Source organism: Tursiops truncatus, chromosome 3 (genome assembly GCF_011762595.2).
Source record: "Tursiops truncatus isolate mTurTru1 chromosome 3, mTurTru1.mat.Y, whole genome shotgun sequence".
Lineage (NCBI taxonomy): Eukaryota > Metazoa > Chordata > Mammalia > Artiodactyla > Delphinidae > Tursiops > Tursiops truncatus.
The window spans coordinates 2,070,486-2,142,574 of NC_047036.1; the positions used below are offsets into that span (position 1 = coordinate 2,070,486).

A 72,089-nucleotide genomic window follows, 5' to 3' on the forward strand; every position below is an offset into this window, starting at 1 on the left:
CTTATGGGCATGCTGGTGAATCCACTAGCCCCCGACTTTGCATTCTAAGAAATAAAAGTGACCAGCTTGAAGACCACCACGTTTCCTAGTGACTGTATCATCAGCGCCAGCATCTGTGAGGGAGCCAGACAGCATCCTTGGGTCCGACCCACCGTAGTGCTCACACAGCAGGGGCAAGTGGGGGCTCTGTACACTGCAGCTCTGGGGAGCAGTCACCATGCGCCAGCGAGGTGCCCCTTTGCCGAGAGATGAGATCTCAGGCCCTTGAGCCAAACTTCTTGGACTTGGGTGGGAAGTGTTGTAGGGAACTTCCCAAATCGGATGAGTACCCAGTGTGATAGCTCTGTGCTCTGTCTGTTCTAAGATGTGGGATCATGGCCCCTCTGGCTATCAGACACTAAGCCTGGGTCATGGAGTTCACAGTCCCAGTTAAGGGGCCCTTCCAGACCGCTGTCCCCAGCGTACTCCCATTCCTCTGTCTTACTGTCTACAAAGATGGTGAGGGTTTGCGTGGAGCGTCAGAGAAGAAGTCTCTGACTCCAGACACCAAAGTTCCCTGCCTGTGCACATGCGTGTTGGGTATTTGCCAGGACCACCTGTGCACAGGTGGCAGGACTGTGCCCTCAGTATCATGCCAGCGCCCTTCCATTCATCTATAATGGACTCCATGCCTCACGTGAAGTTGCAGAGAAGTATCCAGAGATACAAAACCTGCACTAGACCATCAATTTCTATGCATTACTGCTCTATCAGTAAATTATATGACATTTAATGCAAGTCATTAGTCAACATATAAATAATTTACCCCCAATACATAGGGCCATGAGAGTCAGAGAAATATATAATTGAAGGCAAATTTTCCCAAAAAGCCGTCAATTTATTTTATTGATCATTTCTCAGGAAAAAAAAAAAAAAAGGTAACTTGGGTCCTTAATTGTCCCATCTAGAACCTTATTGTTTGTTACTAGACTCTACAGCATTTTTCTTCTAACCTATTTTTAAAATTTCATAGAACCTGGAGTAAAAAGGGACCCCAAACCCTGTCCAACCTAATGTTTCCCCAAGTGGGGTCCATGCAACTCTGGACCTCTATGCTGGTCCATTTAAGTATCTCATCGGTTCCATATACTATATCTGACACACACAGGATGGTATGTAAAATAGTATTTTTATATACTTTACATATATGCGCCCATAAGGGTACTATATGCATAGCTATATGCAGAGATCCCTTTCTGCACATGTATTCAAATGGATCTGCATCAATGCAGAATTTATTATTTGAACAGGTAATTTAGTCCAAAAACTAAAAAGTAAAAAAGAAAAAGTAGGTTTGCAGTGAAAAGTCTCTCTGTCCACTCTGCTCCATCGGCCCAATGGATATTAATGTCCTCTGTCATCTTCAGAGATGTTTTACACAAATATAAACAAAGACAAATATTTCCTTTTTCCTGCAGATGGAAGCTTACTAAGCACAGTGTGTTGTACACTTTGCTTCTCTGACGTATAGGCATGTCTTGGAGCTCTTTCCATGCTGACGTGTAAACATCTTTTGTGCTCGTTTGCACAGCTGCATAATATTCCTCTATATAACATTAATTAAATATGATTTTTAAAATTCAGTCATTGTTGATGGACACCTGGGTAATTGTAATCCAATATTTTTAATGTTAGGAACAAGGTTGTCAATTAGAAAAAGCTTTTTAATATTAGAAACAAACACCCTACACACGCTCACAATACACACCCCATAAAAGTCTCCACAGGACATACACGTCGAGCACACTGCACACACACGAAATATAAGTTAAACATCAAAAGTATACACTCTTCCTGTTTGCTGGGTTTGATGGCCTCTGATAGTGCCTGTTTTGTTCTAGTCCGTTCATTTCTATTTATTCTATTATATTTTTAGAAAGATTCTCCCGACCCACTGGCTTGATTCTGAGGTGCCCTGTTGTGGGCTGGAGGGTACTGCTGGCCAGCGGATGCCGTGCCATCTGAAAAGCACCGCCTGTCACCCAACACCTGTCACCTGTCACCTGGTCCCCCTGGTTCATTAAGCTGTCTTGCTGGCTTGGTTCAATCCTGGCTGGATTTCTTGAGGCTGGACAGGTCCTCACATATTGAGGTACAGAGGAGTCACAGGCATACTTTAAAAAAAAAAAAAGCAAAAACAAAGAACCTCCTCTTCTGAATGTGGACACCCAGAGCTCTGCACAAGCCGCGGCAGACTCTTGTCTTCCTGACCTGGCGACACCCCCGTGCTCCCAGCGTCCACCCTCTGGAAGTCAGGGTGCCCCTCCAACGCAGCCCGGGTGTTTGCTGAGGACCGCTCCTCTGCCGATGGAAATACCCTGGGATGAAAAGAAACACAGGGCAGGGAAACAACAGCGAGCTCCCTCAGCTAATAGCTCGACGGCCCCGGAATGCAGGCCACTCTCCAGCCAGGGTCTGTAGGGCCACCCCGGGAGTCTCCAGGCAAACCCTCCAACCAGCCAACAAAAGGATCAAAAAGTCTGCGGGTCTCGTGCGTTTGCAGGAGAAGGTTCTACTTTTCAAGAACCGTCATTTTTGCTTATTTATTTATTATTTTAATTTTTAAGGAGCTGAGCTTTCATCTTCTTTCATGGAAGAATAAGAAAAGGTCTTTCTAAGGTGTTTTGAATTTCAGAGCCCCGATCCGAAGCTGCTTGTCAGCGTCTCTTTGGGAAGTCTCTTTCTAATCGCTCTATTTGATATTGGATATGTGGTCGTCAAATGTTTACATTAAGAAGTATACAGTAAGCCTTCACTTTAGAAGCAAATTAATAGTCGGGCACCGTGAGAACCCGACTTGATCTGAATATTGATGATCTCATTCTCGGAGTCTCTCCGGGGCCGGGGGGTGTGCGGTGTTGATCATTGCTTCTCACTGATAAGCAAAATATTTCCAGAGCGTGAAGAATTCTGCGGTGTGTGAAGAGGATATAACCATAATCTCCATCCACACGCTCACTTCTCCGCTGCCGTTTGCATTGACAAGCAGCCGGAGTTATGCTAAGCTCTCTATTAGAGCCTGCGCCCTGGGAAAGGTCTCCTCATTTGAATAAGGCCTCTTCTGCATGTGAAAAAGCACATTGGAAAGGAACGCTCCTTTAATTAGGGTGGCATTTGGAAGCAGAGGCCTTAAATGTTCACTTTTTGTGATGCTAAATTGTCGAGTATTTTCGACTGTATTGTCATTTTCGTTCAACATTTTTATTCTTCCTTATTTCTTAAAGAGGGAATGAATGCCCTGCCTGCCAGAGAGAGCGAGGGAGCAGATTAATGTGGCTATCTAGGTTATGGAAAATTTAAATCAAACTGTTTGATGAAATGTAGAAATATGTTTAAATATAGGATTAGACTTCTAATATAGGAAGCAGTCAGGAGATCAAAAGGCTCCAAAAGTCATGCTGAAAAGGAGTGGAGAGCTGCCGCGGGAATTTTAGAGCTAAATGATTGAAGAGTGTTTTCAGTGCACTACATCCAATCTGACTTTAAAATAGAAGTAAACATGGCCGGCAGTGCAGCCGGGGTGGTGGTGTCCCTCCGCCCTGGACCAGCGGCCAGGCGGCCTGACCGTGGGGTTCTATCTCCAGCACTCACGGGAAGAGGACCCTTGGCTTAAAAATCCGGCTCTGGACAATGACATGAAATGTCCCAGCGGGCATTCTGGGGACCGGAGTAGCTGCTGGTCTTCTACACGCGTGTGAATTTCTCAAATCCATCTTTTATCTTCCTGTATAAACAACAACGACAGCAAATCAGCCTAAACCCAGACTCAAGCAAGCTGGGAAAGTCAGGCTTGGGTTTTTGGAATGTGATTCAGCAATGAGAGAAAACAGAAGCTTGATAGCCAAGCCAGGGATGCTGGGAGGACCTGTCTGGTGGAGCCTCCCAGGGTACACCAGACCTGACCTTCAGATCTTGGCTTTAAGAAGGCCCTTGTAAGCTTCTCAGCATGGCGGTGAGTGCGTCCAGGCCTGAAAACTCCCACATGTGCAGTGGTGGAGGTGTTATAACAGAGAAGGTGAGTCAAAGCAAGTCACGGGTCCCTCGGGGACTCAGAAACGTCTCATTCTGATTCCTGTACTCATCTGTCAGAGTCCAGAGTTTGTTTGCTCATAGCTGGTGTCTCTCTCTGTGCCTCTCTTATACTTATCTTAACATTTTGTGCAAATGAAAGTTTTAAGACCTGGACCTTAATATCAAGGAGGACCGTTTATCGCTACTTAAAATATTATAACTATTTTCCATAAATGTAACTTTATGTAAATAAGCATTCCACCAATCACTACGCTTTTCCTATTATAGAGATTTTCATACCTTCAAAAGGTCCTGTTCTTGCTTCTGTCTTGCTTGCAAAAGGTCCTGTTCTGGCATCTGTCTCACCAAGCCCTGACCCCAAATTTAATTAATTTAAATGCTGATGAGTCCACACCTCTTTCCGTTTTCGGATTTTTAAGTATGTTTTGAAAATGCAAACTATGAAATTGTCAGTGGACTTGGGAAGAACAGCTGCAACAGGAAGTCCTTTCTGTGCAGGGGGAGGGGGTGAAGAAGGTCATAGGAGGTACCAGCCCTAGCAGTGAGGGGACTGGACCAGGGACACACTCCCTGGTCAGGTAGGTAGATCTGAGTCCTCTCCAACCCCCATCGCACTCTCTGAGCCTCAATTGCTCCAGCTGTGAAATGGGGGTAGCGATGGTAGTGAGCCCGTGACAGCAGGCACGGGTCCCTGGAGAGGAAGCACATGGTGAATGTGTCTGGGATGGAACGTGACCACCCTCCACCCCCAGAAACCTCATGATTACATTTCTCCTGGTGTCCCTAATGGAGACGGACAGGATGTATGCCTAAAACCATGGGTCACCCATGAAGGTCTCTGAAGGCTTCAGAGAGGGTATTTTTTAGATACTTTGAATAGTTTTGAGGGATGTAGATTCACTAAAACTGTTACAAAACTTTTAGTCGTTTAATTGATATTTAATGAGCCCAATAAATCTTTATTTGGACTTGGGGACTCTCTGGCCGAGACCCCATGAGGATGACGCTGCGTGAGCCAGGGAAGAAGCAGCAGGAATCTCCTGTCGCCCTGCCGCTTCCTCCAGGGCTCCCGGGCTACCCTCCTGCACCTTCACCCAGAAAAGGGCAAGGAGCAGAGGGTGCCCTCAGACCCTCGTGTCCAGGGCTGTGGCCCAGAGAATCAGCCCTGAAGACCCTACATGTGCAGTAATTTCAAAAGTGATTTGAAATCATTGTTTATTGTTGCCAGGAGACGTGATTTTGAAGTAAAATAATTCCCTGAGCGACACAGTTTGTGGATAAACTGCAGAGGGGCCCAGTGGGAGACAATGAAGGCGAAAGAGGAAATGAAACCACTGTCAGGAAAACAGAAAAGAAGGCGGGACCTTCTCTAATTAGAAATAGAAGTAGGTGAGCAGCTCTTCCTGAGGTCAGAGGAAGCAGAGGGTGGGAGCGGTCTGCCACGTACTCCTGGCAGGTTGGCACTCAGGCCCCGGGCAGTGCGCAGCCTGGGCAAGGAGGTCAAAGGCTGGGTTCGTTTCTTCTTTTCCTCCCTAAAATGGGTGGGTCGAAAAAAGTGCAGCAATTAATAAATGAATTAATAACTATGGGAAAACTTAGCTGGGCGAAATACAGAAACTCTATGAGTGCAATGCTAAAATCTTCTGGAAAACATTTTTTTTTTTTAAATCTTGACTTGTGTTTCATGGTTCTGAACAGGAGAAATTAAAATACACCGCCTTTAATGTAACTTCAACCTGTATTCTGACAGTTTTTTCAACTTCACAAAATTATCCTCAGGTTCACCTTCAGGTACAGACTTGAGAACTATTAGGGGTGTTTTTGAAGAGATGCCTAATGAGGAGGAGTTTGCCATAACAGAGGAAAAAATATAATATAAAGTTAAAATAATCGAAGCAGTGTACATTAGCACTAGCAATGGCAGATACGTCAATAGAAGAGGATGAAAAAGTCAAAAATAGTATAGAGGGTTTAGGGTGCAATAGATTTGAAATTATAAATTGGTATGGAAGGGACGGATTGCTGAAAGATTGCATTGAAAAGACTGCCTAATCACGTGAAAAGAGACAAATATTGATTGCCACTACACTACTGATTTTAAAATAAACATTTAAATTAAAATTGTTAATTAAAAAAGAAAAAACACTAAATCTCACTATTCCTTGTACTATTCTGCAAGGAAATAGAAATACTTATTTTATCTTTGGTTGAATATATATTATTAAACATTACACCAAAACCAGAAATCGTTAAGGAGTTTAACTGATTTTCCCATCTAAAAAGTGTCGAAAATTCATAGAAGAATAATACTATAATCAGTGTTAACAGATAGACAGTAAATTGTCAAAGTAGTTGGTATGGCAGACAAGAGTTAGTATGTTGATATATAAAGTGTACACGCTGCTGTATTTAAGATAGGTAACCAACAAGGACCTACTGTATTGCACAGGGAACTCTACTCAATATTATGTAATAAGCTAAATGGGAAAAGAATTTGAAAAGAGTAGATACGTGTACATGTAGAACTGAATCACTTTGCTGCACACCTGAAACTAACACAACGTTGTAAATCAAGTCTACTCCAATATAAAATAAAAAGTTAAAAAAAAATTTTTTTAAGGGTTAATATAAATAGAGAGGCCACAGTAATTTTTTTTTTTTTTTAAACAGGCAAAGGGTACGAACAGATAACGTTGAAAAGGAAAAACATAAATGGCCGGAAATCAGGTAAAAGTAACTGCAGGCTCACTAGTAAATAACTGCTGTTGTCGCTGTAATAAACCACCAGAAGTTCCGTGGCGTAAAGCACAATATGAATTCATCACCCTACAATTCTGTCCCTTAGAAATCTGACGTGGGCGTGGCTGGCTGAAATCAATGTTCCTTTCTGGAGGCTCCACGAGTCTGAGTCTCCGTGCGTTCTGCGCGGGTCCCGTGGCCCTCGGCCCCTCCCTTCACCTCGAAACCGACAGCATTGAGTCACGCCCTTTGCTCACTGCCTTCTCTCGTGTCTGCTGATTCTCCTTCAAATTCTTATTCTCGTCCTTGTGTCCTTCTGACCGCAACCTAGAAAGGCTCTCCACTTTTAGGAATTAAGATGATTATATTAGGCCAACCCAGGTAATCCAGGATAATCTCTCCATTTCAAGGTCCTTAAGTTAATCACACCTGCAGAGTAATTTTTTCCCCATAAGGTGGACATTCCCTGGACATTCACAGATTCCAGGAATTAGGACGTGTACATCTTTGGTGGGGCATTATCCTGTCTACTGCAGGCATATAAGGAATTCAATATGCATTTTATATATGTATATAATTTTAACATACTTTTATTATATGTACAACATATATGTTATATATTATATAACACATAACACACATAACAGTATATTTATATATTATATAATATGCATATATATTACACTATAATATATAATATATTATAGTACATTATAATATATAACATACATATTATACATTATTTTAATTACATTTATTATGTATCATACATCATAAAAGGATATTGAATTTCTTAGTGCATCCTCTGACATCTGTTGAGGTGATGTGATTTGTTGTTTTTTCCATGAATCACATAAATTAATTTTTTTTTACTGTTGAGCAAACCTTTTATTCCTGGGATAAACATCTTGGTATGATATTTTATGAGTTTTATATTTCCTTTGTTTAGTTTCATAATGTTTTGCTATGATATAAGAATGAGATAGGCCTACAATTTTCCTCTTTTGTACCATCCCTGCTAGGTTTGGTATCATGGTTATACCACCACATAAAATGAACTGAAAAGGCTTTCTTTCTCTTCTTTATGTTATTATTGTTATTATTGTTGTACTCTGAGTCTGGGTAACATTGAAATTATTTTTTCTTGACTGTTTCACAGAATTTGCTGTTCAAACTATCCAGAAGTTTTCTCTGTGGGACGTTATTTATTTACTAATTTCAGTTCTTTTATGATCATATGACTAATCAGGTAGTTCATTTTTATACCTCTTCTAAATTTTTAAATTAACGTCGTGCATTTATTTATATGTGCTTTTATTATCCCTTACAATACATGTATTTCTGATTTTCAAACAAATCCTTTAACTATGTCTCAGTAAAATGAACTTATTTAGTACCTACTTCATAAGATTGTTGTTAAAAATAATTTAGTATGTGCACAATTCTTAGAATACTGCTTGCACATAGTGTTATATAAATGATTGATGTTACTATTAGTCAGCTTTCAATTTTTTTCTAAATTCAATAGCAGTTTCTGTTCTGACCCATGAATCATTTAGAAATGTTTCTCTTAAGTTCCAAATATATAGGGTAATATATATATATATATATATATATATACATATTTATATATTCACAATTAATTTTTAACTTAACTTCATGGTGGTTAGAAAAATGTGTTCTTTGTAATATAATCTTTGGAAATTTGTCAAGAGTTGCACGAAGGGTCAATATGTGGTCAAATTACCTTAACACTGGATCTTGAGTTACTTCTCTGATTGACGCTACATGAGTGCTTGAAAATAATTTATATTCTGTTTTCTTGGAGGTAGATTTCAGGATTATTACTTGTGCTGTTCAAATATTCTGATTTTAATTGATTATTCAAATCTACTTATTCTATCAATCGTAAGATCCATGTTAAAATCTACCCTGATTCTGGATTTCTCTTTCTAATCAAATTAATTTTTGCTTTATGTATTTTAAGTCTAGATTATTGAGTTCATACAAGTTTAGATTTGTTGTATCATTTTTTCTGAAGTGACTCTTTTATTAATATGTAGCAATTCCCTTCATGTCTATATGTCTTTTACTTTAATAACTGAAACTGCTTTTTTTTTTTTTTGCGGTATGCGGGCCTCTCACTGTTGTGGCTTCTCCCGTCGTGGAGCACAGGCACCGGACACACAGGCTCAGCGGCCATGGCTCATGGGCCCGGCCGCTCCGCGGCACATGGGATCCCCCCGGACCAGGTCACGAACCCATGTCCCCTGCATCGGCTGGCGGACTCTCAACCACTGCGCCACCAGGGAAGCCCTGGAACCACTTTTAATTAATATTTTGGTTAATATTTTTTTTCTGACATATCTTTTTTATCCTTTTTTTCTACTTTTGTATTCCTATGTTTTTAATTGTCTTTTACAAAGGCTTATAATTTGAGTTTTTCATTTATCCAGTTTGATAATCTTAGAATTTTAATTCGAGTACTTAGTCTATTTATAGTAATGTATTTGATGACTTATTTAGATTTATCCCTATCATATTATTGTGAAATATTTTTCTTCCTTTTGTATGTTGCTTTTTCCTCTTCTCTTTTGCCTCATTTTGATTGATTGAGCACTTTCCCTTCATTCTCTCTATTAGGAAGTTGTTTTTGTCATGATGTACTTAGTTATGCTTGGAATGATCATCCCTGAACCAAGGCACTTTTAAGAATGAAAGAAGGTCACTCTTCATAATTAACTGTCTTGGGAACCCTGCAAAACATAACCACTGTGATAACAAGCAACCTTAAAATCTCAGTAAATTAAAAAAATAGCGTGTTTCTCAATCATGCATCTTTGCCCAACGTGAGTCAGCTTATCACAGTTTCTCAGGGACCCAGGCTGACACAGGCTCTATCTAACCACATGTTTTCACATGCTCACAGCAGTGGGAAGAGAGCATGTAAATCACAAGTGGCTCTGAACGTGTGCTCTCATCATGTAAAATATGCAGGGAGTAACCGAATTCAGAGAGTGGTGAGATCTGGATAGCTTTACAGAAGGGGCGCTTCTAAAAAGGAGTCCAAAAATAGAATTTAATGTTAAATATTCAAAACAAACTTCGGATATTCCAGATTAGGTCCTCTGAGACTAGGATATTTGCCTAATTAGTGACCTACTGTTAGATATCTGGGAACCTTTGCAAGTGCATCTACAAAGTTAATGGAAGAGATAAATGCCAGTTGATTTAAAATTGGAAAGCTTTGGAGATAACACTACATCTCTGTAGTATGCTATGAATCAGGGTGGTGTGGGCAGCCAGTTTACATAATTCAACCTCAGAAAATTTACATTTACTATGTAATGTCTTTTTTTTTTTTTTTTGCGGTACGCGGGCCTCTCACTGTTGTGGCCTCTCCTGTTGCGGAGCACAGGCTCCGGACGTGCAGGCTCAGCGGCCATGGCTCACGGGCCCAGCCGCTCCGCAGCACGTGGGATCTTCCCGGACCGGGGCATGAACCCATGTCCCCTGCGTCAGCAGGCGGACTCTCAACCACAGTGCCACCAGGGAAGCCCAATGTCTTTTTTTTAATTGTATGGAGACATAAAACATATATCATGTATCATGGCCAAGGAGGATGATAAAGGGAATTTTTTAAATTTTTATATATTTATTTATTATTTATTTATTTTTATTTTTGGCTGCATTGGGTTTTCGTTGCTGTGCATGGGCTTTCTCTAGTTGTGGCGAGTGGAGGTTATTCTTTGTTGCAGTGTGCAGGGGGCTTCTCATGGCAGTGGCTTCTCTTGTTGTGGAGCATGGGCTCTCAGCGTGCGGGCTTCAGTAGTTGTGGCACATGGGCTCAGTAGTTGTGGCACACAGGCTTTGTTGCTCCATGGCATGTAGGATCTTCCTGGACCAGGGCTCGAGCCCATGTCCCCTGCATTGGCGGGCAGATTCTTAACCACTGTGTCACCAGGGAAGCCCCTATGTAATGCCTTAATTCATTGCTCCTCTTTAGTTGGTCAGGGTGTCATAGACTTGCAACAGAGTTTTAATTTCAAAAAAATGAAGCTAATTCTAGAATGTCACAGGAATCTACATAATACTATTCCTTGGCATTCCAAACTGGAGCTTCAGCAGCAAAGTTCATTTAAATATAGAGAGAGCGAATGAAAGAATAGTGATTGGGATATGTGTTCTCAGATCATCAAAGTCAAGGATGAGTTTAATAGCCAGGGCTTGAGAAGGACATAATGGACTACCTGCTGATCAGAGGGTAGGATGTTGTCAATGGAGGTTAGGATGGGTCTTAATACCAGGCTCGCTCAGTCCTCTCTCCATTAATGCATCAGATTCCTCCATCACATATATGTACAGCATTCTGACTGTAAAGCAACTTGACCACCCTGCTTATCAAGGTAAAGCTCATGGACTCTTTCCTTTTTCTCCTTTGCACATCTGAGGTCTAACACCCAAACCACAATCCCATTGACATTAGAACGGCTGCCACGTAACCTCCACTCTCAGTTAGTTGGTAGAATTATAATTAGTCAAGAAAACACTTGAAGAAACAGCTTTTTTTGAGCATGTATATATAGCAGTTCTTCTTTATAAAATACTGGTAACACAAATATAGACGACTATTCAAATTACCTTTCCATCTCAGCTCATTTTTGACCTGTAAAACACAGCATCAAGTCCATGGATAAATGTAAACCTGGAAACAGGAGAAGCAGTTTAGAGTTTGCTGTTGAAGCCGGGCTTTCTAGCTTCCTCCTTGTCCTCTTGCTTCTTGGGGCCCGTCTCTTGGTCAGTGTCTCTCTTCTCCATCTTCAGCCCCCCTTCTGCCCCTGCTTCACATGCTCTGACACAGCTGGGTTTTGAAAAGACCTTCCCTAAACTATGCATTTTCTCTAGCAAATATCTACATCCACTTCCTTTCACAAAACATCCTGTCCAATACATGGTCCTGACTTGGTTGCCATCACCTCTTAGTCTATTCTCTGCTCAGTCCGTCCCCTTCATTCTAGAATTTGCACTATTCACTGGAGTGATTCCTGCAACATCCGATGTCCCCCAGGCCATCCTGGGCAGGGCTCTGCCCTTCTCTTATCCTCCCTCTGGACCCCTATTATGTAACAGGCTCTGTTCTAGGCAGCTGGGACACATCAGTGAAAACGACAGATGAGATTCAATCTTTTTGTTATTTTTTATTTCAGTGGAAGAGGGAGCCGATAGCCAATGACCTTGGTAGACCAGAAGGCCACCCACAGTGCTGTAGGAGGTGACAAAGGCCATAGGGAGAGAGGGCAGGGGCAGGGGATCTGGAAGTGGGGGGTAGGGGACCATTTCTCCAGGACAGCCAGGTTCGGTGTCACAGTGAGAGGCTCCTGAGCAGGGTGAGCAGGGGAGGAAGGGGCAGGTGGACACAGTGGGAGAGGCGCGGAGGGAGCAGGGCTGGCGAGGACAGAGGGTGGGGATGACAGAGGGCCTCGCGACCTCTCCTTCTCTTGCTTCCTGCCCCTGCTTCCCCACAGCACGAGTAGCTGACAATTTCTGTAGATTTCATCTTCCTCTGGCCCTCCAACCTCCCTCCTCTTCTCCATGACCGTCCCCACAGGTCTCTTCACGTTGAGGTTGGTGAGTGTGGATGTCTCTACAGTCCATTGCTCACATTCCAGCCTGGACAATCTGTCCCATGCGGGATGCAGATCACAGAGCCTCGCCCACCTCCCCGTCCCCTCCCCCTCCCCATCTAACGCTCTCCGCGCACACACCACTCCAGGGGCTTCCCGTGACTTTCTGGACAGAGGTCGCAAGGCCTTGCCCCACCACAGGCCTGTCCTTGGGGTCTGTCTTGCTCTGCACCCCATCATCTCTCTCTCTGGCTAGATGGGACCAGTGGCTCCTCCTCTGACCCCTCACACAGCCTCTCCTGTTAAGTGTCCCTCTCTCGTGTCTCATAAAACGCATCACACGGTGACCCAAGTGCCATCTCCTGCCTTCTGAATCAGATGTCCCCCCTTCCCAGTACATTTAACACAACCACAGAGTCCCCCACGTCCTGGAGGAACAGTTAGATGGTTTGTTTCTCTCCCCAATCCAACTTTAAGTTCCTTAGGGATGGAGACCTGCCATGGCATCGTTGTACATCCCAGTGGCACGACATCTCCAGGTACTGGGCCTCAGCCATTTCAGGCCCCTACAAATGCTGCCTGAAGGCTCTCTCCTACCCCATTTCCTGGAAACCTTCAACCCATCCTTCCAGACCCAGGTCGAGTCTCCTCTTGACCTTCTTAAAACTCAACTCAGTGAAAATAACCTGCTTTTTTCTAACAACACTTTTTGAACTATTTGTTCTTGATCTTCCTCTTAACTGTGTGTCTGTTTTCACGTCTCCAGGGTTTAAAACTATGCCTGACACATAGTGGGTACTCAACAACTATTTACTGAATGGTTGGATAAATCAACCAATCGAAATGTGCACAATATTGTGGGAGATCAGAGGAAGGTGGACTTGAAGAAGAGGAACTAAGGGTGGGTAATAAAGGTGGAAGCATGAGTGTGTGATGGACACAAAGCATTCTTTTCAGCTGTGCCCACCAGGCCTTGGCACCTACTTCTCTAACCCTTGGTCTGGGCTTGTCCTTCTGACAAGCATCACAAGACATTAGCAAATGTGACTCAAGCCATCTTGGAACACCCTTGAGTGTTGGAGGCTCCCTTGCTTTCTCTGTCCTCAGAACTGACACCCTGAAGTAAAGAAGCTTGGCCAGCCTTCCAGAAAGGTCCCATGGAGAGAACCCAGGACCCAGGTGACAGCCATGCGAAGAGGCCATTCTGGACGTCCAGCCTGAGCTGGCCTCACTGGAGCCCAGTCTGAACCACCAGCCCACAGAACTGTAAACTAACAAATTGTTATTTTTCTTTTCCTTTTTCTATTGAATTTTAATTAACATATGATATTATATTAATTTCAGGTACACAACATAGTGATTCTATAGTTTTATACCTTATGAAATGATCACCACGATAAAACTAGATACCAGCCATCGCCATACAAAGTTGTTGGAATATCACTGACTCTATTCCCCATGCTGTACCTTCCATCCTGTGACTCATTTATTTCATCGCTGGAAGTTTGTACCTCTTAATCCCCTTCACCTATTTTGTCCATCTCCCCTCCTGCCACCCCCTGGCAACCACCAGTTTGTTCTCTGTACCTATGAGTCTGTTTCTGTTTGGTTTTGTTTGGTCATTTGTTTTGTTTATTAATCATGACTGTGTTAAGCTTTCAGGTCTTTTGTTACATTCAAAGATCAGCTGATACAAGTTGTAATGTATTAAGAAACTCCTTGCAGTTTAGACTTATAAGTTAAAATTTAGTTTGGGCAGCAATATAAAATTAGAGTAGGTTACCCTTCTCCCAGGAAGTATGAGTTATTCTACTGAAAGTTGTTTCATTTAGCATTGTTTATTTTTCTTTAATTCTCTCACCATGTATAACAAGTGAATTCTGTACACCTAAGATTATGTACCTTCAGGAGAAATGGACTTTGGAAGTCATTAAGCATCGACTCGTGCGATGAGCTCTGTGAAGCACGAGGCTTCCACCACGGGAGAGTAGCCGTATTTGCCCCAACATTTCCATTCAAATGAAGGAGTATCTGATATAGGACCATGCAGTTTCAGGCTGGATTCTTCTGGCCCTGTGGGGGAAGCACAGTGAATCTGAGCCAAGCCTCCGAGAGACAAAGACTAGTTTGGGTGAAGGTGACCCACAGGATGCACAGGGCTGAGGGCAGACAGAAGGCGTCCTCAGCCTATGACAGAGGTGGCAATGGTAACATCCACCCCATGCAGAGCCTGGGAAGGCAGGAGGAAGGGCATTTGGCAGAAAGCCAGATCAGAACTCAGACTGAAAGTGGCAAAGCCTAGGTTTATGAGAGAGGAAGGGCAGGGTGGTGACCAGATGGCCATCTTTCCTTCCAAAGGGATGGCCTGCATGGTATCATGTAGGCGAGATGGAGAACCTGTTCTAGAAAGTCCAGAAGGTCTCAGCTCCTGGTTGGAGAACCACGTTTGACCATTTTTGTGTCCAGGGGAAGCATTTCAGATGGGTACTTACTGAGCGTAAGAAGTCACTTTGACCCAATCTCGGCCATCTCTTTGTCCCGGTTCTTGGGGAGAACAGAGCTGCTTCGTGTTCCCTGGTGTTTGGAGTTTCTATTTCTATCACAGAGCAGCACAGCCTTCCAGTATTCCAACTCCTTCTCCCAAGGAGCCCATCCCAGGCTGTGCTGGCTTTCTGGATTTTGCCCAGAGGCTCCTGCTGGGTGTGGGGAAAAGTGGATAGTGGGGAAAGGAAAGAGAAAGAGCCAGGGGGCAGTGGTGGGTGGCCAGATGGGCCTGGGTCAGGATCCAGTCCTCAGTTACTAGTTGTTTGACCCGAGTCCAGTCAGGTAGCCTCCCTGACCCATCTGTGAATGAGGACAGGGGATCCACTTCACAGGATTCAGTGACATAATTTGAGAGCTCCTCATTCTGTTCCGAGACCAGAGCCAATCTCATTGGGAACAACAAAACCTGGCCTTCCTGACAGGGCTTTCTTCCATCTTTACACACCTTGTCTAAGCAGAAGGGATTCCAACCCCAAGACAGTAGGCTCAACATTCATGAAGCTTCTTTCACTACTTTATTCTTGTCCAGATTCGCAGCACGTAGTACCTGAGGGAGAGCTGGTGAGTGAGGGCCAGCACACTCTGCCTTTAGACTGCAGCAGGGCTCTCCTGCCTGGCCAGGGGCACATGCATTGCCTGGTGCACGAATGCAGCCCAATCTGAAGGTCACTTTCATGTGAAAGCAAAGACAACTATATGCATAAATGGAATTTACAAACAAACAAAGTTTTCGGTGAAAATTGGACCAAAGAATAATGCTCAACTGAGACATTTTCAAGTTTTTTCCTAAAATCTAAATTTTACGGTAGTTCCCTCCCCACTTCCCAAATGGGAATCTGTTGTATCTCAAAGAATAAAAGCTTAGTTATAATATACTCAGGAAACTAAATTCAAGAAACTTTATATATATATATTAGAATCCTCCAGCCTACCAGACTTTTATCCAGGATTTACAACTGCCTGGTTCTTCTGGCCTCATGGGATCAGGAACATGCCTCCTTTTCTTCAAGGAATTCTACCTGGAGACACTTTCTTTTCACACCAAGCCATAAGAATAATGGAAAGCCACCCCAGCATGCTGGCTGGGGATCAGAGGAATGGTGAGGACCAGGGTGCCGAATAGCTCAGAGAAGGGTGGCAGTTGGTGTGAAGTTAAACAGGTTTCTGTCAGTAGGGAAGGGAGTTTGCTTCTCATGTCACCCCAGGACCTAGCTCAGGGCTCAGCAAATAACAGAATTGCAATAAAACTTTTTTGATTATCTAAGCCACGAAGGTATGAACTATGAGTTTATCATCTCACGGCCACATGGGAATCCTGGACTCTGTGAAAATTGGAGTTCTGGCACCTAATATTGACTATCACTCACTGTTGACCACCCAATAGTGATGAGAGACTCATTAAATAAAAAGTGGTACCAGGATGAGAAGTTAATTTTGTGCAACCTCTTTGGAAACCTGGAACATCAAAGTTGAGTTTAAAATCCAGTGATTTCACTCCCAGTCATACAAGTGATGTGCACAAAGGGAAAATCTGGAAACAGCATCACATACAGGGCAACATCACATACAGGGGAGCAATAATATGATTAATGGCTGATTTCTCATCAGAGGCAAAGGAGATCAGAAATGGAATTACATGTGCAAAGTGCTGAAAGAAAAGGGAAAAATAACTATCAAAGAAAAATTAATTATTAAGTAAAACTATTCCACAAAAATAAAGGCAAATCTTTCCAGATAAAGACCAGGAGATCTTGTTGCCATTAAACTTTCATTACAAAATATACTAAAGGAAGTTCTTCTTTAAAAGGCATAGATTGTATAAAGCAACAATTATAGCACTGCTTTATTGATTTTATTATATAAATTCATAAGTATATGATTATATGTATATAGTGCTAAACATATATAGTATATGACCATATTATATTATATGTGTGTACACAGTACTAGTACAAAGAAGAGGAAAAGAAATGTAGCTATATTAGGGCAAAGTTTCTAAACTTGACCGCAATTAAGTTAGTATTAGTCTGAAGTAGATGCAATTAGATACATATGGTAATCTCTAGAACAAACACACATAATAAATATTTAAAATAGTTTAAAAATTAACAGAATTAAAATATTACACTAAAAATATTTATTTTTTACAAAAAAGTAAGAAGAAACAGAGAAAGCAGAAAATGAGACATACAAAAATGAATTAGCAAAATGGCAGATATAAATCCAACATTAACTGTGAATAGACTAAATCCAGATTACCAAAAAATAAAAGACAAGATCCAAACATATGGTGTCTACAAGAGATACTCTTTAGGTTCAAAGCCACAAATAGGTTACAAGTAAAATGATGGAAAAGATATACCACACAACAGTAACAGTAAGACAGCTGGAGTAACTATAGTGATATCAAACAAAATAAAGTTTAAGAATATATATATTACTACAAAGAGGAACACTTCATAATGAACAAAGGGTCAATTAATTAAGAAGCTATAACCGGACTTGAGGTTATGGGGAGGGGGAAGGGTGAGCTGTGACGGGGCGAGAGAGAGTCATGGACATATACACACTAACAAACGTAGTAAGGTAGATAGCTAGTGGGAAGCAGCCGCATGGCACAGGGATATTGGCTCGGTGCTTTGTGACAGCCTGGAGGGGTGGGATAGGGAGGGTGGGAGGGAGGGAGACGCAAGAGGGAAGAGATATGGGAACATATGTATATGTATAACTGATTCACTTTGTTATAAAGCAGAAACTAACACACCATTGTAAAGTAATTATACCCCAATAAAGATGTTAAAAAAAAAATTAAAAAAAAAAAAAAGAAGCTATAACAAATATAAACATATGCCAAACAAGAGAACACCAAATACACAAAGCAAAAAACTTTGTGAAAGAACAGAAGGAGAAATAATTCAACAATAGTAGTTGGAGTTTTCAGAACCACACTTTCAATAAGTGATAGGTGACTTAAACCAAAGGAAAATAAAAAAAGGCAGCTAGAAGACTTAAAAAACATGACTCCCAACTTGACCTCACTGACATTTCTAGAATGCTCCATTCAGGATGCACATTCTTCTAAAGTTCACATGAAACATTCTCCATGATAGACCATATGCTGGGCTGTAAAACAAACCTCAATATATTTTAAAGATTGTAATCACACAAAGTATGTTTCCTGACCATAATAGAATTAAATTAGAATTCAGAGAAGGATAAAAATTTGAGAAACCACCAAATATGTCGAAATTAAGTGACACACTTTGAAATAATCTGTGGGTTAAAGAAGAAATAGAAAAAAAAACAATTGGTAAATATTTTGAAATGAATAAAAACAAACACAGCATCAAAACTGATGAGATGCTGTAAAGAAGTATTTAGAGAAAATTTAGAGATCTAAATGTCTGTAATAAAAAAGAGGAAGTGTCTAAAATTAGTAACCTAGAATTCTGCTTTATGAAGCTATACCAAATAGAGAAAACTAAACCTAAACCAAGTAGAAGAAAATAATAAAATATCAGAGTGAAAATCAACAGAATAAAAAAACAGAAAAATAGAGGAAAATCAATGAATCTAAAAGATAGTTCTTTATAAAGACTGACAAAATTCAAAAAAGTTTAGCTAGAATAACTATGAAATAAAAAGAGAAGAAAAATTACCCAAATCAGAGATAAAGAGGGTTATCCCTAGTGACTCTACAGAAATTAAAAGGATTATAAAGGAATATTATCACAACTTTATGCCAGTATATTAGAGAATGTAGGTAAAATGGACAAATTCCAAGAAATACACAAACACCAAAATGGACTAAAGAAGAAATAGAAAATCTGAGTAGACTACAACTGGTGAAGAAATTGAATCTTTCATCAAAAACCTCTTCACTAAGAAAACCCCCAAGGGCAGATGGATTCATAAATGAATTCTATCAACATATAAAATAAAATAATACTAACGTTACACAAATTATTCCAGAAAATACAAGAGGAAATAACACTTGCCAATTCATTCCATGAGGCCAGTGTCACAGTGATACCAAAGCCAGATAAGACAGGAAAAGAAAAAATATTACAGATCAGTATCTGTCATGAGCATAGACTAAGAATACCTAAAGAAATGTTAGTAAATCAAATCCAACAACTTATAAAATGAAACCAGGAATTTATGCCAGGATTGCTGGATTGGTTTAATGTCCAAAAACAATTAATGTAATTTACTATATTAATAAGTTAATGAACAAAAGTCACATGAAAAGAAAAAATAATGGACAAAATCCAACATCAATTCATGATTGTTTTAAAGCACTCAGCACAGTAAGAATATAGAGGAATTCTTCTATCTGATAAAGGGATCTATAAAAATTCAACAGCTGACATCATATTTAATGGTGAAAGACTGAATGTTTTCCCTTTAAGGTCATGAAAAAGGCAAGGATGTCCACTTTACCACTTCTACTCAATACTGAACTGGAGATTTATTATTTTTTTAAAAAAGAAATTAAAAACATACAGATTGAAAAGGAAGAAATAAAGTTCTTTGTATTCACAGATGACATGATCCATTTTATAGAAGATCCTAAGGAGTACATACACACAACCATACTAATATGTTTTAAAATATCTCAAGATACAAGTTCAATATTTTTAAGATCAATTTCATATCTGTATGTTAGCAACATAAAAACTGAAAGTTAAATTTAGAAAATAATTCCTATTACAGTAGCATGAACAGGAGTAAAGTGTGTGGAAATACTATAACAAAAGAAATAAAAGCTGATACACTGAAAACTACAAAATGTTGTGAGAGAGATCAGAGAATATAAATAAGTGGAGAGATAGTGCGTGTTTACCTAAGGGAATACCCGATCTTAAGTTGTCAGTTCTCTTCGATCAGTCTACAGATTCAACACAGTCCCTATCAAGATGCCAGTATGCCTTTTTTATGTACAAATTGATAATCTCATTACAAATTTTATGTGGAAACTCAAGGACTGGCCAAATTTCTTAACATAAAAAAAAAATGGAAGACTAGATTATCTGATTTCAAAACTGTCTAGAAAGTTGTAGTAATCAAGACAATGTGGCCTTGAACATAGGAGAGGTTGTAGTGACCAATGGAATAGAATTGAGAAGCCAGAAGTAAACTTTCCATATGGTCAATTGATTTTCAACAAACAAACCAAGGCAATTTAATGAGTAAAGTATAAACTTTTCAATAAATAGTACTGGAACAATTGGAAATCAATATCAAAAACAAATAAACAAGAAACCTAAAACAAAGAAAAACAAAACAAAACTTAGGACTTAGAATCTTACTTTACACCATACATAAAAATGAGCTCAAATGGATCTTAAACCTAAATTTAAGAGTTCAGATTATAAAACTTCTGGAAGAAAACATAGGAAGTAATCCTTGTGACCGTGGATTAGGGAAAAAAAAATTTATTATGGCAGCAAAAGCATAATAAATAAAAGAAAGAAAATAGACAAGTTAGACTTTAGTAAAGATTAAAAAAGCTTGTTGATTTCAAATGATGCCATTAATAGTTGAAAGACAAGCCACAGACAGGAAATACTATAAAAATAATATCCAATAAAGAACTTTTATTCAGAATATATTTAAAAACTCTTGCAACTCAATGATAAGAAAATATCTCAATGAAAAAAAAGGACAAAGGTTGTGAAAAGAAATTTTACCCAAAAAGATGAACAAATAAGTAATAAGAATATGAGAAGGGCTTCCCTGGTGACACAGTGGTTGAGAGTCCGCCTGCCGATGCAGGGGACACGGGTTCGTGCCCCGGTCCGGGAAGATCCCACATGCCGCGGAGCAGCTAGGCCCGTGAGCCATGGCCGCTGAGCCTGCGCGTCTGGAGCCTGTGCTCCGCAATGGGAGAGGCCACAACAGTGAGAGGCCCGCATACCGCAAAAAAAAAAAAAAAAAAAAAAAAGAATATGAGAAGATATTCACCATTATTAGTCATTAGAAAAGTCCAAATTGAAACCACAATTAAAAAAAAAAAAAAAAACTACTCTCCCACTAAAATGGATTTAGTCAAAGAGACTGACAATATTGAATACTGTAAGATGTGGAGAAACTGGAAACTTCACACACATCTCTGATGGAAATGCTAAATGCACAATTAATTTTTTTAAAGTTTGGTTGTTTCTTCAAAAGTTAAGGCAAACTTAACTTACAATCCAGCAATACCAGCTTCTTGATCTAGATGCGTAAGTCATTAATTTTTAGTTACCTTTCTTTACTTTGTGCACTTAAGGCTCTGAATTTCTAATCACCGCTTTAGCTATATTCTTCAAGTTTATGTTTATTTATTAATATTTAGTTAAAATTTTTCTAGTTTCTATTTTAATTTTTTGGACTCATGGGATATTTAGAAATGTTCAATTTTGAAACATTTGAAGATTTTCTATTTATCTTTTATCTATAGATTAATTCTGCCATGGTCAGAATACGTACTTTTAATTATCTCAGTTCTATAAAATGGTAAACATTTTGTGTGTATTAGAAAATCACGTGTATCCTGCTGTTCTTGAGTTTAGTATGTTTATTCTACCAATTTTGTAAATAATCTAATCATTTGAATCATCTGAACACTTACTGATATTTTAATCTGCTAGTTTTATTAGTATATACCTAATAACATAGCCCGAAATTTCAGGAACAGCCAAACTATAGAAAGAAAAAGACAATTCTACAATCATAGTTGGAGATTTTATTGCTGCTCGTTTTACTAAATAGAGACATTTTTCACTGAGGGTTGCTGAGCAGTGTTACACGTGCAAATTCAGGGATGCCAAAATAAAAATATGAACCAAAAAATGAAAGCAAAAGCCACATCAGAGGTTGGTATAGACCAGAAGGGAGTCCCCCGGGAGGGGGTCCTGGTTGCACACGGTGGGTCCTCACACCGCCAGGACCTCTGACCGCTGCCCGGGGCAGCGTGGCCAATGCAAGGAGCTCCAGCTGTGACCTTGGGGAGGGAGGGAGTGTCTTCTTCTCAGGTGGTCTGTGCCTGGCCAGACTAGACGCTAGTTCCAGGGCCCAGAGATGCTGTCTTTGTTCACACCCGTGGGCCGGAACTGCCTGCCCCAGGTGTGCACTGGCCCTCCATGCAGCTCACTGATTCCCTCATCTCACTCTGTACCAGACATGAAGCAAAGCGCCTCCTGTGCGTCACCCACTTCCTCGAGTCGAAAGTTTTCCTAAGGAAGCAGCCTCCAGGACATGTGACATTGCTGCTGCGGTGGCGGCAGATTCGTCCCGGACCAGCCAGGACAGGAGGGTCAGGGCCACACCCAGAGCAAGTCCCGCTGCCATGTTGTCCCTAAACATAGATGTGGATGTGGCAGCAGGGGCCCCCCTCAGGGGTGAGGTGACTCCGCCTGGTTGCCTCTGGGCCTTACAGAAATTCAGTGAGTGGGACCGGGGTCTTCATGTTAGGAAGTGACTGTCTTCACCATCACAGAAGCTCTTATTAAATCAAATAGTTAAAGTAATAAATTAAAACCGAATGTCAAATCCTACGTATAACTGTGTAGTTACCTCTAGGAACTTCAATGATTAAAAAAGAGAGAGTGTAGGCCCAAGGGTTTTCTTTGAAGGAGGGAAGCAACTGGTGTAAAGGCCCTTAAACTTTTAACTCAGCAGCAAAAAAGAGGCTCAGACAGCAAAGACCTCAAGCAGTTTCCAAAGGATGAGAAGGGAGTGGAGAATGTGATGATCTTTGCATAAATGATACAGTTCCTTACACGGGGGACATAGAGCAGAGCAAGGACCATTTAAAGATTTGAAATTATTTAATGATTTCATCCCTTGCAATACCTGCTATCTCAGTGCATTTAAAATATTTTAATTTTAAAGGCAATAGATGTCATTGCCACGATGACAGATGTCTCAGAGTAGAAGTTGGGAGGAGGTTCTGGTAGGGTCATTGTCCAAGGCCACTACTGGGCTTGAACCCATCTGGGTCTCAGAAGAGTCCTGGACCGGGGGCCACCAGCCCTGGTCTCCAGGGTGTTGGTGTGGACCGACCACGACGAATCAGAGGTGCCCGTGATTTCCTTCCATTATCCCCGTGAAGCTCCGATGAAGCTTGTGTTAGCAACTGGAAATGTATTCTTAATGTAGTCACCTTTTGTCTTTAGATGCATATTTTAATTTCAACAGACCTACAGGACACGGCTATTTTAAATAGTTATCAACTTAGACCACTCAAGTAATTTGTTATTTATAAAGAAACTGTCTCCTTACCCTGCCTCTGTTAAGCACTTTGGTATAAAACGTAGGTCCATCTCTTTCCATTTCTGCAAATAATATCTCTGAGGAGAAGCAGAAACATGTGGTCAGTAGGTGAATGTCCCTCCTGGCGATGTGGGGTGATCTGTCACGGCAGCTCACCGGGACATCTCTAAGGAGGCACCCACCTTCCTCCACCCAAATTACTTGCACATCAACCTCCCGAATCAGGCTGCTTGCTGTGACGAATGGCTGGGACAAACGTCTTGGTATCTGGAATGAAGTGTTAGGTGTTGTAAGAACTTCGACCAGGAGGGCTTAATGTGCCTGATAAATTGTGTCAAGAGCAGGAAATGGGGACAATTCTGGTTGAAATTCGCCCTTGGATCGATTTAGCCTTAATTCTTGACACCAGAGACAATGCTAAGCAAACATTGCGTAACTGCATCTCTCTACAAGGCCTTGTTTACACCCAGAACATTTCCTCAATATTACCTATGCGTCTATTTACCCCTAAGAGTCAATTGGACATCTGTGAAAATGAATTCTAGGTCGGGAAGCTATGCAGATAACTTCGCAGGGAAGTTAGATGTTTACTAACACAGAAATACCCGTGTGTATCTCAGGGTTTGAAATAAAGTTCAATTCTAGCTGTGAATATTTCCCTTAGCTGCACGTCCTCCAGGTTTTGCTGATAAATGTTTTCTAATCTATAGCACTTCATAAACACACTATGCATATTGACATATACTTTAAATTTTCTAGCATTTTACAGCATCTGTTAAATTATCAATTACTTTCAGTATTTCTGCATAATAGGATATTTCCTTTAACAATTTTACCTGGATGGTCTTTGCTCCTAGATTACCTGACTGTATAGTTGTTCATTTAACTGTAACGTGTCACTTTGCAAACTACGTTTTTGCTGTGTGTTGGTAATTGAAAACAATCACACAGAAAGTATCTTGTATTACACAGGGAGAGCGTGTGATGTTGTAGCTCGAGAACGCTAGACAAACCAGACTCTGGAGCCCTGCCTTTGAAATATGATTTAAAACAGAATTTATAATGTCACAGAATTACATAAAACGGTGTGAAATTGTGCAGATAATCATTTAAATCTCCCTACATGAAAAGATAATTGCTCCAGAAATTAACTGTACCTGGGGTTCATTCATCTGGTCATGGCTAGTTTCTTGTGTGGCGGTGATTTGATATTAGAGTTAATTAAGTTCAGGTCAGAGTTGCTGAAGGTCAGACATTAATGTGTGGGATCATTGAAATGATAATTATAAACAGATTAGGAAGCCACGGTCTTTTATAAGGGGTTATTAGATAATTACTGTGAGAGTGAACGGCTTACTGTAATAATGGATTATCGACTACTTAACAGCGTTTTAAGGGCGAGAGTGAATTACTTCCTCAAGGACTAAAGAATAATGTTGCCGAAACTCAGAGCTCAGTAAATAAAGTCCAAGAATGGTGGCTACAGTCCCATTTTTATTTTAGGGGGATGCCGGGTGTCACTGGCGGTGTTTTCGTTTGCAGGGGTGTGAAGGTGGCAGGTCCTGAGGGGAAGACAAGAATCATCTCAGGATTCCCTATCCGGAGCAAGGGAAGCTGGGAAATTCTCTCCTCTCTGGTTCCTGTGCTCCGGAGCTTTCCTGAATGTCGGAAATCCATAAAGGATTTTCCAGAACGGGACGAGCTTTTGGGGCCTCCAGCACAGAGTTGGATTTCCTTCACTGTTCCCTCCTCTGTCGTAACAGGGGATGTGGCGACCAGAGCCCAGGTGTGACTGGGGCAAAGTATCCTAAACTCAAATCCTGAAACTCTGTGGTCCTTTGCCTCAGGTTACGTCACAGAGGTAAACTTTCCAGGGACGTCAGCTCATAAGTACGAAGAAATGCCCCGGCTTTAACACGCCGTCAGACCTGAGTAGCCTGAGTTGGAGGACCTTGTCTGTCAGCCCACTTTCCAAAAGATGGCTATAATTCCTTTCAATCCTTGGTCCTCTGGGAACAAACAGCAGCGACTTGTTTTTTTTTTAATTGAAATATAGTTGATTTACAATGTGTTAGTTTCAGGTGTACAACACAGTGATTTAGTTATACGGGTATTATATGTATCTATTTGTTTCCCGTTTCTTTTCCCTTATAGATTATTACAAAATACTGGGTATAGTTTCCTGTGCTCTGCAGTAGGTCCTTGCTGGTGATCTATTTTATATAGAGTACAGTAGTGTGTCTAGGTTAATCCCGACCTCCTAATTTACCTCTTCCCCCAACCCCTTTTCCCTTTGGTGATCATAAGTTTGCTTTCTAAGTCCGTGGGTCTGTTTCTGCTTTGTAAATAAGTCCATTTGTATCATCTCTTTAGACTCACGTAGAAGTGAGATCCTATGATATTTGTCTTTATCCGACTTACTACACTTAGTGTGAGAATCTCTAGTGACGATGACGTGGGTCAGGGTAGCTCATAACCCGGGAGCTCTCCCAACCCCTGCTGAAGTCAGAGCCCCTTCCAGCTAAGAAAGAGGCTGAATCAGAGCCACACTTTGCTGAAGATTTTGTGTTACTGGGAGTCCCAAGAAAGGCAACTGGGAGGAGCTGGTGCTCAGGGTGGGATGCCCGGAAGGCCAGCCTCCCCAGGGCCGGCCATGGGGTCATGACGTGGGCGTCCGCGCTGCCTGGAAGATCACACTCCCTCGCAGGGCACCTGGCAGATAAAATTCTGCCGTTTAAATGTGACGTTTGAGGCCTGCTTTCAGAACAGCACGCCAGGATCTCTTCACCCCCACCCGGGGTCCAGCGGGAAGGAGGGCGGCTCCCGCCGTTCAGGGCCCGCTGCTTCCCCCGAAGTGTGGGCATCCTTGAGCTTTGATCCAGGTGGAACCACCATGGTGTGTCTGCTTTGGCAGGTCCCCCAAGTCAGAGAGCTGCTTCTCCGTGGCCGCAGCCTGGCAGCCCTTAGCACCGCCTGCATGTGGCTGTGGAGAGCCTGGGGGAAGCTGGATGGTCCAGGTCTGGGGCCTCCCCTAGCCTTGTATGAGTGGCACTCAGTCATGGAGGAAGAAAAGCAGTCCTGCCAGGAGCTGAGTAAAAAGGCTTGGGGTATGAGTTGACCTGGAAGCTTTAGCAAAGCTACCACGTGCCCCACCTCCCACCCTGGCCAAACGTGTGGGTGACACCCTGTGTCTCCAGCAAGGCGGTAGCGATTTGCAGACATTGTCTCGGGTAGCGAGAGCCCGGATGCTTGGGGAGGCCTAGGCAGGCTTCACAAAGACAGAGGCCTCTGTTCTGAGACTGCACGGTTGGAGGTTTGTGGGAAATGGATGCACGGGAGTCAGAGTGAGAAAGCAGGAGACACGAAGCTGGTGGTTATACCAGTCTCACCCCTGGGTCCCGTCTTCTGCTGCATGTCGCAGGCCAACGCAGCAGCCAGGGAGACAGGAATCCAGCTGGTCCCTCGCTCCAAAGAAAACTTGACTGTGGTAAGAATTCCTCGACGTCCAAGATGTTTTATTAATATTTTAAATGTTTATATTGGAATTCATGCCTTTCTTGCTAAAATCTTATTCACTCAAAACTCATATGCCTTATTTTGTTACAGATATGTGTTGAAATTTGACAAAACACGGCCAGACATAAATTGGTATTTGGATTTCATTTAAATTCATGTAAATCTGCTTGTACTACCTGTGACTTTTAATAATCGCTGTCCTTCCAGAGGACTGGGTGGCTGCAGAAAAACGAGGAGAGTCCCTGTGCAAACGGTACATTTCATAATCGACATCTTGTTGGGTTTATAGAACTAGTAGTTGTTCAGTGAGAGGTTTCTCTTTCTCTCTTCATATATTGATCCAGGTTCCTTTAAACCTGGAATAAAATGAAACACAGCCTTTTATGAAGGCACAAACTCTAGAACTCATGAGATATTCTGGGGCACAGAGAATCTGTGGCTAAATACGTTTGGGAAATGCAACATGCAATTATTTCCCTCCTGGAGATTCACAGCAGGGGCCAAGGTACTGAGGCGAGAATTCCTGTAGTAAGTCACGCTAAGGAGCTTTGTTAAGCTACCCTTTTCTCAATCTTCTTTGACAACAGAACACTTTCTGATGTAAGAATGTACTGACACTCCACAGAATGGTGTGTTTCCCCAAATGCACCCTGGGTCTTACCTTTTTTTTTTTTTTTTTCCTACCTTTTATTTTTATATGCACCTCATGGGAAGAGCTGGGATCATGCCAGTTATTCAGAGCTGGGCACACATATGAATTTAGGAATCCTTACATACAATGGTCTCTAAATTTTGGTAATTCCTCACTGGGAGCTTCCACAGCAGCAAATCTATTACTGTCTTCTGCCAACTGGCTCCACGAAAACGTTATAGGTAGAGGTTCTTATGAATCTACTTTCAATTTTCATTTAGAGACATTTAAACCATATGAGTATAAGCCTCCTTTATCTTTTTTGCAAAAATTGACTATTAAATAGAGTATGAAAGACTTAACCCAGCCAGGATTGAACTGAAACAGAGCTTTGATGTGAGCAAGACAGCCAGCGCTACGGATCTCAGGCCATTTTGATGTAAATTGAAAATTCCAACAGTCCACAAGGAGAATGGATGGAAACCCTAGACTCACAACAAAAGTAGAAGGACATTTATAGGTGGTGTTATTTGAAGATAAATGATGGTTTGGATTCAATTCAGAAGTGTGCCCATTTCCAAAGCAGTCTTACCGGATGGAATCACAATGATTTATGAAGATTTTAAAAGTAAAAATTTTAGGTGGCAACATACCTGGGATGGCTAAAATTCATTCTGCATACTTACAGAAGCTTACAACTGTCAACGCTACATAGAAATCTAAACAATAGAAGTTTAAAAATTGAGTTAACTTTTAGAAATAGACCCTGAAAAGTCTTTCTCTCTCCTATTTCTTTTTTGTTTTTTTTAAAGTAGCCATAGTGTTCTGTGCTTAACTTGGAACTATTAATTGTTTAAAGACATAGGGTGTGTCTCCCCAGCCTCTCCTCCAGCCGCGGGTCCCCACCAGGCCTGCCCAGCCTCTGCTGACCCCTCGCTGTTTGCCATCCGCTCCTCTGTCAGATGCACCGGAGGCAGAGACCTGATTTTCCTCCCTGTTCCTGTGTATAGTTATGCAATTTCGTGCAGAACTTTCCCTTTTTGAGTCTCATTTTTCTCATCTCAAATATCAGGGTAGACATGTGCTTTTTCTCCCCTGAGGTAGGGACAAAAGCAAATGATTTTGCAAGACTCTTGTCTGGCTCAATGAGCTACAATATGATTAAATGGATCTGATGAAATAAATTAGACCACAGATGTAAATAATTGATAACTGGTTCTATACTTCAACCCTTAAAGTGCCATTTATCCTTCAAGGAAGAACACGTGTATTCAAAGGTAGCGCTTGCCCAGAGGAAGGGGTGGGCTGCGTGCAGCGGGCAACCTGCTCCCAGCCCTCAACAAGCCCGATCTAATCCCATGTAGTTCATCCCGGTCTTACCTAAGTCAGCAACACAAGAAAAAGAAGAAAACACTTACGTTCAAGAGCTGAACCGTCTGGCTCTCTGCTCACTCCTGTGTGTGGAGGAAACGCCAAGGGTGCTTTCAATAGCGCAAAGTTTGGGTCCGTAGTTTTCAACCTCTTTATACTCAACTGGTATGTTTTTGAGCTGAATGTTCTGAAAGTTACACATTGTCACTCATGGATTCTCTTCTCAGTCTAGATGTCCGTGGCCTCAGCAAACTACATCTATTTCTGCTGAGTGGCCATCAAAATCCACGCAGGTGCATTTCTTCAGAAAAGCTTCTTAGCAAGCATGTTCTGTGCAGGCAGCTCCCCGGAAAGGGCTCTGTTATGTTCAGCTAAAAAATAAATGGGCTCTGGGATGACTTTGTGTCTGAGCCTCCCCTGGAGTTCTGCTCAGTGAGCGGCGGGGTCAATGTGGAGAACACAGGAGCGGAGGCGGGCACTGCGGGCTGTAGACGCGCGGGGTGACAGGCAGTCACGGTGACCAGTTAAGATGTTGACTTTGGCTGGAGTCTGAGCTGCCCTCCTCTGAGTGGAGACCTATGCATCCGGCCAGCCCGCTCTGGAATTCAGCAAAGGAAAGACTCAAAGCACTTGGGTATTTTGAAGGGAAAGTTATTGCCTGTAGAAATCACACTGAACTTGCTCGTGTGGACCGACTTTGCAGAAGGCCACCACCCTGTGCATCCCCTCTGCCACTCTTTCTCATCCTGCCTTAGTTACACACTCTCCTGGGGTTGTGAGAGCATCATTTTCCTGCTGGGTTAAGGCTGAGGCATCTCTGTGTGTGTTAAGAATATTTTCTTCACTGAACCCTTGCATTGAAAGTTCCTTGTCCAATTAATTGAAATCTGAGGTTAAAGTCTGAAAATTGAAGTGAGATGTTGAAAGGAAACTTACTAAAAGAAACGGGTTCTTTAGCCTATAAAAACATGATTTTTTTGTTTGACTTGGGGTTTCATTTTGTTGGGTTTTTTCCTTTTTTTTTTGAAACTTGGTATTTAGGGATATTTCCAGTCTTTGAATCAGTTGACTGTAGTCAAACTGTACCTGTAGCCCAGGCTAATATAAGCAACCACACTGGTTTTAAAGACTAATAAAATAAAGCTGTTTCTTGTTTAATGTCATAAATTATGAATGATTCTATTAAATTTCTGTATGGTCTTATTACCATGTAAGAACAGATCATCAAAGAGACTCACACCTCAGGCAGCAGGAGAAGCCTGGTGGCCCATCATGAATCTTTCTGGCTGGTCCTTCCAGGGTCTTCACGAGAAAACACCAGTGTCTCAGGGAGTGTGCGGGCTCTGTGATGGAGTGTGAAGGATCATTCAGGGCCAAGCACGTACTACGTGTTCAATAAAGGCTTACTTGAATGAGCAGGGTGATCCCGCCATGCATTTAGTCCCTGTGGGGCCTCTGAATTGCTAAGATGTCTTTGTTATCAAAACTATATAAGGAAAACCATTGTGTTTTTCAATCCAGTGAGGATTTTCCTTTTACAATCCAAGTGTTTGGTTAGTGACCAACCCAACTGAAGTACGTTGGCCCCATTTCCTGCCTTGGATGCTCTACTGTGACCCATTCAGTTGCCCACCACGCAGGCCCCTCCTCCCTCCCTAGCTCTCTGCTCTCTCCAGCCTCTGCCCCCTCGTGCTTTTGTATGCCTGTCTAAATGCCCATCCAAGAGGACCCAGGCAGGATCCACGGTCAGCCAGAGGCATGACTGTGAATCAGTGTGGGTAAACAGTAACTCCCTGTCAGACGCCAGGACAGCTGGAACTCGGGCCGCCCTCACCCGTCAACGAGACCGTAAGACGGCTCGAGCCCGTGCCCACCCAGGGTAGAGATGCGCCTGCCCCCTTGGTTGAGAGGCTCTGGAGACTTCCCCTACCCGCCTGTGTCCATCAGATGTGCTGATGGGCATGAATGGGGTGGAGGGGGGAGTGCCTTGCCTGCCTGCACCTGTCAGCAGAGCTGATGGGCAGGGAAAGGTGGGGGAGGCCCCCTCCCATGCTGTCAACCCAGCTGACAGACAAGTGTAAGTGGGCAAGGCCCCTGGCCTCTCCTAGTCAGACAGGGGAGTCGTTGCCTGATTGGGGAGTGGGTAGGGCCTCCGCTTGCAGGCTGAAGGGTCTACATAGACTAGAGTGAAAGGCAGGGCTGGTGTGTGTGTGTGCATGCGTGTGTGTGTGTGTGAAACTTTTTTTTTTTAATATGAAGACGTGGCCCTACAGGCACATCATGGGGTGTCCACTGAGCCATAACGTTTGTCTTATAGTGACGGGAGCAATGGCAACCTTTGTCCAAAGGATTTTGCTACAAATGAGACTTTCACATAAATATGCTTTAAGATTTGAAGAAGGGAGACAGGGATAATATTTGTTAAGTTCGAGCTTCAAATTGATCATATAAATTTGGATATATTATATATTTGGATATATATTTTCACATATATAACCAAAAATAGTAAGCTTGTTCCTTATCTCTTAGCAGGTAAAGAATGTGATTCCTAAATCCTTCACCCAGTTGTTTTCTTTTTTTTTTTTTTTCTTTGTTAGGTTAGAATGTCTTCACCCCAAGAGACATTTAAAGCAAGGATCTGGGTGCAGGTCTCAGGCAGGAAAGATTGTTTTTGGTGAGAAATGCTACGTACTTTTCACTTGCAAGGCATTTGTACAAGGTTGATATACTGAAGCCTCCATGTGAACCAAGCTTTAGCCACATTTTCATGAGCTCCTTCTGAAAATGGGTCTCAGGGAGAGGGTTGGTTATGGAGCTGATCTCCTTGGAAAGGGCTCAGTGAGGAAGCAGTTGAAGTGTTTTATGACTTAGTATCTGGCCAGCGTTACACAACCTCCAAACAAATATACAAAGTGTTTCAGTGATTCATTAGGTAAACAAAACACTTTTGTTTAAAAAAAACTCAAAATAATTTGCAATTTGGAGAAAGGAATTTGGGCAATTATTCCAATCTCATTTTGTTTCCGTGAATAAAAAATGAAATGCCTAGTTTCACGTATCTGGGGATTTGGGTGTTAAACTGCCAACGAAATATTACTTTAAGATGGAGCCCTGAGACACAGATGTAGAGAACAAATGTATGGACACCAAGGGGGGAAAGTGGCGGAGTGGGGGTGGGTTGGTGGTGTGATGAATTGGGAGATTGGGATTGACATATATACACTAATATGTATAAAATAGATCACTAATAAGAACCTGCTGTATAAAAAATAAATAAAATTAAATTAAAAAAAAAAATGATGGAGCCCTGTGTGGTTCTGAAGATTAATTTAGATGAAGGATACATTTTTTAAAGAGGTATGATCACTCTCAAAATTTCCTAATTGTGTTCTCCTGCGATAGTTCAGTAAAAATGATTAACAAGACCATACAATCTCAGAAATTTGTCTGGGAAGATCTAACAGCTGGTCAACCATTTGAAGCAAAAATCAACCCGTTATTCAACAGTATACCTTCTTTCATCAAAAAATGACACTGGGAATTCCACTAGCCACAGTAGTTGAACCTGGTGGATAATCAACGCATCCCCCCACTCCCTGAAATATGCTCGTTATTCTCACATTCACAAGTCCTGATTCCATCACGTTGACTCATTAATGAATATGGTCTCTAAACAGGCTTTCAGAAGAGAGTGAACTTGCTATGTTTTGCAGCTTTTTTGTTTTCATCTTGAGGCATATAGTGCTTGCCTGGAGTCATTCACAGATTCTGTTTCTAAGTGCAAATGGGCTATGGTGGCAAGGAATTTGGATATTAATGGTTGAGTCAAAGAAAATATGTCTCAATTAGACCCAGAAAGAGAGGTGTCCATTTATGTTTACTTTCCTTCTATTTCTGGGAAACTTAACCCTCTGTTCCAGACTGATGTCACAGGCACACATTATAAGCCTGCTGTCAACTGTTTTTTGTGGAGCCATGGATTTATCCTTACTCTCCAGGTTAATCTTTGCTTCCAGTACAGTATCAACAAAAAGACAAGTGAGAGGTATTCTGTGAATTCCTTGACTGTTTTCTTTTTATGCTCTGTGCTGGTCATTTTACACCTGGAGTAGTGTATCCAGTTTGGGAAGCCACATTTAAGAAAAAAATAATAATGAGGAGGAAAATCCCAGGGGGGACTGGCAAACGGCAAAGGTCTTTGACAACACAACATGAGTAATAGTTGAAGATACTAGAGATAATTAAATGAAGAGGTAGAATACCTAGCTGGGGCATTAAAGTATTTGAAAGGTTTCCTATGAAAGAGACATTAGAGAACAGTCTTGGTCATTGTAGAGACTGAGCTTGGCCCCTCCAACAGGTCAAGTTACAGTGGACAAGGCATGAGCTCAATTCAGCGATGGTCTGCTCAGTAGAGCTCTTAGTAACACAATAGTCAGTAAGTGGTTGGAAGAACATCTCTTAGGAATGTTGAAAAGAAGAGTCCTTCCTTTCAGTAGGAGTTTGAAGTCAAAGGGTCTAAATGCTTCCTCTATTGGTATATGATTCAATCATAAAGCTATTTAGAATACTTTGGGTCAGGATGAAGCCAGATTTTCCCCATTCGTTATAGATCATTTGGGCTTTTTCTCAGATTTAACACTATGAGGGTTTGTTTTCAAACCTCATAGAATAGATTTATCAAGTTTTCTCATATTAAGGCACAAGTTGATTGCATATTCAGTTTGGGTGGTTATGTGTCATCTTGGAGACAACCAGCTAATATGAAAGAAAAATGGAATGAGGTTTAAAATGGTAAATTTTGACTGCCTGATAAATAAATATACCCTAAGGATTCAATAATTCATCACTTTGAGTTATTTATCTCTCTCAAAAGATTTCTGAAATCATTCTTTACTGTTTCGCTTGATTAATTCTTTGATCTCCACGATGAAGATCACTTTATCCATGGCCAGCGCACAGGCTGAGTTATTAAACGGATGGCGGGGGGATAAGCAAGTCGGTGTTAATCATTTAAAACTGTAAAGAGGCTGGGTGAGAAGGCAGGGAACGACAGGTTTCATACAATCATGATTTGGAGAGCTGCGGCTGCTGTATGTTTGTCTATTTGTAAAGTGTAAGTGGTTAATTTGCAGGCATGCTGGTCACCAGTGCAGTGCTACCTGCTTGCAAGGAGCACATCTGAATTACTTGCCTAAAGTACCTAGTTGAATAGGGCAATCAGTTGCCAGTCTTTTTTTTTTTTTTTTTATGTCAATCCACTTAAAAATCTATTTATTTATTTTTATTGTAGCAAAATATACATAACACATCTACCATTTTATTCATTTTTAGGTGTGTCATTTGGTGACATTAAGCACGTTCACATTGTTGTGTAACCATCACCTCCATCCTTCTCTAGAACTTCTTCCTCTTCTTAACCTTAAACTCTATATCGATTAAACAAAAGGCCCCCATTCCTCCTGCACACCCAGACCCTGGCAACCCTTATTTACTTTTTGTCTCTATGAATTTCCCTATTTTAGGTACCTCATATAATACCTCATAGTATTTGTCCTTTTGTGTCTGCTGATTTCAGTTAGCATGTCTTCAAGTTTCAGCCATGTTGTAGCATGTGTCAGAATTCCACTCCCTTTTTAAAAAAAAAATTATTGGCGTATAATTGATTTACAATGCTGTGTTCAGTTGCCAGTCTTTATTGGGAGATACAAAGAGTAGAGATGCTTAAAGCTTCACTCTGGTGCCTAAGTTAAACTTTGGGAAACACACAGACTTCCAAAAATCACTGTCAAGAGAGCTAATCCTCCACTACAGAGCAAGAGTTTGTGTATATTTGCAAGGACTCAATTAAATTCTGACAGTTCTTTTCACTGTTATTAACATACTATAGGAAACCCGGACATGAGTTATTGCACGTTGACAATCTTCAGGCATTCTCAATCAGGATCCTAAACGTCACCCAACATGCGGATGGTGGGAGGTGACCAGCTTGACAAACGTGGGCGAACAGGACCTACAAAGACCAATCTGAACAAGCAAAGACCTGAATCAGAAGCCAGCCTCCTCAAAGCTGCCTTTTCTCTGAAATGGATACAGTAAGCTGATAAAACATCTCCAGGTAGAGGAAGTTTCCTTTGATAGATTAGAATGGTGCACAATTGATAACTGAATATATAAGCAAGTGATTAATGCTTGAAACTGCTGGGTGACCTGTTTATTTCACCTGTGTGGTTACACACCTGGATCTGGAAGTGGCTTGGGGCCTCCAGGGCAGAGGAGCAGTGAAGGCCTGAGGGTCTCCACACTGGACTACGAGGAAGGGTTCATACCTCCTTGAAAGACATGCCAAGTCCCTGACATAAGAGACCAGGGATGAGCAACTCCTCCCCACAACAACTCCTTCCCTCCTCTGTCCCTTCCTTCCTCTCCTTTCCATTTTGAGCCTGTGACGGCTCAACAATTTTCATACGATGGTTATAGAGAGATTACTTGGCTTTATTTATAACAGCACTTCCCAGATTATAGCAGATTATTTTTCTGGAAAGAAGGAAAGAGGGGTTCAGGGATGGCTCCATTGCTCACTGCTGTCAGGGAATCCTGGAGTGAACGGTCAGATGGGTCCCTGGGATCTCTCCTGAGCCCTTGCTGTGTAGATATGCATCATTGGTCTCCCAGGATAGATGCACACAGGGATTCCTGAACTTATTTGCCCGTGAAATCCTTTTTCATGGAATACCTATTAATGTCTCAGAACGCAGTATGGAAAACTCTAGCTCACTTTATTAATTTGCTTACCAAACCCTTTCTCCATGCATAAGGCACCGACAACACAATCCTTGGTCAGGTCTGCTTTTATAGCATTCTAAATCGGCAAAGGCAAACTGGTGACATTTCACCCTTGTGACATTTCTCTTCCAGGATGGGAATTAAGCAACGACAGCCGTGATCCCCAAAGTACATCCAAGGTTTGCCTGTTTTGTGAAATGTCTTTAGATAAAAGACCTTAATGATTCAATAACTTTGGGAACTACTTCAAAATCTACTTGCTCTCCCCGACATACGATTCACGTCATGGAGATCCAAAAAAGTAATAATAACTCTGAAAAAACATTACAGAAAGAAAGAGAGAGAGAGAGACAGGAAAGGTGAGAAGAGGGAGGAGGGAGGAAGGAAGAAAGAATAAAAAAGAAAAATACCCAAATCCAACAAAAACCCTGCATACCTGTCTTTAAACTAGAATTCCACGACATAATGGGCATTAAATTGTTATTGTTGTCGCTGTTGTTCTAAACTTCAGAATAACCTCCCACAAGTCAGTTTTCTGGAACACACTTGGGGAAGTGCTGCCCTGCCGCTATCAGCTCAAAACTTCTTTGCGAACCACCGTTGTCTTAACTTCCTATCTTTCCAACACTCAGGAAAGCCTGAAGCAGGAACAAGATAGGGCCTTTACTCCAAGATGCCCCTGGAGCTCTTTATGAGAGTAAAACAAAGCCAGAGGTAGGACTAACTACCTTTGCTTTAAACTCAGCTGCTGTTAAGCTCTGCTTTGCAACCCTCTGTTTCATGTCTGTATCCCTTTCACAGATGCTGGGGAGCCAGGCTCTAATTGAGCTCATTAACACTCGGATGTGAGGAGAAACTTGACAGGAGTGTGGATACTTCTGGGGTTTAACTGTTCTAGTTTACAACGTATATAAATCTGATCTTGGCATATTGCAGCAAATTGACACTGTTGGATAAAGTGACAGCATCACCGCAGATGTATTTTGCATTTATTCACATATTTAGACCTTAAAAATGATTAGTAAAGTTGGAAAATTTATTTGTCATTTCATAGCAAGTTAAGATTTCCTAAAAATCATCTCAGCAATTATTTTACTGGATGTCAGTTCACAAGGGCTCCTTGCTTTACTATGTTTGTGTTGGGTTTATAGAAAACAAACCAGACAAGTCTTTCTTCAACCTGAGATCTTTAAATGATTGTCTGCAAGGGCCGTATCTTTGTTTTTCCTCCCTCAAACTTCTATCACCTTTTCATAGGATGTTGTAATAATTCCAGATATCAATATACTCTATTCACGGTGTGATTAAGTTAAATATATAACAATAGTAGGCTACACCTATCTGATGTTTAGAATTCTTTTATCAAAATTATTGTTGATATTATCACCGTCATCATCATTAACATTAAAACAAGGTGATGTGGGAAGAGCTCAGTAATTTCAAATGTATGCATTCTATAACTAATAACCTATGAAAAAAGCAGTTTTTCTTTATTTTGAAAGCTAAAGAAATATAATTTATAATTTAAATTATAATTTAATTATAATTTAATTATAATTTAAATTATAATTTAATTATAATTTATAATTTCCATTCCTTTAATTTGTGCTCCCCCCGCCTCAAAATTTAACTACCAAGAAAATACCTCTTACAAAAAGAACACCAGTGTAAACTGAGCACTTACCATTTATTAGGAATATTGTAACTGTTATTTCTAATACATACAAGGTCTGAAGGTGTTTACAGATGAGAAGACTGAGCTTAGAGTGGTGAACAGCTAGTAAGGGTGAATCCACGGTTATAGGTGTCCCTGGTTCTTTCGGTAAGGTCGGGCTGCCCCACTACGAGTCTCTCAGGGGACAAAGTGTCAGATGTACCTAAGAGAACCACGGTAATCACACCATTGTCAGAATGGCTAATCTTTTAGACTTTAACTGGATGTTATCTTTTACTCAATTACATAAAAAATAGTCAGTTCTGGGGCTTCCCTGGTGGCGCGGTGGTTGGGGGTCCGCCTGCCGATGCAGGGGACGCGGGTTCGTGCCCCGGTCCGGGATGATCCCACATGCCGCGGAGCAGCTGGGCCCGTGAGCCATGGCCACTGAGCCTGCGTGTCTGGAGCCTGTGCTCCGCAACGGGAGAGACCACAGCAGTGAGAGGCCCGCATACCACAAAAAACAAAACAAAACAATAAAACTCAGTTCTTCCTACTTACGGTAAGTATAAAGTTGCAGAGAGCGACCATGATATTTCCTCCATTTACCAATCCTCAGAATCCCGCCTGGAGCTCACCTGGAGATGTGCCCTCGGCACCTAGCAGAACATCAATACACACCAATACCTGCACATTTTGGTGGCATTCATCTTGAGTGTCTTCCTTCTGCTTCAACTGAGACACACCTGTGTTTCCAGAGCACCAGCCTGTCCATCAGGTCAAACCTGTCTTTCAGGTCTTCTTCCTGAGGTTTCTAAGGATGACAGATAAGGGACTGTACCCTTTGTCCCTGAGTCCCCAGACCTTCAAACCTGATGGACTTTCTGTATCCTCAGTGCTTTTTCTTGTCAAATCTTATTTATTAGTCTAAAAAAACAATATATACTCATTATTAGCAGTGGGGGAAAAAAGTACAGAGAGGTAATTTTTAAAGAGAAGTATCTTTCCTCTTCTACCCATGAATCTGTTTTGGAGGTTAACCCATTAACGCTGGTGGTAGCTGTCCTTAGCTTGGTGTGGTCGAGAGGTTATATAAACTTAGCAGTACACACAGAGAGGGTTATGGTGTTGCCACTTAGCTTTTCAGAAAAAGATCATACCAAATTCCTTACACTGTAATTGAGTTGTCTCACTTAATACAGCATCATGGACATTCTCCCCGTCAAGAGCTATACAACTCATTCTTGCTAATAGTGTGATAATATTCTTATTGGTCCTGATTTTTTTTTTCTCTTGCCAACATACACAACACAATATTCTTGTTCAGGTATTCTTACATATTACTGCTTTTTACATTTCTGTATTTTATGTTACCAAAAAAAAAAAAAGAAAAAAAGAATATGCACATCTTTATTTAATAAATGACTCTAACAGGCTGTAGCAATTCAAATTCCTACCAGTAATTTATGAAAATGACTATTTTCAAGTACCCCCATCCATACCAGCTCCTGTTGAACTTTAAAATTTTGCTATACTGGTGGTGTTTAAAAAAAAAGCTTTCTCACAGCTGTCTTAATTTGCATTTCTCTGACAATGGCCATTTGGATTGCCTTTTCTATGACTCAAGGCTCCATAAAAGATTTTTGTCTTTCTCTTTTCAATTTGTAAAATCCTGGTGATATATATGCTTTGTTATTTGTATATGTTGCAAATAGTTTTTTCAGTACATGGTTTGTCTCTATTTGTTATTTTTTACCATTTAAAAAAAAATGCGGTCAGATAGGTCTCTCTTTAATTTATGGTTCTTTGTTTATCAATAACACAAATATCTCCCAAACGATTGTCAAAATATTCGTGTATTTTTAAAGATTCTGTTTGACTATGGTATAAGTAGACATTTAGTTTTGTTTTCTTCTAAATGGACAGCTAATTATGTCAACACCATTTACTAAGTACCCCCGTGTCACCATCCTGAGTTGAAACAGCTCTTTTGTCATCCATTGTTTCTGTACACACTTACTTTCTATATAGACCTCCTATTATGGACTTCCGTCATGTCAGTGCAATACTGCTTCTTATGTTAATGGCTTTATGTACATTTTAAAATAGATTAAGTCAAGTACTTCATCACTATTCTGATATTTAAAATTCTACAGTCTATTCTAAAATATTACTTTTCCATATTGTTTCAGTTAGATTTCAGCTAGGCAAAGAAGAAACAATTAACCTTGACGTTTTAATGCTTAACTCAACACAGGTGTGTCTCTTGCAAACTCCCAAGGAGGGGTGGGCTAGTGCAGCTTTTCTCCTACTGAGGACCGAGGATGCAGGTACTCCTTGTGGCACTCGTGGAACTGCCATTTCAAAGTGCAGCTTCTGAATTTGTCTTTGCAAAAGAAAAGTGAATAAAAAAAACACATTAATTCTCAAGCATAGTCTGTTGGTCAGGTCAGTCATGTGCTTTCAACCTAAGACTAGAGCAGATTGTGATACGCATGTAGAATGTGGAATTTTGTGAGCAGGATTGTCTCTGCCTTATACCTGGCCTCTCAAGCCATTTTATTTAGTTCAAAATAAAGTTTTCTTCTGAATAAAAGTGCATCATATGTGTATATTATTTGGGAAGAATTAATACTTTTATGATTTTAAGTTTTCCTACCCAAGAAAATATTTGTAGCTAATGCCTACCTGACCTGTTTTATGTTCTTTAATAGAATTTATATACAGATTTTTTTTTTTTTTTTTTTTTTGCGGTATGCGGGCCTCTCACTGTTGTGGCCTCTCCCGTTGTGGAGCACAGGCTCCGGATGCACAGGCTCAGCGACCATGGCTCACGGGCCCAGCCGCTCCGTGACATACGGGATCTTCCCAGACCGGGGCACAAACCAGGGTCCCCTGCATCAGCAAGCGGACTCTCAACCACTGCGCCACCAGGGAAGCCCCAGATCTTTTATCTTTCTTATTAAGCATATTCCGAGATATTTTATAGTTCTCGTTAGCTTGGCAAAATGGAATAATTTGTGCTCATTTTCATTTCTAATTATTGAAAGTATAGAAGAAAACTATGGTTTTGTATATTTAGCTTGTATCCAGCCACCTTACCAAATGTTATTATATGTTCTAGTAATTTATTTTATTTTATTTTTTCTGGGCCTATTTGTTTTTATTGAGGTACAGTTGATCTATGATATTATACAAATTACAGGTGTACAAAGTAATGATTCACAATTTTTTAAAGTTTATACTCCATTTATAATTATTATAAACTATTGGCTATATTCTCTGGGTTGTAGTATATATCTTTGTGGATTATATATTTTATACATAACAGTTTGTGCCTCTTAATCCCTCACCTATTATGTTGTTCCTGCCCCCTTCCTTCTCCCCACTGGTAACCACTAGTTTGTTCTCTATTTCTGTGAGTCTGCTTCATTTTTCTATATTCACTAGTTTGTTTTATTTTTGAGATTCCACATATAAGTGGTATCATACAGTATTTGTCTTTCTCTGTCTGACTTATTTCACTTAGCATAATGCTCTTCAAGTCCATCAGACTTGTTGCAAAAGGCAAAATTTCATTATTTTTTATGGCTGAGTAATATTCCATTGTATACATATATACCACATCATCTTTATTCATTCATCTGTTGATGGACACTTAAGTTGCTTCCATGTCTTGGCAACTATAAATAATGCTGTTATGAACATTGGGATGCATGTATATTTTCAAATTAGTGTTTTGGGTTTTGTATTTGTTTGTTTGTTTGTTTTTTGGATATATACCCAGGAGTAGAATTTCTGAGTCCTATGGTAGCTATATGTTTAGTTTTTTGAGGAACCTCCATACTGTTCTCCATAGTGGTTGCACCAATTTACAGTACAACCAACAGTGTATGAGACTGCCTTTTTCTCCATTCTAATAATATTTATTAGTTTCTGGTTTTTGTTTAAAATGTCATCCATAAATAGAGTTAATATGTTTCCTGTTCTCTGGTATATAAGGCAATTATTTGAGATTTCTTAGTATACTATCTAGATTCTCTAAAACAATTTTGTGTAATTGTGATGTTCCTTTTTCTTTTTCTTTTTTTTTTTTTGATGATTATATCCCCCAGACATCTCTATCTTGCACTCTCCTTGAAAGCCTATATGTGATCCATCACAAACCTTTCAACACTGTCTCCTTAAGATTTCCCTAATACTTCCTGTCATTTTCTTCTTACACTCCCACATCCTCAGGTCATAGTTTCATCATGTTAACCAGATGATTAGAACACCTTTCTCATTGTCTTCTTTGACTCCGAAACCTAGTCAGCTTCCAGAGCTGTATTTCTATACCAAAATCTAATCAGGATGCTTCTTCCATTAAAACATTCAATGGCCCCTCATTGCCTACAAGACAGAGATAAGGCTTCTTAACATTTGTTCTTCTCTCATTGCCCTGCACAGCCTCGTATTTGTCTATTTATTTGTCATTATACACTCCTATACATCCCTATGGGCATGGTCTCTGCTAAGCACAGAAGCACCTCTCACCTGCCTGATTTTTCTTTCAAAGTGGCTCGATGTTAAGCTTTACGGACAAGTTCTTCTGTGTTATTACATTGACTTCTTTCTTGCAGGCATTGTGACTTCTTAACTGACATTAGACTTTCAGACACGAGTGTAAAACCTTGTTTTCATGTGGATCACTGGGCTGATTTGGAGTGCATAGAATGCCCATATGTCTGACCAACGTCTGGATGATGTTTTTATGATGTTTTTAATCCTATGCACTGAATTACTGATGAAATAAAGTGAAGTTTCTACAGTTATGAAGAGATTGAAGTCACTGACCAACTGAGAGTGGTATATTGCTGCATGAAATGATTTCAGACTTTGCGACAAAGTAGTAAATTAAATTGATCTTTTCAAGCTAGTTTTTTTTTTTTAACATCTAAAGGAGATAGAAATGTAACAATTTGTAGTCCTAATATAGTTAAGACCCGAGATAACACACAGACACAAGCTTAATTTTCATCATTTAAGGATTATTCACCCAGAAACAGTGGGGCATATTACCAGGATGAAGTTCCATGAATTCAGATGTCTGTCTCACTCCCACTTATACAGGCAAAACTTGTTTAATTACACTTCACTTTATTGCACTTCACAGACGTGGCATATTTTTTACAAATTGAAGCCAGGCTTTTGTGCCCCAGGCTCTGCATGGAAGGTGGATATGGAAACTTCTCCAGCAAGACATGGTCACCTTGTCCCAGTGCCGGGAGGTCCAGCTCACCAGAGGGCCTACTATCTTAATATAATACTTTGTCTTTTTATTGTTCCTTGTTATGACCTCAGTGTTCCCTGCATCTTCCTCTGAAGGGGAAGCCAACCCTAGCTGAGACATCCAACCCGGGACACAGTGCACACCTCACTCTAACTGTGGTTAGATCACCTAGTGTTTCTGATCAGTTTGCAAAGCTCTTCGTTGCTGCCTGGACGCCCAGTCGGAGGCGTGATGCGCCCCCACTCATCCTATCTTTATGTAAAACTGAGATCTTTTGCTCACCATGGATTTTTTTTTGTGTTAATTTTATCTGTTTAACTGTTGTATTACAATATTATGTCTCGTACTCTGTCTGGTCTCTCCTTCAGTGTTGCACCTGTGGTTAATGCCAAACTCATTATACCCCAGTCCCAGCCCTCAGCTTAACAAAAAATTCTAGGAAACATTAAAAATGTCCACTAAATTGTCTGAGTGGTTCAAACATTTTTAAAGGAAGTTAATTTTTACTTTCTAAGCTTTGTTTATCCACAAAAAATAAAAATATCTTTATTTTACATGAGAGAAGAGAAAAACAAAAGAGCTGAATAATTTTACTAGATTATTTCAAACCCAAGCCAAAACACCAAAATAGTTTTTAAAATGAACAGTAAATATCCTGAACAAGTTCTTTGTCAGGTGTGGTTGGAAAACAACACCCAAATTGTGACTTTTTAAGAATCTCATCAGACATTTTTTCACTCATGGATGAGAAGGCACTCAGAAACTACTTTGGTGGTCCATGATGGGGATGCCTCTTTCCATTCTGGAAAACAAATTATCCAAAGAGCACAGCTTTGAATCATAGGACCAGAGCACACAGGCACTTTTCTTTGAGCAGGGAAAGCTTTCCTGAAAATATAAGTGCAGTGTAAGTTGTATTCTACAAACATTATGAAAAAATACATTTTAACGCTATTTTATAGAAAAAATTGTTCTATCGTCTTTTTGTCTACTAAAACTATCAAATCATGGATTTTTTGTAGGAGCAGGGCCTTGGAAAGCATCTCATATAAATCCGTAATTTTACGCAAATCACACAGATGAGGAAACTGAGGCTAAAAAGAAAAGGGTGGTTTTCATTTATTGGATTTTCTTAAATCCCATTGAGTTATCATAATTTATTCACGGGGAGCCTGAATGGCCAGGGTTTTGTGCCTTAAGTAGCGAAATCCTATCTCAGCTAGTTGCTAAGCTTGGGGCTAACACATTTTTTCTTTAAATACTAATTTGTTCTCTTACTTGAAAATCCAGGATGCTGGTCCTTCTCCATCAGTCTGCAGAGGGAGTGCCCTTGGATTTCATCTTTCACTGGCTGTCATTGGTCCATATTCTCCGAAGTCAATAAATGGCTGCAAACCATTCTGAAAATAAATGAAGTATTCAATTTTGCCACTTTTCTTTCTTTATTTCTTTAGGCTGTTGAATCATCGAGTAATGCACTACAGCAATACTTCTATAGATGAAAAACGGAGCAAATCTAGCTCATTATCAGCCATTTAAATTTGGTCTCTTTCTAGCAGTATAATCACAGACCTTAAAAAAATTAATGGAGTAGATGTAGAAAAAAAGATTTCATAGGCCAGCCACCTTGATATCCAATGATCCTATTACTCAGTTTTTCCTCTCCTTAATGCTCTTTCTTGTGATTTGTTTGTTGATGGGTCTTTCAGAATTATATTTTTTCTTTTTTTTTTTTGAAATATAGTTGATTTACAATGTTGTATTGGTTTTAGGTATACAATAAAGTGATTGTTTTATATATATATATATATATATATATATATATATATATATATATACACACACATATATATATACATTTTTTACAAGAATTCTCAGAATTCTTATTTTGAACATTTCAGAGTTCCTTCCACACTACTGTAAGTGTGTGTGTGTATAAAATATTTAATACAAATTTTTTATAGCGGTATCAATTAATGTAGAATATTCTTGCTACACATTTCTACATAAAAGTGTAGGAAATGCTGCTAAAAACATGCATAATTCCATAGTGTAGACTAGCATATGGCACACTGACTGCAAGCCCCAGGAAGGTAGAATTTCTGTCTTTTTCATTTAGCACTTTCTCTACAGAACCTTAGTGCTGCCACTGGCACATGGCAGCAACTCAGTAAACATTTAATAATGAATGGATGGATGTACAAAGGAATACATGAATGCTGCCATTATTTATTATCTTTGTCTTTTCGTGGGAGAGCTTTAGTTTTTATAGGCTTAACAACAAGCATAGATGGAGAATATACTGTCATTTTATGTATTGTCATCCATGGACTTTAAAAGGCAGACACCATTTAATTAGCATAAGCTATATCGATGTCAATAAAGAACAATAAAACTATCACTACTGTAAGAATTTTTTGGAACCAATGGATGCAATCAAACACGTTTCCATACACTGATCTTTGTCCATGATTTGTAATTGTAAAACTATCTAAATATCACAGATGTGAACATTTCCTTTTTCACTTATCTGTCTTTTAGCATTCTGGAAGAATTTTTTTTTTTTTTGGCTGCGCTGGGTCTTCATTGCTGCGCAAGGGCTTTCTCTAGTTGAGGCGAGCGGGGGCTACTCTTCCTTGCGGTACTCGGGCTTCTCATTGTAGTGGCTTCTCTTGTTGCAGAGCACGGGCTCTAGGCACATGGGCTTCAGTAGTTGCAGCATGCAGTCTCAGTAGTTGCGGGTCGCAGGCTCTAGAGTGTGGGCTCAGTAGTTGTGGCTCACGGGCTTAGTTGCCCTGCGGCACGTGGGATCTTTCCGAACCAGGGATTGAACCCATGTCCCCTGCAGTGGCAGGCAGATTCTTAACCAGTGGACCACCAGGGAAGTCCCAGGAAGAATATTTTAAGGATGTTGGACAGAAAGTACAAATTGGAAAGAAAAAAATGTGAAGTGCTGTTTCTGATGTCATTGGTCCAACTGGACGATGGCTAAGTTTGGTGGACCTGCCACATATAACCCAGTACTACAGCCAGTCACCCCAAGTCCTGGCGCCAGCCATCCCTGAGGCCCCTGAACCATGCAAACACACATCCACACTGCACTCAGATTTAAGGAGGTGCCAACACCCTCAGTCGTCAGGATAATTCATATTTCAGTGCAATATTAAAACAAAAAAACAGACTCACTGCCCCCAAATCCATAATAAATAAAATATCACAGGTTTAAATAAAGACAAGATCAGCAGCAGGTCATTAACACCTCCGGTGCCCGTCTAGCCAGCAGTGAAGAATTATGCAAACTGATGAGACACTAGGTAATGACCAAAGTCAGAGTGAAAGGTGGAGCGCATCCCAAGTCAGACGGCGCCTCTGGATTGGACTTCCTAGCATGGTTAAGTCTCTCCTGGTAGAACAGATTCCTCTCTGATCAAAATTTTCCCATCCAGTACCTCTCATCTCGGGCACACATTTATTGAAAGTAATGCACATAATATTTGCAAGTTTCATAAAATACCACTTAAAAAAAATCTACCATCTGTGGGAACAAAACTTACAAGTATTTAAATACTTGGGTTTTAAAAAAAATGTGATCTGCCTAATATTTATACTAGAGAATGAAAATATTAATTTTGGTCCTACAGAATAACTCCATCATCAACACAACCCATCATTATGCGACTTCTGATTAGCCAGGAGTCTAATTAGGCAACTTCAAGTATAAGAGCTACATATAGTAAAATCCGCAAAAAACCCAGCCTGTCACTTACCACTTCTTATCCTGAACACGAGTGTTAAAAGAGCATAGTGTTGGGCTTCCCTGGTGGCGCAGTGGTTGAGAGTCCGCCTGTCGATTCAGGGGACACGGGTTCGTGTCCCGGTCCGGGAAGATCCCACATGCCATGGAGCAGTTGGGCCCATGAGCCATGGCTGCTGAGCCTGCGCGTCCGGAGCCTGTGCTCTGCAACGGGAGAGGCCACAACAGGGAGGGGCCCGCGCACCGCAAAAAAAGGAAGGTAATTTACTCAGCGGCGTCCTGCAGACATGAACCAACTTACGTGGACGCCGTACAGTGTGTGATTGGGGCAGCGGCTCAGGCAGAGGGTGATGCCCAGGGGAGGAGAATTTGCGTATTTGTTGCTAAGAGTCTGCACACTGTGTATTTAAGAGCCTTGGCGTCTTAGGTCAGATGAAATAAAGCCTCAAGTGTGTGTGTGTGCGTGTGTGTGTGTGTGTGCGTGTGCGTGTGTGTGTGTGTGTGTGTGTGCGCGCGCGCGCGCCCAGCACATTTCCAGATTCTTCTGGAACCTTCTGCACAGTCTCTGTGGGCCGTTGGCAGCTTCACTGCTGACCGCCAGGGCAGTCCTGGCTCCCTGATTCCAGGAAGTGGTTCCAGGTGCCTCCGTATACTTAGGGCTGCTGTCTGGGCTGGGGGGCCTCCTCTAACCCTACAAGAGCCCCACACTCCAAAGCCGGGTCCTCGGGGGAACCTGCGGTGACCCTCCAGGGTTTGCCCCACTGGGAGCCTGCCCCTGACGCACAAATTGGGGGGCAAGCCTACTAAGCTGTTCCCTGCAGCTATTTGAGGGCAGGAGTAGGAGCACAAAGCGAATTACAACCCTAGGGAAGCTGCAAAGAGAAAGATGCAAACTCAGTGCTTCCCGCGACTTAGGTCTTGAAAAGAAAAAGGAAAAAAAAAGACTTGATCCAAACATCCGTGTCTACAGAAACCCCTTTTTTGCTAAGTCCCCAGCCTGGTCATTGAACTTGCAAATGAATGCGGTTCTGGGCATCAAACGAGCCCCCAGCCCGTGAAGGCAGCCCACAGCCGTCGCAGTTCTGAGTGCCCTCAGACAGACGGCGGCCGCTGTGCACTGCGCCTGCGCACACTCTCTGCTGGCCCCTGGGGTCCAACGCCGCGACTCTGCACAGCCGTGCCGTGATGCGGGGGCAGCAGAGGCCAGTCCCACACTCGCGGCCTCGTCTCCCTGCAGAGCAGAATGCATGGCCCGGGGGAGCGCCCAGATCCCGTCTGCGCTGTCCTGCTCTCCTGCCGCTGAGCTGAGCACCGCCCAGACTGCAGGTGAGTCTCCTCCGGTGGCTGAGTCCACACGTTCCATTACAAGGATGCTAAGGGGTGAGCGATGCCCCCTGAAGGGTCTCTTAGTCAGCTGCTCTCCCGGTAGCCCACCTGTGCACCGGGCCTGATGGAGGGATCGCACCGGTTCTCGGTGCGCCTTGCTTACGCCAGCTCCCCGGTACCCGGTGCTTCTCTGCGCAGGAGCGCCCACGGCCTGGCTGGCCTGTGAATTAGGAGGCTAGGTGGGCCAGTCTCCTGGGCGGCTTCAGCAAATGACCACAAACTGGGCGGCTTAAAGCCACACTATTCCCTTGCAGTTTGGAGGCCAGCAGTCAGACATCAGGTGTTGGCACTGCGCCTGGGGTTCCTAGTCCTGCCTCGGGGTCACTGGGGTTTCTGCCTTCGTCCCCCGTGGCTGTGCTCCCTCTGTGTCTCCATGTTTCCACCTTCTTACAGGGACAGTAGTCACTGGTTTGGGGCCCCCTTCTCCAGTATGACCTCATCTTAGTTTATGACACCTACAAAGGCCCTACCTCCACATAAGGCCACATTTGGAGGTTCCAGGTGGACGTGAACTTTAGGGGAACACTATTCACCCAGTACATTGCCTTGGAGATGAAGAATAAGTGTGCGGTGTGCTTTAAAATCAGACCATGGCAAACAAGAAAATGGATTGTACTTTTACCGCGAGAAAATGTGACCACAAAACTTATAGGGATTGGCCACTCTATTGAACTTTTACATATTTACTTGGGTTTTGGATTTTCTTTTCCTTACTGTTTTACTATTTTTTTTTTTTTTGCAAGTCCATGTTTCCACAATCTTAAAATATTTCAATGTACAAGTATTAGTCATATATGTTTCTTTTTCTTTCTTTTTCCCTTCCTCCCTTCCTTCCTTCCTTTTTCTTTCTTCCTTTCTTTTTTACTTTTTTAAAAGAAAACATTCCTTTGAGCTTTGAGGTAAACAGATTGGGAGAGAAAGAGAAAAGGGATAGGTATTGGGGGACCAAGGTTTAAAGAACTTTGCTTTTCCAGCCCATAAACTTTCATCAAAGATCCGTTTAGAATCTTAAAGACCCAAATAGAATTCCATTACTCTGAAAAAGCAAAGTGGGCTTTCTGGACACTTCTATTCTCCTGCTCTGACACAAATCAGGAAGAAATCAGATGGACGAAGAGTGTCATCCCACCTGCCTCTTCTGTCCCGACCCCTCCCTCAACCACCCGGAGCTCTGGGGTCCTTTCAAAGGACTTGCAGAATCACTGCATTTTAGTTAAATACTGAGAATTCCTCCACTTAAATTCTATCGCCCACCTACTCTGTGCACAGACCGGGAGGCTCAGGCGTCCTGGTTTCCAGTGAGCGCCTCTGGAGCAGGTGTTAGGATGTGGACACATGGAGGGCTGGTCAGCTGAATGAGCTCCCGGACCCCTGGTTGGCCCACCTACTCGGAGGCAGGTCCAGGTCTGTGAGGCCTAAAGTTTTATGCACTTTGGGGAACCCCACTCCTGAGTGATCCTTCCTGGGCCCTCTGGACTCAGACATGCCATGGCAACGTTCTCCCGAGGGATGTGGGGCAGCCTGACCCTTGAACTGACCCCAGGAGCCTCCAGCTTGCCCCCTCCACTGACCCGTCCAAGCAGCTGCACCCCGAAGGCCTTGGACTCAAACAGCCCAGTAGAGGGGCCCAGAAGGGACTTGCAAGGCCTGGTCTGGTTAATCCCCTCGCCTCCCAGGAGAACAAGGGCATGGACAACAGCCAGAGTCCAGAGGAGGGCTGACACGTGGCGGGGGGGACCCTCTGCAGCGTGAGAGTAAGAGACCCCGAGGAAGACCCGAGAATCCTGAGCAAAGCATGGGTGGGGGGGCAGGACAGTGGCCCTGGAGCCACAGGATGTGCGAACCTATAGGAAGCACGAGGATGGGACGATGAGAGGGACCGACACCCGGGCCAGGGTAGGGGACCAGGTCCTGGAGCTGTTGTGACGGAGGTCAGAGGGCAGGCGAAGAATGCAGGCTCACATCTGGGTGAGGACAAGACGGAGGACAGTTGGGAAGCCACCTGGGGCCCAGGAATACGGCCACTCTGCAGGCACCTGCAGCCATTGCCTCAGTCCTGAGAGCACAGGACACAGGCTCAGGGCACAGTCGTGCCTCCAGACACGGCGCTCCAGACAGCGATAGACCCTCAGGGCCTCTCCGGGGTCCGCTGTGTACTGCTTTACATCCCGAGTCTCCTTACAAGAACGAGTTTTAGAATCTACTACTTATTGGATGATTATTTTGAGTGATTTTTCATTTTCTGACCCGGGCTTACTCCTTTTACCAGGGAACTCATCAAGGAGTTCATCTTACCCGGGACCTGCCTGCCTACTCTTCTCCCCCTCCCTCCTTCCCGCCCCTCTGCCAGCTTCCCCTCTTCTTTCCCTCCGTCTTGCCCCATTCCCTGGCACGTGTTTCTCGTGTACCCACTTGGGACTGGCCTTGTTCTGACAGCTTGGAGTTGCTGTCATATCCACCAGTCACACTCATTTATGTTGGGTCCCCCATGAAGTGAGTTCCACTGCACCTGATCAAACACCCCTAAACGTCAGTTGCTGTGTGTTGGGGGCTGGACAGCACACCCTCATGGGAAGTAGCTGTTAAGTTTAAGGGACCTGCGGGTGTGGACAGTCACGTCTATCGTGTGCTCGACTTGCTTCCTGTTCTAGAACACGCAACTGCAGGAGAAGCCGCCTCCTAAAAGCACTGAACAGAAACGCCTTGGGTGCCCTTTCCCAGATGCCAGAGCCTCTAGAGAGATGGTTCATCTTACGTGTCAACTTGGATGGGCTGAGGGGCGCCCAGGTATTTGGTTATTCATTACTCTGGGTGTGTCTGCCAGGGTGTTTCTGGATGAGGTGAGCGTTTGAGTCCGTGGGTTGAGGAAGTTGATCGCTCTCTCTGATGAGGGTGGGGCCTCACCCAACCTGCTGGGAGCCTGAATCGAACAAAAACCTGAGTGAGGGAGGCGTCTCTGTCTGCCTGGCTGTCTTCAAGCGGGACGTTGGTCATCCAATGATGGACTTACACTGTGGGCTCTCTTGCTTCTCAGGCTCTCACGGTTGGACCGGAACTGTGCCCCTGGGTGTCCATCTAGCTGACTGAAGATTTGGGGACTCATCAGCCACTAATCACATAAGCCCAGGCAATTCCTTACAATCAATCCCTCTCCCTCTCTCTCTCTCTCCCTCTCTCTCTCTCCCTCTCCCTCCCTCTCCCTCTCTCCCTCTCCCTCTCTCTCTCTCTCCCTCTCTCTCTCTCCCTCTCCCTCCCTCTCCCTCTCTCCCTCTCTCTCTCTCTCTCTCTCTCTCTCTATCTATCTATCTATATATGCCCTGACTAATACACTCAGGATGCCAGGAAAAGCCTTCATCAACATTTATCATCTTGGCACAGTGGATCCGTTTCCTTTTTATTCCTTTATATTTTAAGTCAATTTTCAAACCATTTACAATCACAAGAATTTTAGCATTGCAAACCCACATTTTGCTTCCATGTTTTCTAGTTTGCAGGTCTATATGTGTGAAACAGATAAAGTGCTCTGAATACACTATCAGCACACCAACCTTCCTGTACAAACCTGGAACAAAGCTTTCCTGTAAAAACTGATTCCAAGTTCTAATTATTTCTCTGAGAGTTTCTAGATTATTATGACTCTGAGTCCTTTTTTTGCTTAGCACCATCAACACGCAATACTTAAGGAAGTTTCTGAAATTTTGGACACCTCATAGTTTTCTTGAAGAGAGAAGGTAGCCATCTTCTTTGCTCCATAGTTTCAATTTTCATCATTAATTGAAAGAATAAATCCAATGATTTTTTTCATTTTTACATCATCTATTTTCTTCCAATCATTTTGTATACATACCTACTATTTGTCCACTTAAGAGCTATATTACATACATTTTCGCACAAAATCTTTATCGTAGGAGTTGAAGGGATACTGCCACGTGTCCATTTAGCCAAACAGAAAGATGCAGGTTCTTGTCCCAGTGAACTCTGCGATGGAGCCCTTCCTGGTGGATGACTAGCTGGGTGACAGTACCGTATCTCCCCTTTGTCTGTTGACTGTATTGTTCACTCACAGATTCTTGAGTTTGAGAAAATGTGTCTTGGACATTTGAACATGCTCTGAGATTTCAGAGAACTGACATCTATATATTAACCCTCTGAGTTGCCTAATGATGGTGAAATATTTTCACTTTCATCTCTTTTCTTTCTACCATTTTGGCAAAATTGGAAAAAATTCTGAACTCCTAAATCTTTTCAGTGAAACTAAAAAAGAGATAAAGGGCTTCCCTGGTGGTGCAGTGCTTGAGAGTCCGCCTGCCGATGCAGGGGACACGGGTTCGTGCCCTGCTCCGGGAAGATCCCACATGCCGCAGAGCGGCTGGGCCCCTGAGCCATGGCCGCTGAGCCTGTGCATCCGGAGCCTGTGCTCCGCAACGGGAGAGGCCACAACAGTGAGAGGCCCGTGTACTGCAAAAAACAAATAATAAAAATAATAATAATAAAATAAATAAATAAATAAATAAAAGATAAAAAGAAAATGTCAGGTCATTTTTACATCTTCTAGTAAAACGATGCAATATTTTGTACAACACACAAATAAACCCAAAGGATGATGAAATAATAACAATTTATTTTATTACATTTTATCCTTCCAGGTGATTCCATCATTATTCTATACTTATTATTTTAGCTTTTTAAAAGCATAGTTTGAAAGAATATATAAAGATGAAATAATTTCTAGAATGTTAAAATGGTGAAATGCTTCAAAGTATAGGAAAAAAATAATCAGTAAGATCCCCATTTTTATTTTAGAGTTTATAAAAGGTTGCAAAGGACCCAAATTGTAATTGAGGGTAAAGTAAATTGTATTCTATTAAAATAACATTAAATAATATTATTATATAACAGTAAATCATATTTTAAATACATACATTTTCTTTGTCCTTTGAAAAATTTCTAACAAGTAATACAAGTTATGAAATATCAATCCACAGAAATAGAACTGCTCAAAACTATAAATGTGCCTCCTGCCCCTGAGAGCACACTGAGGGTTCACAGCCTCGCTTTCTGAGCTGGTTTCATTAAGACAAGTCGTGATGTTTCCCAGGTGAATTTTAACACGTGGAAATTTGATAATCACTTAAAGCAAGAAGACTATTAACAAGGAGATGATGACAGACAGGCACTACCCTATACCACAGGGAATCACACTCAGAACAGGCCATTTACCAGTTATGTGCTGGGTGAGAGGTACCGTCCCTGTCCACAACCTCCCTTGGTCAAACTTTGTCGCGTGTCCACGTGGTTTCCCGAGGTGTGTCCTCCACTCTGCTTGAGCTCCAAGCCGTTCTGTCCACCCCTTCATTCTGGTGAGACAGCAGCATCCCAGAAGGGAGCAGAGTGGAGAACAGAGACATCTAATGTCTTAGGACATATCTGTTTCCGCTTTCCATATAATTTAAACCAAAATAGATTCTCGGCTTAAATCTCATAAATTACTTGATTGGCTAATTATTGAATCAAATGTGAGAAATCTGATAAAAACTGAATTCTAAGACAAAAACAAACAGGAAAACCTCCGTTCAATTTCTGAATAAGTAAAGCAAGAAAAACAAAAGACATTTTGCTGATGAAACTCCTGGCTTCCGCGTCCTGTGGAGCCCAGGAGGAATACATAAGTGAAGTTGAGCCTGGTAGACAAGATGCTCGGGCTGCAGAGCCAGACAGCACGGCACCTGCCCTTCCAGCAAGGGGGGGCTGAGGCAACAGGTGATGTTCTGCCTCGTGGGGCTGGCACCTACATGCCAGACTGCAGGTGCACACACTTGCTCTAGTGTGACAAAGGTGTCACGGCTCTTTTATACATAAGTGTCTTGGGGCAAGAACATTTGACCTAGATATGCCAGTGAGACATTCTGGACGGTTCTCTGTTTTGCTACCATAGAGCTTTGAATTCTGCCTTGCCTTGTGGACGTGACACCTCTGGGACAGCTACTCCAAGAGACAGTTAATGTTGCCTGAATTGCTTTTATGAAGCAAAGAGGGAAGACAAAATAAAGGAGCTAACATGATGCTTTTGAAAATGAGTTTAAATGAGCTTCTTTCAAAGATTCGTGTTTACCCACATAATATCAGGCATTAAGACCATCTTGCCAAATGTACCACCTTTGGAAATTAGTATTTCTGGAACAGATGACTCTAGTACGAGTGCATCAGATTTTCTGGCAATGTGATGCTATTGAAGGGTAAGTATCATTATTCTTTAGGGCAAGATGCGAAGAAAAATGAGACCTGATCCAGGAACATCCATGGCTGGGTTTCAAATACACTACTAATCGTGCTTGAAGCAGCCCTCCTGTGCATTATAGATTACCCCAAACATCCCTGGGTGATATTTACACTAGAATAAATATTGGCTTTATGTAGAATAAAATTGTGCTAACATTTAGGGCAATTAAAAGATAAAACGTGTGTGGTTTATTGAAACAAAAAGAAGGGCTTCTTTTCTTTAGAGTATTGAATACTTTTTTTTCTTTAGAGTTTTGAATATGAAAAACAGTCCCTTCAAAACACAGTGCAGCACCTGATTGGAACATTGCTGCAAACTGGAGAGCTATCTCATCAGGAAGGAAAGCTCTGCTGGTGGTTCCTGCGTGTCCACACACCTTTCTGTAAGCAGAAGCTCCCCACAAAAATGAGTAGTTTGGTTCAATGAGCAATGATTTAATTTCAAAATGAAAAACAAGGCACACATTCAGTTTTTATGTAACTCATCTCTTCAGATAAGCATAGAACAATTCGTATTACAGTTACATTAAAATAGAAGTGTAGGGTGTATGTCCCTACCATTCATGTATTTGCTATCATAAACATGAACAGCAGAGACGTTAATCTTCTAGTAAAGCAAAGGGAACAGCCATTCGTTCTCTGAGTTTTGTTTACAGTTTTTTTGTGCACTAGACAGTGACAAACAGTGCATGAAACAGACCTGTATAATTAGGTAGTTTATCATATCGTAGAATAAAAACAGTAAGTACGTATTAAGTAGCTGTACTAATCTTTCATATTTTCCTAAATTTCATCTTTATATTTAATTTCAATAAAATAATATATGAAACGTTTGAGATTCAAAATGGCCCTAGTATGTTTACTTTATAAAATAAACTTCATTAATTTTACATGTCTGTCTGTCTCCCCCATCTCTATATGTCTATGTAAAATTATACCTGTATCTGTATCTATATTAATATATATATTTATATCTGCCTCTATCTTTGTATCCGTATAGCAGCTACATCTTTTTCTACGCCTGTACCTATGACTAGACTCCATTTCCATCCCAGTGAATAGTCTGTTAAAAGTGTGGCAGCTACTCAGAACGATCGAGTTCCCAGACCCTCCTGTTTTTGTGCTCACAGCAGTCATAAATATCAAAATATATGTTGTGTGTGCCTTTTCCAAGGTTTCAGAAGAGTTGAACTAAGATCATAATGGAAATCACTGTTTGCTCAGATAAAACAAATAACTCTGAGGCTTCTCAGTGCCTGGACAGGGCATGGAGTGGAAGTCCAAAGATAAAAGGGAAGGGGGGACTGTTGGCCGATTACCTCAAGCACGATGCTATGCAAATAAGTTATCAGTTTTCTAACAGGTCTGACCCAAGCTGTGCATTCGGAACCACAGCCGGTCTCACGATTGAGTGCCCGGAGAGCTCTTTCTTTCTAAAGCTTGGCGGGGTTGCCAGACAACGAGCTGTGGTTCTGTAGTAGTTGCTGGGTTTTCAGGCATCATTGTTGAACTTTTACCAAACACACATGCACTCAAAAAGCTCCTTCACTAAATCAACAGATCCTCCCCCGTGTGCGGCCTCACTTATGTACACAGGCTGTACCTGGGCAGCTCCTTTTGGTATCCTTCCATATACGGTTTAAAGAACTGGGTTTTTGAATTGTTTAATCTCAAGAGGGCTAGAGGAATAAATGAGTGTTCTTTCCAGGTTCGATTTCCTGCGTGGGTCATTGTCACAGCATCTATCATGAAAGGCTTCCTTTATGCAATTAATGATAGGATGACTCAGGATAGGATGACTGTGTCTTCTCAGATGTTCCTGAAGTTTCCTGGAGAAGAAGAGGTTCTGTCTCCAGACAGTGGCATTAACTCTTGCCCAAGTTTCCAGCCTGTTGACCTACCCTGTGGGTTTCAGGCTTGCTAGCCTCACAACTGGGGGTTCTAATTCCTTAAAGAAAAAAATATTTTTTATTTTAAAAAATAGATAGATAGATATAACATTATGTTATATCTCTATATATAGCTATATATGGAATATATATGTAGAATATATACGTAGGATAGAGATGATAGATAGATAGATAATGTTGAACTTCTATTAAAACAAGGGGGAAAGCCATTCACTTCTCTTAGTTTTTGCTGTTTTGGTATCTCAATCTCTATCTATCTATGTATCTATCTATCAACCCATCTATCTTCTGTTAGTTCTGTTTCTTTGGAGAACCTTGACTGCCACATCATCCAAGGCCAAGACTCTCTGCAGGGAGAGAGGTAAGAGCCCACATTGCAGAGCAAAAGCTTCTCAGAGTCCTCAGATGGGTCATCACCTGTTGCCTTGGGAAGAGTCGCTTAGAACCCCACAGACTTTGTAGTGGTAGACCAGGACTCAGTCAGATGTCTGGGGAGGAGAAGCAGACGGCAAAGTTTGCCCATCCTTCATGTCCACAGGGACGTCGACTGTGTGCTTTGTATCAAAGGTCCTCGAGGACATGAAGAAGCGTAGGTGGAGCTCTGAATGTCCCTCCATCCTCACAGCCACACAGATGCTTTTCAGTAGCTCCCTGAAGCTCTGAGCATCCCCCCTCTTACTGGGGGTCCATTGGAGATGCCCACACACAGGATGGACTAAGCGTTGACCAAAGGACCAGTGCCTCCTTCCAGATGACATGATCAGGTGTGCTGGACAGGTTCCCCTAAGTCAGGGCTCCAGGAAGTGAGTTTTGTCTGAGCACCCATGGGGCAAGCTTCACATCACAGGGTCCTTCCAAGCCAGGTGGGTCTTCCTTTTCAAGGCTGACCTGGTTTTATTTCACAGAATTGAGAGGAGCCACAGAAAGATAGTGGTGAGCCGTTGATTAGGACCAAATAAGACACAGTAACTATAATTTCTGTGGCTGCTGTCACAAAGTCCTATATACTGGGTGCCTTAAAATAACAGAGGTTTATTCTCTCATGGTTCCAGAGCCCAGAAGTCTGAAACCAAGTGTTGGCTGGGCCACACTCCCTCTGAAGGCTTTGGAGAAGAATTCCTCCTGGCCTCTTCCACTTTTGCTGGTTCCTGGCAATTCTTCCCATCCCTTGGCTTGTAGGTGCCTTTTCCTCCCATCACCACTCCATTGCTGCTGGTCTCTCTTTTCTCTTCTCATGAGGACCCCAGTCATTGGGTTAGGGTCCACCTTCATCCAGTATGACCTCATCTTCACTAGTTAGATCAGCAAAGACTATTTCTAAACAAGGTCACATTCTGAGGTTCCAGGTGGAGATGAGTTTGGGGGACAGTGTTCACCCCAACATAGTGAGCCATATGTTGTTTCCTTAATCACTACGGCAGGCACACATGAAGGTGGAGGAAACACGGGCACCTGAGGTGTCCTGCTCCATCAGGGTCCTTCTCTATGAGGGAAGGATGAGGGGCCAGTCACCCTGGTGTACATGCAGCAAGGGACCCCCAGAACATGGCCTTTTAGTGCTAAAGCTACAACGGTCCTGGGCAAACTGGATCACCTGCAGGTGCCTCCTAAACACAGTGGTCACAGCGAAGTTTTGGTCCAGCCCAGTCCCGGCCTCTTTCTCTTTGGGAGAACATGTCCTTCTCAGAGCTGCTCTGTGCTCTGTCTGGGTGTCAGCCTTTCTCAGCCTCAGGTCTTTTCCGTCCACGTCCTGAGTCTCTGCCCAGCTTTGCTTGTTGGTTTTCAGCATCCAGTCTCCCCACAGAATTGCTCACTGCTGCTGGGTCTTTGCCTTTCTGTCATCCTACCAAGACCTCCTTTTCCTTTATTATTTCCTTATTTCCCACAGGTTGCCTGAATGGTAGGGTCATGAGCAGATGGAGCTAAAAGAGAGGATAATCTCTCAAATTTTCCACTTTTTAAGTTTCTGCCTGTTCTTCTTCCATCTTCTTTAGGGAAGCTAAGGAAGTAGTCCATGGTTTTCCAAAAGGGGCATCTCATCTCTGCATCTAATGTTAGTAATTCTAGCGTAGACAATGATCAAGATCTCATCCCGCAGCTCCCAGTGCTGGACCACAGTGCAGAAAACTCGGTGAGTCCTTGTCATTTCTTAGAAGGAGCCCTCATTTCTGAGAGTGGAAGCTTCTAGTGGAAGGGAGTCCACTTGTCCCAGTTTCGGTTCCCTGGAGCGTCACTGCTGTTTCTTTGATCCACCTTCTTGACAGGTCAGACTCTGCAGCAGCTCCTGGTGCTTTGTGGAGACCTCTTCCAAATTCCGGTTCTGGGACATGTGCTTTTGACTAAATAGAACCACAGGGTTTGGACCCTGAGATAAATTCTGAGCAACTTAATGGAATCATTTTACATTCCACAGCCTAGTTAGAGAAAGTCCTCACTGGTTCTTGGACATCACGGGGTCCCTCCCAAGGGTGCAGCAGTGCCCTCGTGGCTCAGTGGGCGTCTATGTGGACGTTCCTGCAGCAGGACCCCGGGAGGCTCCCTTCACGTTGAAATCTAGACTAGTGTCTTAGGTAGGCAGTGGCGAGGTGACAACCACCTTAGAAAGGCTGTAGTTTGTTCAGATAAGTCTTTTCAACTCTGGGGAAATTAAGTCCATACTAACCCACACCATGTAAAGTCAAGGAACAAGAAGCATGGTTCTAGCGGCTTTGCTGGGGTTCTAGTGGGATCCTTTAGGCAGCGACGCAGCTCTCAGGCAAAATGCCTGCCTGAGATGTTTCCCCACCAGCGACTCCTACCCCCGCCCCAGAGGAGAGAACTCCTCACAGCATGGACAGCTTTCCAAGGTCCTTCCTGTCCTCCGGAGAGCAGTGGCCCCTCTCCCATGGAGCAGTGAGGGGGCCAGCAGTTCTGACAACTCCTGCTGCGCTGAGAGGGGACTCACTTTCATAAGGAAGTCAGATCTTTTAGAAATGAATTTCTTCAACATGCCTTCTAAGCCACCGTCAAGGGCTGCTACAATTCAGGGCAACTTCCCATGAGATCAAGTTCACTGTTTGGGGCTGTGATGCCCCCACCCCCAATATTTTCACTCTATAGCATCTTGACTACTTATCGTTTTTGCTTTTGTGTTTTTACTATTCTTACTAATAATTAAGATTTTCAAGAGGACTTAGCGTCTGCAAACCTCTCTTACACCTATTAATGTTTCTGATTCTCCAGATGGTCCAGTGACTAGTGAGTGATTCAGGGATGGGGTGGAGAGCCTATGACTTGGAAAAGTGACGCATATGCAGGACAGACACAGCCGGAGCCTCTCCCACGATGGGAAAATGACAGCTGGGCCCACAAGACCGCTTGCTGGCAATCACTGCTCAGGCCTGGCTGGACATAGCACCCCACATTCCCAGGGGTGGTCCTGGAAACACAGCCAGGGAGCCTGGGCACTGACCGGTCAGGAGAGGCCCGCCGTGGGCACTCTGGCCACGCTGGTGTGGACCAGCCTCGGCTCTGCAGAGCCCTGGGCTTGGCACGGCTTGTGAGTGAGGCTCAGGGCCCTTCCTGCAGGCAGGCCCTGCCTGGGATCCAAGCAGCTCTGGCTCATTACAACGCACACCTCTTCATACCTTCCGTGGTAGAGCTGACCCAGGCGTGGACAATAATAGTGCCGGGGGTGGGGAGCAGCGTGTGCAAAGGGCCTCGTGGAGCAAATAGGCCCAGAAACCTGCATCCAACCCAGTTTAACTGCTGTCAGGACTGCAGGACTCCTCGGGTCTCCACTCCTGGTGAGCATTCCAGTTCACCCAGAGGAAGACAGGCTGAAATCCCTGGTGCACGGAGGGCTCCCCAAGACCAGGACTTCCACTCTGAGACAGGTGGCTTGACCAGCTCACGCACCCTTTGGGAAGCCGGCATGAGGTTCTGGGAGGGACAAGTGAAGCCGGTGTGTGCAGAGAGGCTGGCAGGTGGCAGGGGACTGGCTCTAGCGGCTCCCTAGAGGGGACGTGCCCGCAGGCCCTCTGTCCCCCCCATTTTAAAGGGCTGGCTAATTCTAAGCAGGCAGGGTTGCAGCATCTGGCACCAGTGGCCCACGTGCTCTTGGGGGGGCCATGCGTCCCTGGTGGCTGCATCCTCAAGCCTTCAGACCCACTGCCAGGTTCCACTGTGACCTAATCCACTGCAGGTCCACTGTGCTCTAGAACACTGACCACATGAGAAGTGATTTTGCCCGGAAGAGGTGGACTTGGGTCTTGCCACTCTTGTACTATTCACCATCTTTGTACACACATCTTTTCTGGGAGTGATGATTTGTTTTCTGTCTGTGTATATGTGTGTATGTGTGCGTGTGTGTGCATGTGTGTGTGTTTATAGAAACTGAAAGTTGACTCAATATAGCACAAGACTAACCCTTTATACCTGAAAGGAACAGTGATGGGAAGGTAGAAAGGACAATTAAATGGTAAAGTTCTTGGTTCTCCCTCCCAAGCACCCCCATCGCACTGAAGTACTACAGGTTGGTGGACATTTTGCCTACCATCCTTCAGGCTAAGGGTCAGTAAGCCGGCCCCAGGCACATTCTCTGTAGCAAACCCCTTTCCCCCAATTCAGATCCTTCACCATCCTAATGCTGTCAAAAGACTTGACCAAATATATATTTTGCACCAACTTTTCTTCGTATAACTGCATTTTCTAAATGTAGACCAGCCATCTGAGATTTAAAGGCAGCTTTGACATTTTTGTCTTAATTTTGTCTAATTCCTACCAAGTTGTTCAAAACGTTACAATAAAACACCAAGTACAACGGTTGAAGGATCTGGTTCAATTGACAGCCATATAAATGAGTTTGTCCTTTCGGGGAAACTCTAATTATGGAGGATTAAATACTCTGCTACTTTCTAAAAATACAAAGCTGGAATCCAGAGGGAAGATTCCCAGAACAGTGTGACAATAGCTGACGGCGGGGTAGAGTTCTCCGTGTTTTCTTCAAGGTGTGTTCTCATTATAATGGAGATTCACGGTTAACCAGGGTGAGATGGCCCTGGACCAATAATAGATATAACTCAGCAGATCGTAATGAAAACAGAATATTCTGTGGAGTTAAAAATCAATAGATTTTTGCCAGTCTTATGCTAATGAACTACTCCAGTTTCTTTATCAGTCTCTTGGGGGTTTGAGAAAATTACGCCACCAACGATCCTCAGAAGCTAGGTCAGCACTTTCCTAGTGGGTCTTTTCTAAAGTCCCTTTGCAACCCTATGCGGTGACTGGATGCAGCTCGGAAGCTCAGGCACGCAGTATTGATTTTAAAGACATATTTGCTCTCATCTGTTCAGAAAGAACTAAATCCGAATTGCAGGATGCTCATAATTGGATTCAGCATGTTTTGTATTAACTAATTAAGATCTTTCCCTTTTCATGCTTGCTTATTTGTGTCCACTCAGCTATTTTAATCCTCGTTATTCCATGAAGCTAGAATGTAAGAGTCATTATTTTCTTTTTAAATATTTGACGATGCACTTTCAGCCAGATCGGGGTGACTGAGGATACACTGAAAGAAATACTGATCTAATTGTTCTCTACCATTTTTAATATTCCTTCTGTAAACTTTCCTGTAATTTTCCCCCTTCTCCCTTGCTGCCAACACACACACACACACACACACACACACACACACACACACACACACACAGAGCTCCTACTGACCTCAGAGCACACATTTGTGTTACTAAAGGCTCTGATCAGATCTTTAACAGATAATCTTGTACTTCATTAATGTTATACCCTGGTTTGCAAAAGACATAGCAGTTGGTGCAACTTACTTGCTACAGCAGTTTTAAATTAGACCCAGTTACTGAATGGCTTTCTTTGACTTAGCATTCCAGAGGCATTTGATCTGAGTGAAGCAAATTTTCTGGAACTGAGAAATCTTGAGTCTGATTCTGCACTGCTTTTGTGTAGGCTGAGTTACCCAAGCCCAGGGCTTCTTTTGAAATCAATGGGAGCCCTGAGCTTGGGCCAGCTTTGCAGAGACGGGCAGGGAGGGGAGAAGCACGCCTTTGTGGTGGCCGTGGAGGGGAGAGGGACGCCTGCAGGGGAGCTGGACAAGCCTGGGACGCAGCGTGGAGATGAGCGCCTGGAAGACACGGTGCTCCAGGGACGGCACAATGGCGGGGAGATGGACCACAAAGGGACCCAGCAGTCTCCTGTGGAGGCAGATGGGGTAGATTGAAACAAGAAGAGCAGCGCAGGGCAGCTAGCAGTTACTGTCGATTGAATTTTACTGAGCATTTAGGAGATTGTCTTAAAATACTAAAACTGTAAAATTATTACGCCATGTGGATCATATTCCTAGTACTTTCTTGTGATAGTAAATGTAACTGTACATGTACGATACCATGGAGTCATTTAATCTCACGAAACACTCAATAGAATAAACATTTAGGTGCCCCAAATCAGCCAGTGGCTGAGATGTGGCTTCTTCCTGGTTCGTGGGCTGTTTTCCCTCTAGCACCAGGAAACTGCTTCTTCACTGCTGGACTTCGAGTATGCAGAAAGTAAGATGGTGCGTTTGTTTTAAAAGCTCAAAATAATAAACCTTTTAAAAATTAAACTACTGCAATGTCTATACATCTGCAGAGAACTGAGGACGTGGGTCTGTGGCCAGCTTCCGTGGAACCTGAAGACCAGAAACAAGTTAGGCTTAAGGTTCAGGTCAGGGTTAGTGTCAGGGCCCTGGTGGACAGTCACCCAACTGGGCACTTGAGCCACAAGAAGGAAGATGACTTTAAGGTGGTGATGTCCTCACAGCTGACAGGGAGGGTCGTAAGAGCCTTCATTGTCACCCAGGCATCAACCCACCAGCTTCCCTCCTCAGCTTCTCTCAGGTATGTACTCGGAACATCTTACAGCCACAATGAACCCTCGACAATTCATCTTTCTGTTGTAGGAAGCTGTGATGTCCCAGGTAGTCTGAGAAGGTGCCCAGAAGCGGAGAGCACCTCGTGCCCTGGGGCCTCGGGAATGCCTCCTCAACATCTGCCTGTGTGTTGTCCTTCCTGGGCTTTTGCACGATAGAAACATTAGACATTTCTATCACAATTCCAAAACCCCATGACCTGGAAATTTAAACAAGTTGTGTGCTGTTTGCTTTGTGCAAATAAAAATCCCGTAGGTGAGAGACCTCTCCAATCTGCTGACTGTACTCACCAGTGGGCTTGGCCAGGAGCCGTCTTTGGATGTTTCCTCCTGGCACAAGGTCAGAAGTGGATCAGCCCTCACTCTCGGCTGTCAGCCTGGGCTCCCCACAGGATGGTGCCGCTGGAGTCTTGCAGGAAAGTTCTGTGCTGGCCCAACCCTGTGGAGACTGCTCTCCTCGCAGACCATCTGCACAGTTCATGCACTCAACACGAGCCTGGCTTGTCTGGGTGTCACCCAGTCATGGGTTGGGTGTCACCCAGTCATGGGTTCATTTGCTCTGTTTCCCTCTGAGTCTGAGCAAAATGGCTCTTGGTTCTCTAAAACATCCCTGAAGCCTTAAATTGCTTGAACTCCTAGTGGCTGGAGAAGTTATGTCAGCCTGGATGATGGTGACCAAAATGATCCTGGAGAAGAAATGGAATCAGCATGTCAAGGATCACTTTGTTAGTCTGTAGGGAATAGCAACCATGCGGGTCCCCAAGCCCCAGGGCTGTGCTGACCTTTGTGCAGATGCACGTGTGTGTGTGTGTGTGTGTGCGCACGCTGTAATAATCAGTGTGAAACCCTGAAACAGTCCTCAACGGCTCCCTCCTGAGAGTGGAGCTGAGAGTCAGGCTGCCCTGCTTTCCTTCTCCCAGGACGCCCACAGTTACAGGCGAAGCACAGAGATTTAAAACTGCAGAGTCGAGAAATCAGCCATCTGGGCCCCAGTGAAAGAACTAACACTGGACAAATTGCTGAGAGTCTTGCTTCTTCCTCTTTGTAAGTCCCTAAATGGGGATAATAATAGTAAATTATAACTGGAATTGCTGTAAAGTGTAAGTAACATAATGCATGTGAAGTGGAGTGTTTTGAACAGAATCCAGCACAGAGTAGATACTCAGGGAATCTTGTCTGTAATTATTATTGTTAGAAACAACCCTGCTTAACTCCGTTTCACTGTTTTTTGGGTATTTTTTTGTTTGTTTTTTTAGGAGGGGGCGGGAAAGCGGTGTTAGATTGGCCACATAACTTTTTTAAATGATCTGTTTATTTCTCTATTACCTGGACTTTCCCTATTTTGCTCTATGGTCTTCAGATGTAGCATAAACTGTATATAAAATGCTCTCAATACTCAGCCTTAACAAAGAAGGAAATCCTTTCATTCGCAACAACGTAGATGAACCTTGAGGACGTTATGCTGACTGAAATAAACCAGACTGGGAAAGACAAATACTGCACTGTCTCTCCTATATGTGGACTCTTAAAAAAATGAACTCACAGAAGCACAGAGTAGAATGGTGGTTCCCAGGGTCAGAGGGTGGAGGAAATGGGGAGAGGTTGGTCAAAGGGTACAGCCTTCTGGTTGTAGGACGAATAGGTGCTGAGGCTCATACAATGTCCAGTCTGGTGACTATAGTTACTAAGACTGTATTGTACACTTGAAATTTGCTAAGAGCTTCAATCTCAAGTGTTCTTACCACACACACACACACACACACGGTAACCGTGTGAGGTAATGGGTGTGTTTATTAACTTGATTGTTGTAATCATTTACACACATATACATATAGATCTCAAAACATCACATTGCACACCTCAGATATATACAATTTTTATTAAAAAATAAAAGTAACAAAGCTCATTCCTTACCAAAACTCAGTGTTTTCACTCAGGTGAGAAAGTCGCAGCCGGCCAGGTAGGCTAGAAGGAATAAGCCAGAGCACGGAGGCCATTATGCAGGAGGTTCCTGCCCAAGTGGGCGGCTGTTCGCTCCACCCATTCCTACAGGTGCCGTGCACACACTCGGCTTCCCCGGAGAGCAGGACTGCCAAGGCTGGGTCTGGAAGGGTTGCCTGCCTTACATCATGTTTCTCTCCCTCTGAAGGTAAACAGCACGAGGCAGAACCAACATCAGAGAGAAATACAGTAAATGCCAATGGTCCCACCAACCACATTGAACATCCTGTGACACGTGTCCAGGGTAAGGAGACTGATGCGACCCTGTGTCAGGCAGCGTGTGCAGAGACAGCAAGTCCTGGGCATCTCTGCTAAGAGCACACGTGTATCAAACCCCGGAGTCAAGTTGGCAGAGCCCTATGTGGGGTTAAGGTGCCCACATACCTGCCACGGGCCTGTCTTAGGTGCTCTAGTGCAGGGGTCCACAGGTCATGCAGTAAGATCCTACTCTAGAAGCGGGGTGGTCCAGATAAGGGAAGGGTGTGTGCCAGATGAGGGAGAAGGATGCAGGACTCAACGAGCTGCCTTATATGGGAACAGCTGACAGTTTCAGGTAAGGGAATGTCATGACCACATTTTATTTTAGGAAGATACCCTGGTCAGGTTATTCTAAGTTCATATGTGGTGAGAAATATCTCCTCCAAATCTCAGGGCAGGCAGGATGACAGGGAGTGTTGGAACATGCAAAAATTCTTCCAGAGGAGTGTCAGGACACTCTTTCAAAATCACTCTCCAAGTTCTGTGTAGTTTTTCCTTCTTTTTTAGTATTTATCCCCCATCCTCCATCGGCTGGACATCCTGTAATGCCCAGTGGCAGAGCAATTCCTGGGGAATTAACAGACTCCCTGGGCATAGCGGTGGTGAGGAAGGAGAATGATAATATTGTCAAGGGTGGGAATTACTTTAACCTTTAACCTTCTTAATCCTCACAAGTGAGATCCAGATTCCATTTCAGGTCTGGAGAAATCTATCCATTCATTTTTTAACTATAACCAAAGGAGTCATTTCACTGTGCTTTAAGCCCACCACATATTTAATAACGATGTCTTCTAAGAGTGAATGCTGCTCTGGGGAGAATCTTTCAGATTCAATTCAGATGCATTTCTGATGGAGATGACGTTGGCAGGATGATCTCGGTCCAGGTCTCTGATGGAGACGTGTGCTCAGATGCCAGGAAGCGATTACCATTTACTCATCTGGAAGGCAGGACAATTTTAAAGTAATCTGAGGAAATCTTGCTTTTATGAGAAGATGAACTAATGTCAGTGTACACCGAAATAACGTCAGACAGTAAAACTAAAATATTAATGCAGAAACCAAACCAGCCCCTCAAAGGCTCAAGAAATCTCATACACTTTAAGATAAATCAGAGTTCGACTTTTGTATTCGGATGTAGCCAGAGGATGTGTTTCCAAGAGAGCACTTTGCTGCCCTGCCCGACTCACTACGTGCAGTCCAGGAATTGATTTTCTCATATACCTGGTTCTCGCTCATTTATTTCTGGCCTCTTTATGTTGCAGGATGTTCTTCATCCCCCTCAGGAGTGTCACCAGCTTCCCCCACCATGTCCTTTTGAGACAGGAGGAAAGGGGGCGGGCACAACCATTAAAAGAATGACATAGCCATTGAGGACACGACATAAATTGGTTAGAACCGATTAGGACCAAGATGGCAGAAGATTTGACTTCCAGTAGACCTTGAACCTCATTATACGCTCATTGCAATGCATCAGCTAAATGACACACCCACAGGAGCCATGACAGTTCTGAGGCCGACCATAAAAGGCCAAAAAGTGGGCGGTGACCCAGTTCCTGGAAATCTCTGCACCTTCCCCCAAATAGTGGGAATAATCCTCCCACATGACCCTATGAAAGTACCCAGCCCATAAAAACTAAAACCCCATACTTTGGGCCGCTCTCACTTTCTAAGACAGACTGCATTCTGTCTATGGAACGTGTCTCTCTCTAAATAAACCTGCTTTCTCTTTGCTATGGCTCACTCTTGAATCCTTTCCTGCGTGAAGCCAAGGACCCTCACTTGGCAGCCTGTCCAAGGGACTCACTCAAGACCTGGGACGTGACCCTCCTTTCGGGCCCCATTTTTCCTGCAACAGTTTCACACAGTGGTTTATTTGCTTTTGTTTTTGCTTTAATACAGAAGGGAGGATGTACCCTGGTGTGTCTCAGTGGCTGTTGGGACCAGCCTCATCTGGGAGGAGAGGTGCTGAGGAAGCCGTTCGGGAGACAACATCACGAGGCTCAGTGTTGAACAGGTGTGTCTGCTGGCGTAGAGCCAAGATATTTATGCAAATTATTAAAAGGTATGAGATGCTTATCATTTATAAGCTACCAAATGAATCCTTTAAATAAGCTCTTCAGCACACTGGAAAAAAGAAACGGCTCAAATGACAGCCAAGATTGAATAAACTCAACAAATTTTCTCCAAGTCAATCAACCAGAAGGAGAAAAATGCATTTCCTCTGATAGAATGGTAGGAGCCAGCTTATGACGGGCTGCTTCCTGCTTCAGAACTGTTTGCATCACGTTTGCAGAGAGGGCTTGGGGTCCTAAGAGATCGTCATTTCATACATTTCCTCAAACATGATTGTCTAATAACACCAGATACAATTAATCCACGTTCATGAATTTAAAGGGGTCCACAAGGAAACCTATTAACTTCTGCGATTCTAAGCTGTAATGTACTTAAGATTTATGTATAGATGTAAACCTATTTTACCCTAATGAGGCAAGAACATCTGCATTGTTGTGAAACCTAAATTATAGAACATTTGGTGAAGTTTGTTTGTTTGTTTATGAAAGAAAGTGTTTCCTGGGCAATTTGCTTTAATAAATACGTAAGAATGATTAAGAATGTATAAATGAAGGTGGATGAATATTTCTAAATTAAGGTACTTTAAATTATTTTACTAAATATTATACTACATAAACTCCCTTTGATCTTACCTGTTTTTTTATTCCTTGAGTACATTCCCTAGCTGTTGCTATTGTTAGATAATACTTAAAACTCACCCCCAGATGAAACCATCCCAAATTGCCCTCTGGGGGGCTCTTGGTGAGAGGAGAGGGACTCCCCTGGTGGGTGGATTCGGTGCTAGACCATACCGTGTTATTGGGGAGCCCCACAATGGCCAGCTTCCCAGTTCCTCTGGCTCCCTCTTGGGCCCCCAATCCCCCAATCCAGTGTGGCTTCTGGTGGCAGGGAGACTTCCTGGTTGATCGGGGCTTCGGCTCCCATGGCTGTGAGCAGCGGTTGCCATGGCAAATCACCATTTTCTGTTGACCGAGAAATCACCATTTTCTGTTGACCGAGATATCAGGTCACTTTCTACCTCAGGTTTCCATTTAACTTCATAAGAGAAATGGATGGCTATTCCAGTCAGGGTAAACTCCTTGCATTTCGTTCTGAGTTCCCTTCTTCCTTCTCCAAATGTAGGATCAAAGTTCCAAGGCCTTCGAGCCTCAAGGCATCACAGCCTTCTGGTCCTCAGAGGACCAAACTGGCTCATCCCCGACTCTTTCCCCAGGTGTGTGGGTTAGGGCAGAGGCGACCTGACCCCACCTCTAGTTATGATGGATTTAGGCTGATAAGCTCTCACAGCTCAAGCAGTTCAGAAAGCTTTACGCCTCACAACTATTCTCCCTGTCATGAATCTCTAAAGCTTACTTTGGAATTCAAAAGCCACGAACTGGTGCCTTTATTCTTCTGCATTATCCTTCCCCTGAAGCTGTAAGCTTGAAATGCCTCAACCTCCATAGCTGTTTCCAATGCGGAAAAGGGCCAGGAGGGAAAATAAATTAGAGGTTGTGAGACGCCTTTGTTAATACACTTATCTCACACTTAATATGAGGACTTTTATTCCTGAAAACTCTGCCCTTAAGTGAAGAGCCAACAGGTGAAAAAAAAAAAAAAGGTTTCCATTGATTTCAGTGAGATAAATGATGATGTGGTCCAGCTCTACCCGAGACAGTCAAACACTTTTCCAAAAGGAAAAATAAATCAGTTGAACAAGAGCAAGCTTATATAAATAACAAACAACTCCAAAGTAAGGGCATACAAAGTTTGCCCATAAAACGTAATGTAATAAAAAATAATTATATATATTCTTTCTGCCCCATAATCTTCACTGTTTTTAAATTCATTGGGCGCTCATGGTTATCTTGCATTCAAACTGCAGTGAAATCAAAGTTATAATGCAAGAAAAAACACATTTAGGACAAAATAAAGCCTCAACCTTAGGGTCCTCGGACACCTGTGGAAATAGGTAGTGAGCCACGAACCCAAAGGTCTTCTGGGGGGGTCATCTTCATCCTCCCGCCCAACTGCAGAGCAGAAATCCTAGACAAGAGATGGGAGATACCCCGATTATGTCACTATGTTGGAAAGGACGTGGAGACAAGGGAACTCTCTTACACTGTTGGTGGGAAGGTAAATTGGTGCAGTCACTATGGAAACAGTATCGAGGGTCCTTACAAAACTAAAAGTAGAGCTACCATATGATCCAGCAATTCCAATCCTGGGTGTATATCTGGAAAAAACAAAAACACTAATTCAGAAAGATACATGCACCCCAATGGTCATAGCAGCTCTATTTACAATAGCCAAGACATGGACACAAACCAAGTGCCCATCAACAGATGATTGGCTTAAGAAGATGTGGTACATATATACAATGGAATAATACTCAGCTATAAAAAATAATGAAATACTACCATTTGTAGCAATGTGGGTGGACCTATGCTTAGTGAAGTAAGTTAGAGAAAGACAAATACCATATGACATCACTTACACATGGAATCTAAAAAATAATACAAACGAATCTATATACAAACAAGAAACAGACTCACAGACATAGAAAACAAACTAGTGGTCACCGAAGGGGGACATGGGGGAGCAAATTAGGGGCATGACTTTAACAGATTAAAAAATAAATAACAACCCAGATGCAGCTTCCAGGTGTGACGTGGGTAGGGTTTCCTCACCAGAACCCTAATCCGTGTCCTCCGAGTAGGCTCTGGATTGCCAGACCCTCTCCTAAAGCACCTTCCCAGTGCCGGGAGCTCAGCCACAGCGGCGCGGCCATCCGGCTTCTCATTCAGGTTCAGAGGGTCACGTCGCTCTCCAACACAAAGCTACGCAGCGGCAGAGGCAGCAAGCCATGCTGTGAGCAGGCCTCACATTAGGAGCTCTTCTTACGTGCTCGCTCCGGCAGCACGTATACTAAAGTTGGAACGATACAGAGAAGATTACCACGGCCCTGGGCAAGGATGACATGCGCATTCGTGAAGTGTTCCATGTCTTTTCATTTGTAGACACGTGGGTGGACCTAGAGAGTGTCATACAGAATGAAGTAAGTCCAAAAGAGGAAAGCAAATATCGTCTAAGAACGCATAGAGGTGGAATCTAGAAAAATGGTATAGATTATCTTATTTGCAAGACAGACTTAGAGACACAGTTGTAGAGAACAAATGGATGGACACCAAGGGGTGGGGACGGAGGAATTGGGAGACTGGGATTGACACATACATTATTGATACTCTGCATAAAATAGACAACTGACAGGAACATACTGTATAGTGCAGGGAACTCTACCTAATACACTGTGGTGACCTAAATGGGAGGGAAGTCCAAAAGGAAGGGGATGTCTGTGTGTGTATGGCAGATTCATTTTGTTGTGCAATGGAGGCTAACACAACATTGTAAAGCAACCATACTCCAATAAAAAATTAAAAATAAAGAAATAACATCTATATTTTAAAAATCATATTTTTATTGCTGGTGGGAAAAAAAAGAAACCCTTCTTATTAACATCCTAGGAGTCATAATATCCCCTCTTCACACAGGAAGAGGCTGACACGTAACAAGCAACTTGCCTTGAGAGTCAGAGCCCCAAGCCCGCTGGTCTCGGTCTCAGAATGAGAACAGAGCATCTCAGCTCCGTGACGGTGCACCACCTATGTGTCAGCAATTAAGGGATAAATCCACTTGTGGTTGAACTAGCTAATCTCGGAATAAAGACCTGCTAACATAATGAAGAACTTGGGCATTTCCAAGAAATTGGATTAACTCATCATAATACAGAGCTCGGCGTTTATGAGTGACTGTTTCAAAAACTTGAGAATGACCCAGACACAGACGTGGTCTCATTCAGCACAGCAAGGAGGAGGCTGGCACTGTCACCTTGTTTTCCACGGTAGGAAGATGCCAGGGCAAAACCTCACTGGAAGCCTGACCACTGACTGAGTGAAAATGGGCTGGATACATACCCTTTCACCTCTTTGCATATCTGATCGCGTTATTGCAAAGGAACTCTTATAAATGGCAAACACATTTTTTAAAAAGCTACTTTTATATTATTCTGGAAATGTGATGGGTAACGAGTCCGCTTAGTTTCGGAAGACGCACCTTGCTGAGCGTGGAAAGCAGCAGGACCCTATGTGATTGCAAGGTTTGGTGGCCCTGATTCCAACAGCCTCGCAGGATGAGATCCGAAAATAGATGATTGATTTACAAATGCTGCCCATGAAAAGGTTCTAGAGGCTTGGAGCGAGCTGGGGTGTTGAGATTCATTCCAGGGAACAGGACAAGTCCAGGAGGGGGAGGCAACGGGATAAAATACTGTTTGCTGGTGATTCATGGCTTTGGAAATTTTAATGACACAAATTTTAATTTCTCTTCAGAGACTCTGAATTTGTTTCTGGATAGAGGCTGAGCAAGGGGCACATGAAGCTGGCTGCAGAGAGGAAAATGATGGATAGACTTGATTAAGCTCATTTTGATCTTTGCTAACCTCTAGGAAGTTCTGGGTAATGAACAGAACATTTTCAGGGAAAGCGGTGGGGAGAGAGGGAGGGAGAGAGTGAGCACACTGTTCCCTCTGGGGGCCGAGTACTTCCTCTTTCATGAACGAACCCAAAGTTCTCCCCTCTCCCTGGCGTCTCTCTGGACAAGTGCGTAGTTAGTGCCCTCATTTCTGGGCACGGCAGCCTGCACGGATGGTTTAGGTCTCATGTACATACTTCCTTGGATATTTTGTGTATTGAGTTACTTTTAGTCTACCTTGTTCTTTAAAAACCAGAATATGAGCCCCTCCAGGGCAGGAGACGTGTCTTTGTCCTTGCCTTCTCCTGCGGGACCACATTGAAAGCACCATTGCCTGGGCCCATGACTTGTGCAGGGCTGCACTGAGGCTCCGTGAGTGTCAGCCCTTCTTATAGCCCCATGGATGACCCTTACTCAGCATGGTAAGGATGGACGCTGTCGTTTGGATTTCTGCTCATCCCTCTTGAGGCTGCTTGCACATGCGTAAGGCCATAGTCTTCCTAGGCTTGAGGCTGAGATGGTTTAGAGAACCCATGT

The 72,089-nt window shown here is 42.7% G+C and overlaps 2 long non-coding RNA genes and 1 other non-coding gene across 3 annotated transcripts; 1 reads left to right on the plus strand and 2 right to left on the minus strand.

The window, feature by feature from the left end:
- Window positions 1–26,732: 26,732 nt before the first annotated feature.
- LOC117311558 (uncharacterized) lies at window positions 26,733–37,891 on the minus strand. The gene is made up of 3 exons (XR_012330610.1): window positions 37,757–37,891; window positions 28,803–37,418; window positions 26,733–27,109 (listed from the first exon to the last, which is right to left on the minus strand). It is a non-coding gene; the product is annotated as an uncharacterized lncRNA (long non-coding RNA).
- A 1,592-nt stretch (window positions 37,892–39,483) lies between these two features.
- On the minus strand, window positions 39,484–47,726 carry LOC141278164 (uncharacterized). The gene is made up of 3 exons (XR_012330498.1): window positions 47,656–47,726; window positions 43,746–43,867; window positions 39,484–39,581 (listed from the first exon to the last, which is right to left on the minus strand). It is a non-coding gene; the product is annotated as an uncharacterized lncRNA (long non-coding RNA).
- A 22,200-nt stretch (window positions 47,727–69,926) lies between these two features.
- Window positions 69,927–70,032, plus strand: LOC117311976 (U6 spliceosomal RNA). Its single transcript, XR_004526165.1, has one exon. It is a non-coding gene; the product is annotated as a U6 spliceosomal RNA (small nuclear RNA).
- Window positions 70,033–72,089: the final 2,057 nt, after the last annotated feature.